The 72089-nt window shown below is 36.7% G+C and overlaps 4 protein-coding genes across 4 annotated transcripts; all 4 read right to left on the bottom strand.

Annotated features, from left to right (window-relative positions):
* Positions 1–9182: 9182 nt before the first annotated feature.
* DEFB114 (defensin beta 114) lies at positions 9183–26180 on the bottom strand. The gene is made up of 2 exons (XM_087856906.1): positions 26123–26180; positions 9183–9328 (listed from the first exon to the last, which is right to left on the bottom strand). The coding sequence occupies exons 1-2, from the start codon at positions 26178–26180 to the stop codon at positions 9183–9185; spliced, it is 204 nt and encodes a 67-aa protein (XP_087713032.1).
* Positions 26181–34934: 8754 nt separating this feature from the next.
* Positions 34935–36183, bottom strand: DEFB113 (defensin beta 113). Its single transcript, XM_045804724.1, has 2 exons — positions 36126–36183; positions 34935–35125 (listed from the first exon to the last, which is right to left on the bottom strand). The coding sequence occupies exons 1-2, from the start codon at positions 36181–36183 to the stop codon at positions 34935–34937; spliced, it is 249 nt and encodes an 82-aa protein (XP_045660680.1).
* Positions 36184–57194: 21011 nt separating this feature from the next.
* LOC123797046 (beta-defensin 110-like) lies at positions 57195–57347 on the bottom strand. The gene has a single exon (XM_045804731.1). It carries the CDS (start codon positions 57345–57347, stop codon positions 57195–57197), a length of 153 nt encoding a protein of 50 aa, XP_045660687.1.
* Positions 57348–66955: 9608 nt separating this feature from the next.
* LOC123797367 (beta-defensin 110) lies at positions 66956–71837 on the bottom strand. The gene is made up of 2 exons (XM_045805197.1): positions 71783–71837; positions 66956–67104 (listed from the first exon to the last, which is right to left on the bottom strand). Exons 1-2 carry the CDS (start codon positions 71835–71837, stop codon positions 66956–66958), a joined length of 204 nt encoding a protein of 67 aa, XP_045661153.1.
* Positions 71838–72089: the final 252 nt, after the last annotated feature.

The raw sequence follows: 72089 nt of genomic DNA, 5'->3' as shown, positions 1-72089 counted from the left end.
GAATGTGTGTAGATAGAATCCTTTGTAATATCACCAGTAGTTTGTGAACTTGGGCATATCAAAGTAAATTGAAATCTTTCCTGAATGTTTATATCTCTGTCTCCACAGCATGCCCACCACATGCACCAGGGCGTATTGAGACCACCTCTTCACTACTTTTGCATTTCCAGGCTCTCCACATACATGCTTACCTTCTTTCTTTTTTTTTTTAATGTTTTTTTATTACATTATGTTAGTCACCATACAATACCTGGTTTCTGATGCAAGGTTCGATGATTCATTAGTTGCGTATAACACCCAGTGCACCATGCAATATATGCCCTCCTTACTACCCATCACCGGTCTATCCCATTCCCCCACCCCCTCCCCTCTGAAGCCCTCAGTTTGTTTCTCAGAGTCCATAGTCTCCCATGCTTCACTCCCCCTTCTGATTACCCCCCTTTCTTTATCCCTTTCTTCCCCTACTGATCTTCCTAGTTCTTACCTTCTAAGCAGCTCAAAAGTGATGTGGAAAAATAAAAAGGGTTTTTAAAAGGTGCTCCTTGCTTTTCTTACTTTAAGATCTCAAATGTTCCCCTGCATGTAGTGATTGTACAGAATGTAAAGAAAGAATAGGGACATGTATTTAATGGGAGTTGACATACCCACATATGGTGAAGATAGGTATAAACCTAGCAGATGACAAGTTTCTTCTGTCACACTTCATTGCACTAACTTGCAGTACACATTGATACTCTGGACCCTGCCATACAGGGCGCTCCTTCACTGTTTCTGTACTTTGGAATAGCTTCCTAGAATTTTTCTGAGTCCTTTGACCTCTCAAGGCTGGCAGAGCCATCTGAGTGAGGTGCCCTATGCCCTGGCTGCACCCGAGTAGGCCCTGGTACTGTTTCTTTCTTGACTCTCCAGGCTCCCCCACAATGTCTGGTGTTCACCAGATGTCTTAGGGAGCTCATGGTTTCATGCCTAAAGGTCATCCTAGCACCCCCCATATGAGGCTCTGCTTAAGTAAAAGGCCTGACAGGTGGATCAATTCTGCTGGTTGGCAAGATATTTCTTTTGTAAGAAAAGGAGAGATCGGGCTGCTAGAATGGTGTTGACACCCTAATATTGGGGAATTCTCATTCAGATGGGACAACGAAGAAATTCAGAGCTTAGAGCTACCAACGATTTAGTGCCACCCTTAGAGTTGAGCTTGGGCATATGGAGTAGGGACTTCTTCCCCTTCTGTATTTTCAAAACAATTCCATCTCCAGTCTATAGCACCCCAGGGCAACAGGAATGGTGTTAGATTATCTTGCTTTGTGTGCCACCACCCCACCCTTCTCCTCTATCTGTTGCTACTTAGGGTGCTCACTCTGCTCTCCACAGGAGTACCAGTTACCAAGTGTTCCTGAGGATAAATAAGGCTATCTTCTCAGAATTTTCCAGATTGTTGCTCTGCATTTTGAAACGCTAGTGGTCCCTTTGGATCAGTAAATGTCTTCTCTTGCTTTTAGTGGGTGTGGTGATACTATATTCTCCCTGGTTGGTCTTAAGCTCTGCCAAAGGAGGAATAGCATTGCCTACTCAATGAGATCATTCTCGTTCTGACCACAGGCTCTTCTTAACTTCAGCGTGACAGTGATGCATGGAAGGCAAAGGAATGGTCAACAATGAACTAGATCAGATTCTAGGAATGCAGTGCTTGAGGCCTAAAACATTCGAGAATGTTTAGATGTGTTGTGCAACCGACATGCTATAAAATTCATAATCATAAATTTAATGTGACCAGAAAAATATCATCCACATTTTCCTTCATTTTCCAGGTTAGACCTGTCCTCTTGGTAATCACCAAAAACTCACAATAACTGTTAGAGTAGTCGTTGGAAACCAGCATTCAGGGGCAGCGAAATGGGTGATGCAGCATCATGAAAACATATACTATTATAATAAAAATAGGCTCTAAAGAATCATGACATTATGCTTAATAACATCATTCCTGCCATTTGTATATGTGTGGGAGAGATATAAAATTCACGAGAAATAGGCATTTAACAAAAAGGACATGAAGAGTTGTGGCCTGAAAACTGAATGAACTTCCATGCACTGATTGGACAGAAAACAAATATATAACATACCTCTTCTCTACTCATTATTGTAGATCTTCATTGATACATAATTATACTTCACATAGACTCATGGATTTTGTGTTGTATTTTCAAATCAAATGATTTACATAAGTAGGTACTCCATAAGAAATATTTTCCTGGAATCCCAAATACCCTAGGGGCAACTCTGCTGGAATGTTATTACTATATTTGAAACACATCTCAAACCAGGGACAAATTATAATTTCCGGAGGTAGCCACATTTATATAGCAATGCAATCTGATATGCTTTTCTTGCAATGTTACTGACAGTCCTCCAACTAAGAGTTGGAGTTTGTGTGGTTTTCCACAAATTTAGGTGAGTGTGTGGGACTATCATTACCAATGCAGTACAGTCAAAGTGGTGCTGTGTGGCTTCCAAGGTTAGTTCAAAAAAGGATATGGACTCTGCTTGGCTTTCGAACTCCACCACTGCATTATAAGCAAGCATATGTCAATTGGAGAGGCTCCCAGGGAGAGGATCTGAGATCCCCTTCCAACAGCTAATGACAACTTGCCCAAACACGAGTCACCTCTTGCATTCTCCAGACCTATTCAAGCTTTCAGATGACTGCAGCCCAAGCAAATATACACTGAGTCTCAGAGAATGCCTGAACCAGGTTACTCAGTCAAGCAACTTTTGAGCTCCTGACCTATAGAAACCATGACAAAAAACTGATAATTATTTGTTTTTAAGCCACTAAGTTTGGGGTGATTATGTGGCACTAGATAAATACTAAAATCCTCCTGCTCAACTCTTACATTTGCAGAATTTTTAAGTAGAATTTTTCAAAAAGAAGCTACAAAAAGATTACACAGAGCATTGGAGAGAGTAGGATTTGGGGATTTCTATGAGCTGAACTAAAGAAAGCACAGAGGACCAAGAACTAAAATTTAGGGGAACATTTATGGGTAGAGTGCTGGATTATAAGGGAAAATGTTGATAAAGAGGAAAAAAAACTGTCAAAATATGTGAAGAAATAATTCACACAAACCGAAAAAAAAGAACTTTAAGTCATAAATAAGACAGGAAATATCAAATGAATCAAATATAATATGAAAATAATGACATATTAAAGACAACTGAATACAACCAATTTTTTTCTAATTACTTTGAAAAATAGCGTCAAGAGTAATAGCTATGTTTCATGACGTTAAAGGAATATGATCACGTTGGTAAAGAATGTGGGACAAGGAATTCTAGGTTTTCATTGTAAGAGAATTTTTCAATCTAAGATAAATCACCTGTTATAAAAATGGAAGGATTTTTTGTGTTGAGTCCTGAACAGTGGTTACAAATTCATGTTTAAAACAAATTATAGAGGGAAAGAAACTCATACTTTTGAGCCCCTGCTACATGTCAGGTAATCTGCAGAGGGCTTTTTAGAACGTTTAGAATTTAGTACATTTAGAATTCCCCTCCCTGCAGAACTCTCCAGAGAATATGGTTTTTCAGATTTTCACAGTTAACAAAGCTGAAGTCCTTGGAGACCACATAGCTTATCCAATTTAGCAAAACTCTCGAGCGGCAAATTGAAGTCTCCACCCTTTCAAAGCCATTTGTGTCTTCTCTCTGTTACACCACTATGAAGACTTCATTGAGAAAAATTAAAAGGAGCTGTCACTCTAAAACACAATTAGTGTTCAACAATTATACTGAGTGAACGAATGAAAAAAGGAACCTAGCAAATTTAGTAGAAATCAGTAAGGGAGGAGATTAAGAGCTACGCTGCCTATAGAGTAGCCACTTGCCACAGTGAGGCTATGGAGAATTTATTTATTTATTTATTTATTTATTTATTTATTTATTTACTCACTTACTTATTTTTAGGATTTTATTTATTTATTTGAGAGACAGAGAAAGAAAGCAAACATGCAAGTATGTGGAAGGGCAGAGGGAGAGGGATAAGCAGACAGAGTGCCGAGCATAGAGCTGACATGCTGTTGTATCCCACAACTCCAAGATCATGACCTGAGTTGAACCAAGAGTCTGGTGCTTAAGCGACTGAGCCACCCAGGTGCTCCGAGGCTACGGAGAATTTAAAATGTAATTAGTTCCAACTCAAATGTGCGATCAGTGTAAAATATACACTGGATTTTGAGTTCTGAATACAAAAAAAGAATGTAAAATATTTCATTAATTTTTAAAATTGATTATATCTTAAAAATATTTTAGATATATTGGGATAAAATTGATTTCACTAGTTCTTTTTTCCAATGTAGCGCCAGAATATTTGAAGTTACATATATAGCTTATATATTGCACAGCGCTGATCTAGAATATATAGGTAGAACAGTGATATGGGACCATGGAAGAAACCTTCTTTTAGCACATGGAAGAATTGATAAGACACGAAGAAATTAAAAGGCGTGAAAGCACAGAACTGGCCATCTAGATTTCTAGGCTTAATCTGAATGTGTCAACAAATTCAGCCAATATAGCTTCCATCCCATGATCAACTTGGTATTCCTTTTCCCAGATTTAGTGAGATATTTTTGAAAAATAACATTGTGTAAGTTAAGGTATAAAATGTAATGATTTGATACACATATTGTGAAATGATTACAGTAGGATTAGTTAAGACCTCTATCCCTCATATAATTACTTTGTGTGTGTGTGTGTGTGTGTGTGTGTGTGTGTGTGTGTGTCTTAGCAACTTTTAAGTATATGCTACAGTATCTTTAACTATAGTCACCACACTGTACATTGGAGCCCCAGAACTCATTCATCTTATAACTGGAAGTTTGTACATTTTGAAAACTTCTCCCATTTCTCCCATCTCCCAGCCCCTGGCAACCACCGTTCTGTTTCTATTACTTTGGATTTTTTAGCTTCCACATATGAGGGAGATCATGCAGTATTTATCTTTTTCTGTCTGACTTATCTCACTTGACATATTGCCTTCAAGATCCACCCACCCACGTTGTTGCAAATGTCAGGATTTCCTTCTTTCTCATGGCTAAATAATATTCCATTGTGTATATATACTCTGGGCATGACCAACCCTCTGGGAATGATCAACTCTTCCTACTGCCCTTTAGGGAACACCTACCTTCTTTCCTATGGTTCTCAAGTCTTCCCAGTTTGGCCCCAAGCCACCTCCAGTTGATCATCTTACCCCAGTATTGCTGTAATTTTCAGGTTCTCTTGTACTTCTTCAACTCTGGGGCACTGACTGTGACTTTCCCCTCTCCTTGGTGTTTTCTTTTGTGCAGCTATAACATTGAGCTAACTCTTTCTCATCTTTCAGGCCTCCCTTTATCCCAGAGACTATCTTTGTCCTCGCTGTCCCTCTTGTTCAGATAAAAACCCAATCATGCATCAACTTCACTCCCCAGTTTCTCAGTTCCTAGCCCTCATGCTCCTGCTACAAGTAAGTGGTCGATGCCTTCACTTCCTGCAAGGCTGTAAAACCCATACAGGATCCTCAGCCCCCAGTACAGTGTCTGATATAAATAAATAAGTAAACAAACAAACAAGCAAATACACGTATACACAGATTTTATCCATCTTCTTTATTCTTTTATTCATAGATGAACACGGATTGCTTCTATATCTCAGCTATTGTGAAAAATGCTGCAATGAACATGGGCGTGCAGCTACCTCTTTGAGATCCTATTTTTATTTCCTTTGGATATATACCCAGAAGTAGAATTGTTGGGTCATATGGTAGTTCTACTTTAGTTTTTTGAGGACCCTCCACACTGTTTTTCATAGTGTCTGTACCAATTCCCGTACCCATCAGCAGTGCACAGGGTTCTCTTCTCCACGTCCCTGCCAGGATTTGTTATCACTTGTCTTTTTGATACTAGCCATTCCATAGAGTGTCAGGTGAAATCTCATTGTGGTTTTTATTTGAATTTCCTTGATGATTAGTGATGTGGAACATCTATTTTCATGTACCTGTTGGCCATTTGCATGTCTTCTTTGAGAGAATGTCTATTCGGTGCCTCCACCCAATTTTTAATCAAGTTGTTTTTTGCAATTGAGTTGCACACATTCCTTAAATATTTTGGATATTAATCCCTTATATAGATGGTTTGCCAATATTTTTTCTCATTCCATACATTGTCTTTTCATTTTGTTGATCTCCATTAGATTCTTTGGCAGTGTTTAAAAGATGTTTCCAATTATAAATATTGAAAAAAAAACTCTTGACCCCATTTTGACCTCTAGCTACCACATCATTTCCTTTGTTCAGTTTATTTCCAAACTCTTTAAAATAATTTTCTATATTTCCTCTTAAATTCCTATCCTCTCATTCTCTCTTGAACCAGGTTTTTGCCTCTTCTACTCTCCTGACATTGCTTTAGGAATGGTCTTCAAAGACTTCAAAGACTTAGTACGTGCTAAATCATTGGCTATTTCTTGTTTTTATTTTAATTGGCTTTTTAGAAATAATTGATTCATTCTTTTAAGAGGCTTTTTAGGACACCATATTACCTAGTTGTCTCCTATCTTTCTTATCACTTATTAGTCTCATACACTGGTTTCTCATCTCATCAATCTCTGGATTTTGACATCCCAGATGTAAAGATTAATCCTAGAAATTTTTATCTCTACTTTTTTCCAAGGTGATCTCATTTGATCTTATGGCTTTAAATGGCTTCTAGAAGTTGATGATTCCAAGTTTTTATCTCTAGCCTGAACCCTCTGTCTTTAACATTAAACACACATCCAACTGCCTAATCAATCTTTCCAATCAAATATCTAACCTAATATGTCCAAACTGAGCTACTGACATGTACACTCTCACCAAACTTGCACTTCCCACAGTTCTCCCCACTCATTTAATGGCAACTGTATTTTTACAATTACCCAAACACAAAACCTTGGGTCATCCCTGGTGTGCAAGGATGCAAATCACATCCTCACTTTCTGTTCCCAGCCAATCATTTGGCTAGGTAGACTTCTGAATGCATCAAGAATTTGATTATTTCTTATCATACCCACTTTTACCACCATGTAGAGGGAGACTCCCAGGGGTATCTGAATGACAGAAATTAAGAGAAGAAAGAAGATTTTAATGTGTCACTATAAACTGCATAGAAGGACCACCTTAAGTAGTTGGAGGATATATGGATAAAAATTGACATTCCCATTTGGAGGACTGGATAATGATAATTTTGTATTTATTTAATTATAATATATTATCATTATTATTTACAGATGAGCAAACTGAAAGCTAGTTTAGTAACTTGTCCAAGATTACATGAATCAATAACAAATGCCCGAGGATAACAACCAGAAATATCTTCTTCCAGAAATCTCAGTGTTTTCTAGAAATGACATTTAAAACTAAAAAATTTAAAATAAAATGCTGTCTGCTTAAGACAGACAAGAAGTAAGTTGGAATGTCTAGGTTAAATGTTTTATTACTTTCCAACATTTATTAATGAATACATAGTGTAGTTACCAGCCTCTTACAGGTTTGAGGAAACACAAAGGAAAAGAATATAATACTTCTTAAACCCTCACAATTTACTTGAAATCTAGGGGTGGCTCCAAGAGAGAAGTAATTATAGCTGCTGTCAACAAACTGGTTTGCTGTCTTTCCCAATAAATGCTGTTGGTACTCTAGGTGTCTTCTCAGACCTATCAAAAGACTGTTTTTCTTCCCTCTGATTTCTCCCACACAAATACAGATTCCACAGAGGACTTTAAGCTATTGGTATTGTTTTTTTTCTCTACCAATTTATATGATAAGCCATGTGGGCATGTCTTGTCAGTTTGTTGTAAATTTTCTAGGAGTTCTGGGTTTACCTGTAGCCACTCTATTCTAAACAACTTGTTGCTTCCACCATCCTCCAAAATCCCTTTCCTCAAAGTTTTAATGCAATCATGAATTATTTTGTCTCATTTCTTATTGCATTCAACATTTACAACTTGTCGTCCATCCCTGGAGCTCATTGTGCATTTCTTTCTTCTCTTTTCAGATCCCTGAATTTGATCCTCATGTCTGATTGTTGATCCTGCAGAAGTACAGACTTTTTGCCTCTAACTTAGATATTGTACCTGAATTTTTTAACTTGTTTATGTTTTTTAGATACACATCACTTAAATCTCCAGTGGTAATATGAAGCCTGTCCTGTTAAACAAGCTGTTTAACGTAGATATTATCACTAGTTTCACTAGATCGCCAGTGGAAAAAATAAATAATTTTTTTTTTAAAAAGCAGTAATCTTGGGCCAGTCATTAAGTCAGTTAAAAAAAAAAGTAGCAAAAATATTTGGGAACTTCGTAGAATTTTGATAAAGGTTGATTGGTCCTTTGTTTTTAGCTGGAAAACAAATTCTAGTCTCTATGCTTTTTCCTTAACTTTTATCATTACATTAATGTAATGTGATGATACATTTTTTGTGCTGTCTAGCTGTCTAGTATTTACATTGAGAATGAAATAACAGATCTTTATGCATTTTTCCATCCCATTCAGAACTAAGCATGAAACTGCCAAGCTAATGTTTTGAATCTAGACTCTAGCCAAAGTTCAGATTGTGTTTAAACCCAGTTTAATAGTATTAGTATTACATTGTATTCAATTAATATGCCTTCTCCCATGAACAGAACTGGAGAGGAGAAAGGAATGGCCAATGAGTATCATCACACTGTGCTTTAGCTTATGCACTCATCTTGTACTGAGGTTGTCTCTCAATGTCAATAACATAATGATGATATGTAGACAATTGGTAAGTCTATGGGTATTAATTTTCATCAATCAAATTTCTAATAAGGTCATGGTTAAGTTGGTAAATGCTCAGTTGTGTAAGCATAGGTAAACCATGACAGATCAAAAGAGGTTCTAAATTCAAGCAAAGATGATATCCATATGATAGGAAATTAACAACAGATATGCCTCTATCATAAAACCTCTAACTTGAGACTATAAGAAAGGTCTTACCTCATTTCACTGAATACATAATTAATATCTACAGAGGAAGATATCAATATTGGCATATGTGTTTATTTATTACAGAAATTCTAATTATATTCCTCTACCTCTCTACACTGGTGTACAAACTTCTTTGATCACAGGTACGTCTTCCTTTCCAAGATTAATCTTCTTCAAATAACCTCTCGATGCAGCAAATTTTACTTGGAGAGAGACATACATCAATTTGCTTTTCATATTTAAAGCAGCGTCTTCTACAGTAACCGAAAATTTTTGTGCACCGATCAGGATCCACCAAGGAACATGTGGCTACAGTAAAAGAAGAGTAACTGACATTACTGATCTCTTACTTAAGAACATATTATTACCGATTACAAAAAGTACTATGTATACATTGTAATGAACTTAGAAAATGCCAAAAATAAGAAGACACTAAAATATTATATATTCCCATATATATACAAAGTTTAAACATGTTTTAAATTAATATAGATTACATTTTTATGCCATGTATTATTCTCAACAAGATTCAAACATTTTTTAGAGCTACATAATATTCTCTTCAAATATATGACAGTTCATCCAATTTTTCCACTAGATTATATTTAAAATTTTAATATTTTAGGATTATAGTAAGCAAATTTGTAGTACACATTTTGATCTCTACATGAGACATACTTAGGATAATTGTGGAAGAGTTAGATCCCAAGGTTATTAATTAATTTATTTTTTAATTTTTATTTTTTTAATTTTTATTTTGTTATATTAGTCACCATACAGTACAACCCCAGTTGTTGATGCAATGTTCCATGATTCATTATTTGCATATAACACCCAGTGCACCATGCAATATGTGCCCTCCTTAATACCCATCACCAGCCTATCCCAATCCCCCACCTCCCTCCCCTCTGAAGCCCTCAGTTTGTTTCCCAGAGTCCACAGTCTCTCATGGTTCATTCCTCCTCCTGTTTACCCCCCTTCATTCTTCCCTTCCTTCTCCTACTGATCTTCCTATTTCTTATGTTCCATAAATGAGTGAAACCATATGATAATTGTCTTTCTCTGCTTGACTTATTTCACTTAGCATACTCTCCTCCAGTCCAGTCCATGTTGCTGCAAATATTGGGTAATAGTTCTTTCTGATGGCTGAGTAATATTCCATTGTCTATATGGACCACATCTTCTTAATCCAGTCCTCTGTTGAAGGGCATCTCGGCTCCTTCCACAATTTAGCTATTGTGGACAATGCTGCTACAAACATTGGGGTGCATATGGCCCTTCTCTTCACTACGCCTGTATCTTTGGGGTAAATACCCAGTAGCGCAATTGCTGGATCATAGGGGAGCTCAATTTTTAACTTTTTAAGGGACCTCCACACTGTTTTCCAAAGTGGCTGTACCAACTTGCATTCCCACCAACAGTGTAAGAGGGATCCCCTTTCTCCACATCCTCTCCAACATTTGTTGTTTCCTGCCTTGTCAATTTTTGCCATTCTAACTGGCATAAGGTGGTATCTCAAGGTGCTTTTGATTTGAATTTCCCTGATGGCTAATGATTTTGAACATTTTTTCATGTGCCTGTTAGCTATTTGTATGTCTTCATTGGAAAACTGTCTGTTCATATCTTCTGCCCATTTTTTGATTTGATTATTTGTTTCATGTGTATTGAGTTTGAGAAGTTCTTTGTAGATCTTGGATACTAGTCTTTTATCTGTAGTGTCATTTGCAAATACTTTCTCCCATTCCGTGGCCTGCCTCTTAGTTTTTTCGACTGTTTCCTTGGCTGTGCAGAAGATTTTATCTTGATGAAGTCCCACAAGTGCATTTTTTCTTTTGTTTCTCTTGCCTTTGGAGATGTGTATTAAAAAAGTTTCTGTGGTCGATGTCAAAGAGGTTGCAGCCTATGTTCTCCTCTAGGATTTTGATGGATTCCTGTCTCACATCAAGGTCTTTCATCCATTTGGAGTTTATCTTTGTGTATGGTGTGAGAAAATGTTCAAGTTTCATTCTTTTGCATGTAGCTGTCCAATTTTCCCAGCACCATTTATTGAAGAGACTGTCTTTTTTCCACTGGATGTTTTTTCCTGCTTTGTCAAAGATTAGTTGTCCAAAGAGCTGAGGGTCCATTTCTGGGTTCTCTATTCTGTTCCATTGGTCTATGTGTGTTTTTGTGCCAGTACCATGCTGTCTTTGTGATCACAGCTTTGTAGTATAGCTTGAAATCTGGAAATGTGATGCCCCCAGCTTTGTTTTTCCTTTTCAACAATTCCTTGGTGATTCGGTATCTTTTCTGGTTCCACACAAATTTAAGGGCTGTTTATTCCAGTTCTTTGAAAAATGTCATTGGTATTTTGATTGCGATGGCATTGAAAGTGTAGATTGCTCCGGGTAGCATAGACATTTTAACTATTTTTATTCTTCTGATCCATGAGCATGGAATATTTTTCCATCTTTTTGTGTCTTCTTCAATGTCTTTCAAGAATGATTTGTAGTTTCTAGAATATAGGTCCTTTATGTCTCTGGTTAAGTTAATCCTGAGATAATGTGATTTTTGGTGCTATTGTAAATGGAATGGATTCCCTATTTTCTCTTTTTTCAGTCTCATTGTTCATGTAGAGAAATGCAACTGATTTCTGAGCATTGATTTTGTATCCCGCCACATTACTGAATTGCTCTATAAGTTCTAGTAGTTTGGGGGTGGAGTCTTTTGGGTTTTCTATATAGAGTATCATGTCATCTGTGAAGAGAGACAGTTTGATTTCTTCATTGCCAATTTGGACACCTTTTATCCCTTTTTGTTGTCTGATAGCTGTTGCAAGGACTTCTGGTACTATGTTGAATAATAATGGCGAGAGTGGGCATCCTTGTCGTGTTCCTGATGTTAAGGGAAAGGTTTCCATCTTTTCCTCATTGAGAATTATATTCACTGTAGGCTTTTCATAGATGGTTTTTATGAGATTGAGGAATGTACCCTCCATCCCTACACTCCGAAGGGTTTTAATCAGGAAAGGATGCTGTATTTTGTCAAATGCTTTTTCTGATTCAATTGAGAGGATCATATGGTTGTTGAATCTTTTCTTGTTGATATGATCTATCACACTGATCAATTTGTGAATGTTGAACCACCCTTGCATCCCAGGGATGAATCCCACTTGGTCTTGATGGATAATCCTTTTAATGTACTGTTGGATCCTATTAGCTAGGATCTTGTTGAGAATTTTGGCATCCATATTCATCAGGGAAATTAGTCTGTAATTCTCCTTTTTGTTGGGGTCTTTGCCTGGTTTGGGAATCAAGGTAATATTGGCCTCATAGAATGAGTTTGGTAGTTTTCCTTCTGTTTCTATTTTTTGAAACATTCAGGAGAATAGGTATTATTTCTTCTTTGAATGTTTGGTAGAAATCCCTGGGGAATCCATCAGGCCCTGGACTCTAGTTTTTGGGGAGGTTTTTGATCACTGCTTCAATCTTTTCATAATTAATCAGTCTGTTTAAATAATCAGTATCTTCCTGTTTCAGTCTTGGTAGTTTATAGGTTTCCAGGAAGGCATCCATTTCTTCCATGTTGTTTAATTTATTGGCATAAAGCTGTTGACAAAAGTTTCTAATGATCCTTCCTATTTCATTGGTGTTGGTTGTGATCTCTCCCCTTTCATTCATAATTTTATCAATTTGGGACCTTTCTCTATTCCTTTCAATTAAGTGTGGCCAGTGTCTTATCGATCTTATTTATTCTTTCAAAGAACCAGCTTCTAGGGGCATCTGGGTGGCGCAGTCGTTAAGTGTCTGCCTTCAGCTCAGGGCGTGATCCCAGCATTCTGGGATCAAGCCCCACATCAGGCCTCTCCACTGGGAGCCTGCTTCTTCCTCTCCCACTCCTCCTGCTTGTGTTCCCTTTCTCACTGGCTATCTCTCTCTGTCAAATAAATAAATAAAATCTTAAAAAAAAAAAAAAAAAAAGAACCAGCTTCTAGTTCTGTTGATCTGCTCTACTGTGCTCCTGGTCTCTAATTCATTGATCTCTGCTCTAATCTCCATCACTTGCCTTCTCGTGCATGGGTTAGGCCTGTTCTTCTGTTTCAGCTCCAGCTTCTTGAGGTGAGAATATAAAAACTGCATTTTAGATTTTTCTATTCTTTTGAGTGAGTCTTGGATGGCTATGTATTTTCCCCTTAGGACTGCCTTTGCAGTGTCCCATAGGTTTTGGACCCATGTGTTTTCATTCTCATTGGTCTCCAGAAATTGTTTAAACTGATTTTAATTTCCTGGTTTACCCAATCATTCTTGAGCAAGATGGTTCTTAGTTTCCAAGTGTTTGAGTTTCTTCCAAATTTTTCCTTGTGATTGAGTTCCAGTTTCAAAGCACTGTGGTCTGAGAATATGCAGGGAATAATCTCAGTCTTTTGGTATCGGTTGAGACCTGTTTTGTGACCCAGTATATGGTCTATTCTGGAGAAAGTTCCATGGGCATTCGAAAAGAATGAGTATTCTGTTGTTCTGGGGTGTAGTGTTCTGTATTTATCTATGAGGTCCATCTGGTCTAGTATGGCATTCAAAGCTCTTGTTTCTTTGTTGATTTTCTGCTTAGGTGATCTGTCTATTACTGAGAGCAGAGTGTTGAGGTCCCCTACTATTAACGTATTATTATCTATATGTCTCTTTATTCCAGTTAAGATTTGGCTTGTGTATCTTTCTGCTCCCCTGTTGGGGGCATAGATATTTATAATTGTCATATCCACTTGTTGGATACAACCTTTAAGAATAATATAATCTCCTTCTGTATTGCTAACTAGTCTTTAGTTTAAAATCGAATCTGTCTGATATGAGAATTGCTACCCCAGCTTTCTTTTGAGATCCATTAGTATGAAAAGTGGTTTTCCATCCTTTCACTTTCAGTCTGGATGTATCTTTAGGTTCAAAATGAGTCTCTTGTAGACAGCAAATGGATGGGTCATGTCTTTTTATCCAATCTGAAACCCTGTGGCGTTTTGTGGGAGGATTTAGACCATTCATATTGAGAGTGATTATTGAGAGTTATGATTTTAATGATGTCATGTTTCCTGTGAAGTCTTTGTTTCTATAGATTGTAATTTTCTGTTCTGTATCCCTCTTGGGGCCTTTTTACTTTTATAGAACCCCCTTAATATCTCCTGTAGGGCTGGTTTGGTGGTTACAAATTCCTTCAGTTTCTGCCAATCCTGGAAAGTCCTTATCTCTCCATCAATTCTGAATGACAGCCTTGCTGGATAAAGGATCCTTGGCTGCATGTTCTTCTCAGATACGGCTTTGAAAATACCTTGCCAACCCTTCCTAGCCTGCCAGGTCTCTGTAAACAGGTCTGACCTTATTCTGATATTTTCCCCTCTCTACGTAAGGATTTTCTTCCCCCTGGCCACTTTCAATACTGTATCCTTGGATCTAATATTTGTGAACTGCACTATGATGTGACGTGCTGTAGGTCTGTTCTCATTGACCTTGGGAGGGGTCCTCTCTGCTTCTTGGACACGAATGCTTGTTTCCTTTGCCAGATTAGGGAAGTTCTAGCTACAATTTGTTCAAATATCTCTTCTAGACCTCTCTCTTTCTCCACCCCCTCGGGGATGCCAATGATTCTGACATCGGAACGTTTCATTGAGTCAGTAATGTCCCATAATCTACATTCTTGAGATTGGATTTTTTTGAGCTAAGTTTCTGTTTTAACTTTCTCTTCTACCATCCCATCCTCCAATTCACTAATTCGTTCTTCTGCCTCATTTACCCTGGCCATCAGAGCCTCCAGTTTAGACTGCATTTGATTCATAGCATTTTTAATTTCTGCCAGACTCACTCTCATTTCTGCCCTTAGAGATTCTATGTTCACATTAATATTTTCATTAATAGTTTTTTCAAGCCTACACATCATCTTGACCATTGTTACTCTGAACTCCATTTCTGACAATTTGATTATATCCATATCTATCAGTTCTGTGGCAGAGGCCACAGACTCTGTATCTTTTCTTTGTTGGGGGGGATTTCTCCTCCTTGTCATTCTGATGAGGAGAGGTTGCAGGGATGCCCAGAGCCCAAATTATTGACCAGGAGCCAGGCAGTGTACACTTGTTTTATAGGGACCTTAGGGATGTGGGCTTCTTGATCTTTCAGCCTGCCTTCTGGGGGAAGGGCCTGCCCGCTCATACTCAGGCAACCCTGTTTGGGTCCAGTCACCCTGTCCCTTGCAAGGGGGGATGGGGATGGGCACAATGTGAGCTGGTATTTCTGGGCTTTTGTTCTCTGGAGCCTTTCCCTGGCGGTTTTCTGTGCCTTTTCTGAGAGTCAGAGCAGCAGTGGCCATATCCTAGCCTCTGTCTCAGAACAGAGAGATCACAGTCCACTCTCCACTGAGCTCTCTTGGCTACTTTAACTCTGTTTCTGTTGGAGCAAAAACCCTGCAGCATCCCGGAATGTGCGCCCCAGAGCCAGTGTCCCAGCCCTCACTTGCAGGGCTGGCACATCTCTGTCCTTTGTGCTTCTAACACTGCCAGCTGCCCTGGTTCCAGCGCGCGCTCCCAAATCCCTGTTTTGGTGTGGTTTGCACGCACTCCGGAGCACCGGTTTTCAGTCTGGTCGCGTGCGTGTTCCTGAGCTCTTGGTTTCAGTTTAGTTTGAGTGTGCACTCTGGAGCTCCGGTTTTCAGTTTGGACGCGCGCTCACTCCCAAGCTCCCGGTTTTAGTCCAGTTCCAGTGAGTGCTCCGGAGGGCTGGTTTTCAGTTTGGTCACGCACGTACCGTACCGGGCTCATGGTCTCAGTCTGCTCTCTTGGGGGTGCTGGTCCGCAAGTCAGCCCGCTCCCCCGTGCAGGTGGCTACCGCTCCCTCCCCCTTCCATTTATCTTCCCATATCTGTGCGCAGATTCACGGCTCCCTGGTTTGTACCTCAATATTCAGTGCTGGAGATGTTCATTTGCAGAGATCCAGATGTATCTTCCTGCGTCTCTGGCTGATTCCGTGGGTTTTCAGGATGGTCTGGTAGATATCCAGCTCCACTCAGGACCGGCTGAGAAAGTGTCTCCTACTCCTCCACCATCTTTTCTCCTCCTTGCAGAAAGTGGTCGCTTTTCTGTTCATAGAGTTTCAGCTACTCTTTTCTTCTTCTCCGGTTGTGTTCATAGGTATTCGGAATGGTTTGGTAGATCTCTCGCTGAATTCCTGGGACCAGACCAACTTTAGGTCTCCTGCTTCTCCACCATCTTGGAACCTCGTCCCCAGAGTTATTAATTTATATATTGCACCAGCAATATACATACATTTTTCCCCAAAATAAAATGGTGTCCATTGGAATTTTAATATTTATCCTGTTAATATTTGTTTTGAACAATTTTTCTCTTTATTTAATTTTTCATATACTTTGCTTATTATGTTATTGCATAATTTTTTAAAAGAATTCGTGAGTTCTCTTTTAAAAAGTTTTTAGAAGCTTTATTTTTAGAACAGTTTTAGCTTTACAAAAAAATTGAAAGAAAGTACAGAGATTTCCTATATACTCCCTGACCCTAAATATGCATAACTTTCCCCATTATCAACATCATCCACCAGAAGGGTACATTTTTTACCGAGGATGAACCTACACTGACACATCATAACCACCCAAAGTCTGTAGTTTTCACTATGGTTCATTCTTTGTGTTGTACATTCTATTGGTTTGGGCAAATGTATAATTAAATATATCCGTTATTATAATATCATACAAAGTACTTTCAGTGCCCTAAAAATCTTCTGGGCTCTGCTTATTCATCTCTCCCCTCACTCCCCTGGCAGCTATTGTCTTTTTTATTGCCTTCATAGTTTTGCCTTTCCAAGAATGTCATATAGTTGGAATCATATTGTACACAGCATTTTTAGATTGGCTTTTTTCACTTAATAATATGAATTTAAGGTTCCTACATGTCTTTTTGTGATTTGATAGCGCATTTCTTTTTAGCATTAATTAATATTCCATTGTCTGGATATAACACAGTCGATTTATTCATTTACCTACTGAAAAATATCTTGGATGATTCCAAGTTTTGAAAATTAGGAATAAAGCTGTTTATAAACATTCATGTGCAGGTTTTTGTGTGGGCAAAATTTTTCAACTGCTTTGGGTTAATACCAAGCACATACAGCATAATTGCTGTATGATATGGTACAGTATGGTTAGGTGTGTTTTTTTCACTATTTTTTATTTATTTGAGAGAGAGAGCACAAGCGGGGGGGAGGGGCAGAGAGAGAGGGAAAAGCAGGCTCTCTGCTGAGCAGGGAGCCTCACGCGGGGCTATATCCCAGGACCCCTAGATCATGACCTGAGCTGAAGGCAGATCCTTAACCAACTGAGCCATCCAGGCACCCCCAGTATGTTTAGTTTTATAAGAAACTGCCAAAATGTGTTCCAAAGTGGCTGTATCATTTTGCAATCCCACCAGCAATGTATGAGAGTTCCTGTTGCTCCATATACTTACCACAATTTGTTTTTTGCCATTATTCCAAATTTTAGCTGTTTTAATAGGTATGAAATGTTATCTCGTTGTTTTAATTTGCATTTTCCTGATGACATATGACATAGAGCATCCTTTCATATGCTTACTTGCCATTTGTATAAGTTCTTTGGTGAGATGTCTGTTAAGGTTTTGGCCCTTTTGTTTTTACTTTGTTTTGTTTTCTTATTGTTGAGTTTTAAAAATTCTTTGTATGTTTTGGATAATGCCCCTTTATCACATGTGTCTATTGCAAATATTTCTCCCAGTTTGTGGCTCGTCATCTCATTATCTTGTCATTGTATTTCTGAAGTTAGAAGTTTTTAGTTTTAATGAAGTCCAGCTTATAAATTCTTTCTTTCATGGTTTGTGTCTTTGGTGCTGTATCCAGAAAGTCATTGCAATACCCAAGGACATCTAGGTTTTCTTCTACGTTATGTTCTAGGAGTTTTATAATTTCTCATTTTACATTTGGATCTATGAGCCATTTCAAGTCTATTTTTTGTGAAGGGTGTAAGGCCTATGTCTAGATTCACTTTTTTTGCATGTGGACATCCAGTTGTTCCATCAACATCAATTGTTGAAGAGATTATCTTTTCTTCATTATATTGCCTTTGCTCCTTTGTCCAATAATCAGTTGACTATACTTATAGGGATCTATTTCTGAGATCTCTGTCCTGTTCCATTGATATATTTGCTTATTCTTTTACCAATATGGCACTATTCTTTTCAGATGTATGAATATAATGGTATGAATTTCCCTGTACACACTACTGTAGCTGTGTTCTATGAGCTTTATGCTATCTCATTTTTATTACCATTCAGATGACAATATTTTTCTAATACTTATTGATATTTCTTCTTTGAATTAGGCTGAGTTTCATTAATCTTCATGCTTATATCTTCTTTATTCTTACATTTATGTTGTTGGTTTTTCTCTGTTTTCTGTGTAACTGAGGAAAGTGTGTTATCATCACCCATTATTATGGCGTTCTCTACTTTTCTTATTTTTCTATCTTTTTTTACATATTTCAAGACTGAGTTATTTGTTGCATTGAATTTATGGTTGCAATATTACCCTATTGAATTGAATCTTCTATTACTATGAATAGTCATTCTTTGTCTCTAGTAATACATTTTTTCTTACTGTCTACTGCATATAATATTCATATAGCCACTTCACCATGCTTTTGTTGGGTTTTTATATCTTTTCCTATCCTTTAGATTTTATAATTTCTATTTTCTCATATATTAGATATTTCTCATATAAACTATTTGTTATATTCAAAATTATATTCACTACATTCAAAAGATTCACTCTTGTTTTTTAACTTTACACTAATATTTATAATAGTAATATATATTGGATGAAATACATCCTGTTATTTTTATCCTATCTTCGTTTCCATATATTCGTTATTTTTTATACTTCTATCATCTCATTTACTATTGTGTAGTTATATTATCTTTTAGTCTTCTTTTACTGTTTTTGCTAGAAGTTTCAACTTACCAAAATCTTATAAAAAAAAATCATTGCTTGTTTTTTGTTTGTTTCCTGTGTTTCTGAGCTTCCATATAGAAAATCATTCTCTTTCTGGCCAAATAATCTTTTAAGAATTTCCCTTAATACAGGAGTTCTGATGTTGAAGTCTCTGTTTTTGTTTGACTGAGAATATCCTTAATGTTATCTTCACTCCTAAAGGGTATTTTCATTTGATACAGAATTCTAGATTATAGTTGTTTTCTTTCAGGACTCTGAAGATATCACTACTTTGTCTTCTGACTTCTTTGTTTTTTTTTTTTTTTTTTTGAGAAGTCAACCTTCAGTTTAATATCTGACTCTTTGAAAGTGATATGTTGTTTTCTTCAACTTTTGCTTTGCTTTATTGTTTTGGGTTTTTTGTTTTGTTTTGTTTTTAGCAGTTTGCTATGCTTTTTCTTCCTTCCTTCATTTCTTCCTTCCTCCCCCTTCCTTCCTTCTTCTCTTCCTTCCCTCTTTCCTACCTTCCTTCCTTCTTACCTTCATCCTTCCCTCCCTCCTTCACCTTTTTCCCTATTTTTCAACCTCTAATTTTCTCTTGTCTCATTCCAGATATTTTCTTCTGGTTCATCTTTCATCATCATTAAATATCTCACCAATTATGTAAAAACAACTATTTAACACATTCATTATGTATTTAATTTTACTTTATAAATTTTTCAGTTCCGGAATTTTATTTTTGCTCTTTGTAGTAGTTTTCACTTCTATGCCGAGTTTTTACTTTAGTGTTTCTTTGTTTAAACAAGTTAAGCACAGCTATTTTAAAGTCTGGGTCTAGTAATTTCATTATCTGGATCCCTTATTAATCTCTTCTCTTGTATGCTGGTTTTGATTTTTGATAGCATAGCTCTGTTTTCATTTGTTCCTGATTACTTCTGTCACATACTTCTTTAATGAAAAATTGAGGAAATAGCTGGAGGTCTAGAATGATGTATGATTCTCCAGAAAGATTTATTATTGTTCCTTGCTGGTGAGTAGGACCACCAACCAACCTTCCTGGATAATCTTAAACCATTTCTAGAACTTCAGATAATATAAAAGTGGGTATTAGTTCCTGGGATTGCTGGATGGCTGGACTAATGATCTTTTAACTTCGACCTAGTTCATAGTTTTTTTGGGATCCTCAGCCAAAGCACACCAGTATTTCCATAGTTCCCCTTCCTTTGCAGGCTCTGAATTACAATTTTTGCCCCAATGGTAGCATAAGGTTATCAGATTTCTGCTTTTCAACTTCTTTCCTGCATCTTTAAGATGCTTCTAGGGAGAAGAGCTGGCTCAGAGGTTGATTTCAACTTGATCTTTTCACTGTAACTTTTAATTGACCTGTTTACTCTGCAATGCCTTTAAGCAATTGTGTTGTGTTTTTTGTTTTGGTTTGGTTTGCTGTCCATCTATCCCCCTCACTGTGTGGGAGAGGCTCTATGAAAAAGATGTTTTAACATCAGGTTGCTATGTAAGACAGACTACTTTAATTTTATATTGTAGTTTTAACATCAAGTAGGGTGAACAAATCACTAATTTTTCAAAATCTTTGTATGGTACACATTGATAGTTTTTCTACCTACAGAGTGAGGATGAGTTTATAGCCATGGACTTTAAGCTTGAATTTTAATGCTGTTATTTGCTAGCTATGTAACTTTGGGTAAGCCCTACAAGCCTTAGTTGCTTCATCTATAAAACAGAGAAAATGGCATCTCTTTCACAGAGTTTCTATGAAACATGATGAGTTAACATATAAACAGGTGTACAACAGTGCCTAGAACATAATAGTTTCTCACAGATTAAGAACTGTTATTAATTAATGGTGAACAAAAGACTATAGTTGAAATTAAATCATTATTGATTACAACTTTTAGACCAGGCGGTAGGCTTTTTCTGGAGGGAAAGCAAAACACTGAGCCAAAGAGATAAATGCACAGGCATGTAAAAGAGAGAGAGCAAGAGCTAGAGAGAGTGAGAGAGTTAGGCTAATTATATTAGGTCCAATGTGTGAACAGATAAGTGTTTGCTTATTGCTGTGGTGTTGTATCATGGAAGAGTGATACGAAAATCTAACCTTAAAAAATGAGTAAGGGTTAATCAAATGCACAGAAGGAGTATAAAAAGAACATGAGCCAGTCAGACAAAGTAGTATGATTCTCATCTTAGAGTTGAAAGAGCATATGACATGTTTAAGCTAAAAAACTAATAATAACACAAACAGATCTCCTTCGTTGAAAACCTACTGTGCACCAGGTATTGTTTTAAACAGTCTGCACACATTATCTCATTTAACTGCCATAAACTTTGAGGTTGAGCCTGTTCTGATAAAAAGCCTGAGGTTTTGAGTGACCAGATAATTTGCCCAAGGTTGCAAAACTAGTACATGCTTAACCCAGGGTTCAATCTTAAATTGTTCGAAACCAGAATTTTCATCTTAAATATGTAATCCATGGCCTGTATATTGAAAAAGTTGGAAACTGACATATGACAAACACTCATAGTTTTGGATATTGTCTCAAATTAGATATTGCTTATGGTAGCTGGTTGTCTCCAGGACCTTTAAGTATTTTATGACTATGGAGGAAGCTGAAGATGTGAAAATTAGAAGTTAAGTACTGAATGACAAAATAGAATTCTATTAAGATGAATATGTTTAGGCATACAAAGATTCATTAGTAACACATACTTAATATACTGTATATATGCTTAATAAATGGTTTCCATGCTGCAACCTGAATGTAGGAAAAATGTTACCTTAGGCAAATTTAAATAGTTTTAATAATTTTAAATAAAATAATTTTAAAATAAAATAATTTTAGCTCCTCTATATGGAATTATTTGTCAATTCCCTTAACTTTGATGTCTTAACTCAAAGTTGTATGATAACTGGGAATTTAATGTCACTTTCTGTTCCCCACCTCTTACCAACCTCTTATTCAGAACCTCAAATTAAATCCTTTTTTTTTTTCTTTTCTATTTCTCAAACATTGTTAGTCTTGTAAGGGTTGCACTTGTCTCTTATTACTGGCACCTGGGTCTGTACTATTGAAAACACTTCCTATCAGTTAATAGTACCATCATGTAAACGACATAAAGTGTTCTAAGATATTAATATTTGTGTTTTATTTTGCCTTAGCTTATTCAAGGATATTGAATAAGGTATAATTCTTTAAGTCAGGGGATGAAAATAAAGAAAAATATTAAACAAATTTGCAAATTACCTTACCTAGTACAAATTAATTAATACAAACAAATCATTGCCACAAGGGAAGCACTAACATGGTATTCATTTGTCATACAGTATCTTTCTGGATGGGCTGAGAAGTTACTTACCTAATCAGTGAAATACTGGCCAGTTGGAAGAGGTATTTATTTTTATGAGCTCCACTTTTCTCCCAACATTTTATTGTAATTCTCAAGTAACCAAATCAACTTGATTTTAAATTTAATAAAATCTAGAGCCCCGGGACTGATACTTTCTTCCCACCAACATCTCAACACAGGTGAATGTCTCTCCTCCACTATTTTAGACTCAGCCTCATGCACCACACAATATATCATAAAGTTTCCAAGACCACCATGTTTCCACCATTTCAGGTCCGTTCTGAGACATCTTAACAACTGGCTATACCGAGACAGTATCTTGTATTCCTTCTCAACTACTTCCTCTCCTCTTTTCTATTTTCTACTTCTACTTCTCTTTTTCCATTTCTTGAAATACTACAATATGATATTGAATATGATAAATGTTTTGCTTATATTATCTCTGAATCTTTGCAAAGCCTTATAAAATTAATGGTATTACCTTTCCTTTGTGCAGGTAAAAGAATTAAAGCTTCTCCACAACTACAAAGGAAACTCAGGTCCTAAATATAAACCCTGATCTGGATGCCTGAGTGGCTCAGTCAGGTAAGTATCTGCCTTCAGCTCACGTCATGATCCCGGGGTCCTGGGATCGAGTCTCACATCAGGCTCCTTGCTCAGCAGGAAACCTGCTTCTTCCTCTGCCTGCTGCTCCCCCTGCTTGTGCACTCAATCTCTCTCTCTCTCTTTGATAAATAAATAAATAAATAAATAATAAATAAATAAATAAAATCTTAAAAAAATAAAAAATAAACCCTGATCTGGTTGATGGCAAGCTCACTCTATAAACCACTGTAGTACGCTATTTTCACTATCTCTGTGGATTATTTTATGCTTGTACTAAAATACTGCCTAAAATACTGTTCATTCTGCCACGTTTTAACCATGGTCAGTATTGTTCTCTATCGGTTTTCTATAACTCGCCCTCTAACATGGTATCACTCTGCTTGGATCACTCACCTTACACCTTCAAAAGTATCCACTTAGACTGAATACTTTTTATTGTTTCTTTAATGACTTGAATGTTCTACCAATAGCCAAACCACACCATTGTGCAACTGATAAGTACTATTCTATGAACTCCTTCAAAGGCACTCACTCTGATACCTTGTATTACCCTTCCTGGTTTTTTTTTGGCCCAGCAAAGGCCAAATGTAGAGCATTCTGTCCGTTTCAGTACACATTATAACTTAGTATCTGTTTGAATGACCAAAAGGTAAAGGAAAGTTTGTGGTCATATTCATACACTGTCTTCATTACATTATTTAAATTTTTCTGCAATGCTCAGCAAATGGTATAGCCCCTACATATCTGAAGCACAGCTATATTCCCATGTGACCTCACTGCTTTTGACCAAATAATCTATTCATCTTGTACTTTAGCCTCAGTGACTTCGTAGAAAACTGTTCAAATATAAAGAACAAATATTCTAGGATCTTGTATTCCAGGATTTATAGTCCATTTATCACACATAGTATAATAGGTGTGACCTCGAAAAACTCTCTTCTTTGATGTCATTTTTCTCTTGTATAAAAAGAGGCAATAATAGGTATCTCATCGTGTTATCTGGAAGGTCAGCTTAGATACCTACATGAGAAGTTATGAAATAGGGTTTGACACATGCTAGACATGCACATTTACTTCTTGTCTTCCATTTCTTTCTCTTACCTTCCAAGGTCTAAATACAAGTGTCTTATCTCCAGTTTCAAAGCTCTTCATCAGATAATTCAGTACATTTTCCCAAACCTCCACACTGTCATGCCCTAATTCCACCATTCTTATTATTTAGGGCATACCTCTATAAACCTTCTAAATCAAGCAATTCATTGATATATCTGCGTTTATTCGGCTATCTGTTAAGGATGCGTGGAGAAGACCTCTGTCTTTCCTTTATTTCTGTTTTCTTAGTGTCCAGCATCATGCTCAGTAGATCCCTAGCCACTCAGTATTACATGGTTATTGACTGACCCACTAGCACCACGGGCCTCAACATCCTCCCTAATCATATTTGAGGTCCTCACTTCCTCGGTTCCCCTTCATTATTAATAACAACTATAACATCTGGGGAGCCTGGGTGGCTCAGTCAGTTAAGCCTCTAACTATTGGTTTCAGCCCAGGTCGTGACCTCGGGGTCATCATCACAGAGTCTGCTTAAGACTTTCTCTCCCTCTCCCGCTGCCACCCCCCTCTCCCACATGCATGTTCTCTCTGTCTCTCTCTCAAATAAATAAACCTTTAAAAATAATAATCATAAAAACTATAACATCAGCAACTATAATAATTATAATAGTACCTAAATTGGTCGACTAGTTTTCAGTTTGTAGGGCTACCGACTGGTACATTATTACACCAAATACTAACTGTAGTCTTTTGAGGTGCATATAATTAACAAACACAATATTTTATATCAGACTTTTTATTTTTTAAGATTGTGGTTGTTATTGATTCCGCTTATATTTTCTTTTTTTTTATTGTTAAAAACTTCGACAGATCACGTAAATTCTCTGAATGGCAAGGTTCAGAAGCTCTTAAGTAGGAAGCTAGTAATAAAATCTAGATCTTCCAAGTTTGAGTTCAATTTTCTTTCTGTTACATGTTGCACCTCTTGAATTCCCAGCTTTCTAGGTCCAAATTTGAACACTTTTGGGTATCAGTTTATATCTTCTTTGTTAGCCTGGATTGCCTCAGAGGATAGACCTCTCAAGAATGTCATAAAATCACCCATAATGCACTTCAATGCAGTATGTATTTCAAATATTTATTTTTAATTGACTCATAAAGCCATTGCCTAATTTCTTTCCTAATGTATTAACTATTCAACAAGGATTTTTCATGATACTATTTCTTTATTTGCCATTTTATTCCTACTGTACCTCGTTGCCCAGCATATTTTAGACTATATCCTGGATTATTTTATAGATTCTGTTATTGATATCTCAAGAGATATATACTGTTATTCTCAATCATTCATCTTCCCCAGGCCCTATTTATTTATTTATTTATTTATTTATTTATTTATTTATTAAAAAAATTATTTGAGAGGAAGAGAGAGGAGAGCATGGGAGCAGCAGGGTGAGAGGCAGAGGGAGAGGGAGAAGTAGACTCCCTGCTGAGCTCAGACCCCCCCCCCCCAACATGGAGCTCAATCCCAAGACCCTGAGATCAGGACCTGAGCCAAAATCAAGAGTCAGATGCTTAACTGACTGAGCCACCCAGGCATCCCTATGGGACCCAATTTATTATGAAGTCTTCATTTCTGAATTTTAGAAATAAATTTTTAAAAATAATTTAAATATCTAAAACAATCAAGGCCTGCAAAAGCCAGAGACCCCTTAGTTGAAGGGCACCTGGGTGGCTCAGTTGATTTAACATCAACTCTTAATTTTGGCTCAGGTCCTGACTTCAGGGTCCTGGGATCAATCCCTGTGTGGGCTCTGGCTTTGTGCTCAGCAGGGAGTCTGCTTGTCCCTCTGCCCCTCCTCTGCTCATGCTCTCTCTCTCTTTCCCTCTCTCAAATAAGTAAAAAAAAAAAAAAAAATCTTTAAAAGAAAATTAGTTGCGTACATTAGTACAATATTACTCTAAATGAAGAAACTGAGATTCAACACAAGCAAGAGACTTCTTTAATTGATTTGATTTTGTTAAGAAACTGAATTTTCTATTTCATAATTTGTTGTTTCTATTTTTAGCTAGAAGCTCTATGTTACTTATAAACAAGCATCTATTTTACCTGGTAGGATGAAGGTCACATAACACAGAAAATGGAGGAGACAGTAAAAGATCTTCATTCTGCAGAAAGAAGCTGCTGAAAGATTTGGTAACAAAATCTAGAGAGTAGCGCACTTTCCAAAAAGCCAAGAGACATTTACTATTTATAGTTTTCTAATGGAAGAAAGACTCTTTATCCGGAAATTGTTTTAATCCTGCGTACTTGTCTCTGCACCATTGACTAGGGCTGTGGGCAGAATTACCCAAATTGAAAATACTTGAAATTATTGATCTTTAGAGAGGAAACTATGTGGAAGATAGCTGCACACATGACACCATTATATCAATGGTGATCAATTAAACATTGACACAATGGGCATGCATGGAGTGGCTAAGAGAAATATTTACCATTTTAGATGTAAAACAACTGAACATTACCATGTCAGTTAAAATCCTGGTTACTTTTCAAAATACATTCTAGTCACTAATTTGGTATGCAAATTCATCAATATGTCCATATACCCCAAATTCTTACATCCAGTTATTTCATTGATTTCCCCAAATTACTCATTCACCAAAGGACAGATAGTAAGCCCTACTTTTGTCATTAATTTTTACTACATTCTTTCCAGATGCAACTTGAATATTTATGGAGCTCCACTTTTCCTAGAAAAGCCCAATTAGTCTCCATTTATTTTAAATTTTTTATCAGAGTAATATAGGCACACAATAAATATTGAAAAAAGACCTCGTAATGAATAGAAATAATTTCCTTTTTCAATCTCCCTATGTTTATGTCTTCTGCTTATTATTAGCATAAGAATTAGGATCTAGCTTAATATTTTGTCCTTGCATGGCCACCGCAGAACGTGTCTTTTGGTTTCCACTAAGAAAAATGTGCATTCAGACCACTTACACTCCTGTGCTGTTCTCTCCTCGAATATTTGGAAGTTTTATTAATTTTCAAAAATTCTGTAGGTTATCTTTAAACATTTAAATACCTCGTCTTTTCCCCCACCAACTTTAGTCACAACATTAAACTTTCTCTATTTAAAATGAAGATATTAGTCCCCTTGCCGTTCCCTCTAACATTCTTCCCCACTTTGTACATCTCATACATTCCCTTTTATCTTTTCTAGAATAATATTTGCACTATGAATTGAGACATTTAAACTTTATATTGAAATCCTGTAACATAATAACAGTGTGGACTATATTGCCTTTTTTTTAAATGATTTTTTATTATATTATGTTAGTCACCATACAGTACATCCCCGGTTTCCGATGTGAAGTTCGATGATTCATTAGTTGCGTATAACACCCAGTGCACCATGCAATACATGCCCTCCTTACTACCCATCACTGGTCTATCCCATTCCCCCACCCCCCTCCCCTCTGAGGCCCTCAGTTTGTTTCTCATAGTCCATAGTCTATATTGCCTTTTTAATGTGTCTGATGTGCTAACCAGAGACAAATGTTATTGGTTTCAAAGTCAAGCGAATTATTACTATTATTATTATTATTATTATTATTATTATTATTTTCCTTTACTGTTATCTCTCTTCTTTCTTTCTTTCTTTTTTTTTTTTTTTCCCAATGTTTTCAAGTCTCTTCGTTTTAGTTGTTTCATTTTTGGTTATGATGTTTTTGAAAAATATTTTTTCCTGTAGTTTTCTTCTGGATATGGACAAAAAATATAAATAATGGTCATTCCTCATCCTCAAGTTTAGCCTAGTATCACAGGCTCTACCTGTCCCTGCTTCATTCTAAGAGTTTCTGAACCTGTTCAACGTCACTGAATCTACTGTGATTTGGATTTCATGTCTCCTCTTTTTTTTTTTCTCCATCCAGAAATGTTCTCAAAAAAGATAAGAAATACAAGAATTTCCATGCTGGAAAATATTTTTATTCTGACCTCATATCTGATTGTTTGGATGTAAAATCTAGGTTCAAGATCATGTGAAGGCATTACTCTACTAATTTCTATCATTCAGTCTTCTTGATGAGAATTCCAATGCTAGGCTAGTCCTTTTAAATGGTTTGACTTTTCCTCTCTCTAGACACTGATAGAACATTCTCTTCATAATTTGTGCCCCAAATCTTATGATTTTCACATTTCCTGGTGTGCACTTCTTTTTTATGAGTTCTGTCTGGTACTGGTGAGCTTCTATCTTCAAATCTGGGAAGGTGTTCTCTTCTCTTTTTCTATTTCTTTCTCTGATAAATTCTTTCCCTCCTTATGCGTATACTTATCTTCTCTCTTTGGGGGATTTCTTTCAGTCATATGTTGAAATTTTCATCTATAGTTTTGTCTGTACTATCTTATTTTTATATCTACTTTTGCTGTTATTTTATGATTTAAATATCTTTCACTTTTCAGTTTTTCTAATTTTTTTTTAAGCAAACATATTTAGGACCTAAGTGCCCTTATCTGTTCTCTGATCATTCTTTTGCTACGGAGCAGTGTTTTTCTTTTGTAGATGTAAGATCTTGAGTCCTTCGGCAAATATATTTAAGAGAGTTTTGTTTGTATTAAATTCCGTTTTTCCTTGAACTGTTTTCTCAAGATCTAGTGTTCTGTTTGGTGGTGTTATCTTAATTATTCATGCCTTTACTTTTACATGTTTTTGGAAAAGCACTGGTTCTAGAAGGAAGAATTAGGTACCTCATGGGGATTTCCTGGACTATAGTACAAATCTTTTTTTTTTTTTCTTTTCCCCAAAAAACCTCTGTTTCAGGGAATTCTCATGGTAAGGTCTGTAGATGTAGGTTGAATAGGCTTCTTTAAAGTGAACAGAAGGGATTAGAACTCTCAATGTCTTGAACAAAACAAAACAAAACAAAACAAAACAAAACAAAACAAAACAAATGTTGTTGTTGTTGTTTTTTCTGGGACACAATTTCCTGTACCAGAAATCTTAGATCTCTCCACATGATTTGTTCAATTGGGCTGTGGTTGTATTTAAACAAAACTAAAAACTCTGTTAGGGAAGGACCGTATTTCTCTTGTTTGACAGTGAATCTCCAACGTGTGGGAATGTTTTTATTAGAGTAGAAACTCCAAAAATGAAGATATAATCCAAATAAATATCTTTGACAACTTTGTAAAAAATCAATTGACTACACATACTGGCATCTGTTTCAAAATTTGATGTTCTAATTCACTGATCAATCTCTCTCTCTTCTATGTCCACACCAATTCTCTTAGTTGTTGAAACTTTATAGTAAAATCTGGAATCAAGTAGTGTCAGCTTCAACTTAGTTTCCAATTCCTCAATTTATCATGGCTATTTTTGGTCTTGTAAATTTCTAAACAATTTTTTAAAGATTTTACTTACTTATTTGTGTGTGTGTGTGTGAGAGAGAGAGAGAGAGAGAAAGCAGGAGCAGGGGGAGGTGCAGAGGGAGAGGGACAAGTAGACTCTCCACTGAGTGAGAAGCCCATGCAGGGCTTGATTCCAAGGCGCTGAGATCATGACCTGAGCCAAAGTCAGATGACCCTCCACACAAATCTTTAAGTAAGATTGTCAGTATCTATTTAAAGAAGCAAGCAGGGGAATTTTGGTTGGGTTTTTCACTGAATCTTTAGACCCACTTGATGAGATTCAGCATTTCAACACTTCTAATACTTGAACAAGGTGTATCTCTTCATTGTTTACTTCTTTAATTCCTCTCAGCAATGTACTTGTCACTGTATAGGGAAGTACTGCGTATATTTCTTTCTGTTTTGAATCCTTTCATATATATATATTTTTTAAATTTTATCATCCAAGTATTTATTGCTAGTTTAAAGAAATGTACTTGGTTTTTATATTTTTCTTTTATCAACAACCTTGTTGAATTCAGTGATTAGTTCCTTTACCCTCATTTTTAGATTCCTTAGATTTACTGTATAGATAATCATGTTGTCAAATAAAAGTAAGTTTGTTTATCTTTAATTTACAATCTGTATGCCTTTGTTTATTTTTCCTGTTGTACTTTCGAAGATTCTGTTACAATTTGGAATTGAGGTGATGAAAATGACTATCCTTACCTTGTTCCTGATCTTAGAGGACGTGCATTCAATTCCATCTTTTTTTTTTTAAAGATTTTATTTATTCTTTTGAGAGAGAGAGAGTCAGAGAGCACAAGCAGGGGGAGAGGGAGAAGCAGGCTCCCCACTGAGCTGGGAGCCCGACGTGGAGCTCGACCCCAGGAGCTGGAAATTGTGGCCTGAGCAGAAGGCTGATGCGTAATGAACTGAATCACCGATTTCCCTCCTTGAAATTTATTTTTTTGAGTTTTGGTATGGATAATGCTGTTCTCCTAATATCATTTGGGAAATCTTCTCTTCTAGACTATTGTACAAAGGTACCTGTGTATAATGAGTACGCTTTCACTATTTAAATATTTAGAAAAATTCAGCAGTGAAGCCATCTATACCTGGTATTTTCTATGTGGGAAGATTTGTAAATAGACATCATTAAAAAAGGATATGAATTATTTATGTTGCAAATTTTTTTCTTGAGTGAATCTTGATGGTTTACATCATTTGAGGAATTTTTTTTCATAACAGTTATCAAAGTATAGGTGTAACATTGCTTATAATATTCTTTTACTGTTCTTTTAATATTTTTATATCTGATTGATTTCTTCTATTCATTCCTGATATTGGTCATTTGTGCCTTCTCTTTTTCCCTCTCTTTCTTTTTTTTAATCAACCTGGCTAGATATTTCTGAAAGTCAATTTTTTACCTTTTTAAGAAAACAGTTTTTGCTTTTGATTTTTTCCTATTGTTTCTCCATTTTATAGTTAATTAATTGCTGATCTTATTTTATTATTTCCTTCCTTCTGTTGAGTAAAAATAAGGGTTTCATTGAGATATTTAATTTATAAAATGAGATTTAATTTGCCCTTCTCTTTCTAAATTTTTTTTTCCCCTTTTTCTAAGTTCTTAAAGTGGAAGCTTAAATCATTGGTTTGAAACATTTCAAAAATATTTATGTATTTATTTATGTATTTATGTATGTATGTATTTATTTATTTATTTGAGAGAAAGCGTGCAGATCTGTGTATGCATGCAAGGTAGGGGTGGGGTGGAGTGAGGTGGGGAAGAGCAGAGGAGGAAGGAGAGAGAGGGGGAAAGAATCTCAAGTAGAATTGTGCTGAGCGGGAAGCCCAACTTGGGGCTGTATCTCCCAACCCTGAGATCATGACCTGAGTTGAAACCAAGACTACGGTGCTCAAAGGACATAGCCACCCAGGCGCCCATCTTATTTTTTATTATAACCATTTGAAAATACTGTGGTTATAGGCTTGGGCTCCCTTTTTGTCAATGTCTCTTTGTTTTTGTGTGTGTCACTGTCTTTGTCTCTTGTTCCCTCTCTCCCTCCCTCCCTCTCTCTCTCTCTCTCATCACTTGTACCAGAGGAAGCAATGTACCATGTTCTGAGAATCCCTGTGGAGTGGCCCAGATGATGTGGTCAGAATCCATGACCCTCTATTTAATAACTTGTAAAGAATTGAAGCTCTATGTCCAATAGCTCTCAAGATCAAAGTCTGGCAACAACCAAATGAGCAAGCTAAGAAACAGATCCTTCGACCCCTGTCAAGTATCTAGATGTCTATAGCTCCAGTCACCTGCTTTAGTGCAATTCCATCAGCGACCTTGAGACAGAAGCACCAAGCTAAGACGCTTCTGGAATCCTTTCCACAGCGTCTATGAGATAATAAAGGTTTTTAAAGCTGTTACCTCTTGGAATAATTTGTTATGCAGAAAAAAATAATTAATACAATATCTTGTCTTACATTCTCTATCTTTTAATTGGTATGTTTACATTTAATATTTATACTTAACAAAATTATAATATGGTTGTGTTTAAAACTGCCACGTTGTTTTCTATTTGCTCTCTCTGCCTTTTTCCTTCCTTTCCTATCTGTACATTTTTTTATTATTACATTTAATCTACTCCATTGGTTATATATACATATATTTTTGTTCTTGCTGTATGGTTTATAATACAGCTCTTTAACTTTCATGTATAATGTAACTCTTACAATCCTATACTAATATTTTACCTTTCCCATAGTTTGGGCTCATGTCATTCATGTCTTTCTGCAATGCAATAAATTGCACAATACATTATTACTTTTGTTTTGAGCAGTAAACTGTCTTTTACAGAGATTAAAAACTGAGGGAAAGAATATTATACATTTATCCACAAATTTACAAATTGTAACTCAATTTATTCCTTTGTGAAGATCCAAATTTCTATCTTTTATAGACTTACTTCTCCTGGAAAACTTTTGTATATTTCTCAAGAAAGGTCTGCTGACCTTTACCCATGTTGTAGCATGAGCTTGTACTTTATTCCATTTTATTGCCAAAATAATACGCCATTGTATGGTTATTTCACATGATGTTTACCCATCCATCAGTCTGTAAATATTTGGGTTGTTTCCACATTGTGGCTATTATGAATCACGCTGCTATGGCCATTTGTGCGCAAGGTTTTGCATTGATATTTTTCAAATCTCCTGCATATATGCCTGCGAGTGGGATGGCAGAATTAGATGGAAATTCCAGGCTTAACTTTTTCAGGAATCGGCACTTTACTTTCCCAAGCGTTTGCACTAGTTTACACTCTCACTAGCGATATCTGAGAGTTCGCATTTCTTCATATCCTAACCAACATTTGTTAATGTGTCTTATGTTCATTATAGCTCTGTTAGGGGGTGGGAAGTGGTAACTCACTGTGGTGCTGATTTGCATTGCCTTGATGGCTGTTGAAATTAAATACCTTTCCATGAGCTTGTTGAACATTCGCATATCCTCTTTGGAGATATGTCTATTCAACTCCGCTGTCCATTTTATAATTGAGTTAGTGTGTTTTTATTATTGAGTTATAACTATTCTTCATATATTCACAGCTACCTTGATTGGGAAGCTTCTGGTTGTCACGGCGACTTGCAGAGACCAGAGTTGGACAATCATGAGACAGCTGAACTGCCACAAAGTTGGCTGTTCTTACTGAGATTCAGCATTTTGGTTTGGTTTGTTTTTTAATAAATAAATGCTTGTTGGGTTTTTGTCAATCTGTGGTTAATTTGGAAAGCTCTTGAAAAGTTGTTTTTGACAATTTCTTGCCCCTGTTTTGCTGCTTTTGTGAAGGGACAGAATTTTGGTCTCTTTATTCCATCATTTCGGAAGTCCTGCCTATGATTCATTATGTATTGTTTCTTTTTTCTTTTTAAAAAACTTCTATAGTTTGGAAGTTATATACACTTCTGGCTAATATTGCTGTGCCACAGACTACCCTGAAACTTGGTGGTTTAAAGCAAAAATAATTTTATTATTCTCATTGATTCTGTGGGTCAAAAATTAACACAGAACATAGTAGGAATGGGTTGCCTCTTCTCTTCTATGTCTGGGACCTCATCTGGGAAGACATTCCTCATCTGGGAAGTGAGTCTCATTGGCTAGGTTCTCCTTCTTACCCTCCTTTATGGAGTCTAATTTTTCTTAACATTCTTAAATGTTATTCCTTAGAATTTTGGACATTTTTTTTCTTCTCGTCAATCTGTAGTAGTCGTTTGGGTGATTTTATCTCATTGCTTCAGTTAATGGCTCCGGAAATCTATATTTGAAGCACATTTTTCTCTCCCAAGCTTCACACCTGTATATAGCTAAAAAGTCTGAACTTGACATGCCATAAATGTTCCTTTCCAAAAAATCTATGTCTCTTGCTCTATTTCCTAATGAATGATTGCAGTGTTCAGTATTTTATCCAAGTAAGAAAACTTGGAATTATCGTTTCCTCTTAAACCTTAAATTCACTGAACTTCTTACATTTTCTCTAAATCAGAATTCTCACCTAAATTTTTATATTTTCCAGATCGGTGCTGTAGCTAGAGGTAAAAGTATACTCAGTGGAGACTCTAAATTCTACACAACAAGATTTGCTGATAGAAAACTTTACAATTCATAAGAAAGTTGTGTCAATATTAATTCAATATTACAGTAGAATTAATGTGGAATGTGAAAAACCAGAAGCACAATGAATTCATTGAAGATGGGGATAAGGACAGAAGTATTAAATACTGAATTATAAGATAAAGAAGTTAAATAAATTTCTTAAGGGCCTGGAGAGGGGACCCTTGGTTTGGCTGCCTGTGTTCAGAATTAATTATGATAGAAGATTAGCTCTAGAATTAGAAATGGCCTTTTGTTTTGTTTTGTTTTCTTTGGACAGTCTCCAAAATTTGTATTCTCCAAATTTTATTATATTTTATAAGAGGAAAAAAAAATCCTCTAAAAATGTTTTTAATTTGCTTTTATTCTCATCACATTTTACTCCTAGTTGAGTTTTGTTTGATTGTTCTTACTCATAAATACATCACCAATAATGTCATAAATACATCACCAATAATGATACCTTAATATCATTAAGGTATTTATGACCTTGTGTTTAAGATTCAAGCACATTTTCCTGAAATTATAGAAAGGTAGCATAAACCATGATTGATGACTGATGCCTAGAAGATCATATGAAAATAACGAGGCTACTGCACAGGACAAATAAACAGGTCAGAGATAAATGGAAGTATCAACGATGAGAGGTGTTTGTCATGTGGGCAGGAGAGAACTTCTGCCAGTTTAATAAATAAGGTACCACTCTTCTTTACGTCTCTTGCATCAACCCAACACTGAACTCACTAGCCACCATGATATAATTGTGTAATCCAGAAGGCCAGAGGACACCCACACAAAAATAGATTGATAAAAAGTAGAAAGTTCATTTTTATTAATAGTAATGTTACAACTTAGTGTTATATAGTATGGTAGACTTCTAATTTACAGTATATGCCTTGTGCTATTGAGGGGTTTAGGGACAGGTTTTTGGTATTCCCGTATAACACAGCAGGGCTCAGTACTGCAGTAATTATATATGTACTCCCAAGTGTTGCATGAAGTCTTGCAAGCACCACGAACAAGGTAACATTCTCTTTTTTTCTCTCCATCTTCTTTTGTTTTTTTCTGTGAAACTAGGAAAAAGTATCTATGATCATAAATCCAGATTTAATCCCCTTGCGTAGATAGGCAGATAGATAATAGATAGACAGATAAGCATACAAAGTTGTTAAAGTAGAGAGTTAAACCATTTTGTTTCTAAAATCATGTCCAGGTAACTATAAAAAAAAGGTTCACATTTTGTCCCTTACAAATTGTGACAATATAAATACTTATTTATCCAACAATATCTCCTTTGCCAATAGCTTTAAAAAAAAGAATATCATTAAATATTTAATCGGTGCATGCTTCCTCAAGAGTAAAGAGAAAAAATGTGGAAAAAATAGTCTACCTGTTTTGTGTTCTAAATAACTATCTACCTCTAACACCCCCTCACCCAACAAATTGCTGGGCCAGTTGTAGAAAGCTTTTGTGTTCTAAATAACTATCTACCTCTAACACCCCCTCACCCAACAAATTGCTGGGCCAGTTGTAGAAAGCTTAATTTTGACAACAGCTACGGTATCAGTTCATTAATTCACATGTAAAAAGAGAAGGCAGTAGGAAGGGGTGCCTGGGTGGCACAGCGGTTAAGCGTCTGCCTTCAGCTCAGGGCGTGATCCCGGCGTTATGGGATCGAGCCCCACATCAGGCTCCTACGCTATGAGCCTGCTTCTTCCTCTCCCACTCCCCCTGCTTGTGTTCCCTCTCTCGCTGGCTGTCTCTATCTCTGTAAAAAAAAAAAAAAAAAAAAAAAAAAAAAAAGAAGGCAGTAGGAAGTTTGTAAGAAGTCATAGTCTCATCAAACAAAATAACAAACAGATTTAATTCTACATCGTGGGAGGTTTTTTCCCCCTTTATCTTTTCAACTATCAGTTCTACTCGTTTCTTCTTTCATGTGAAATAGAGTGAAATGCATTATAGATTCATGTGGAGTTTCCTAACAACAATTTAATTGTTTGATTTTTTTCCAGAGTAAACCATTCATAAAAAACATTTTGTTCTTCCCTCTTTTTTCATTTTAGCAAATATTACCTGATGGACCACAAGACACAGTGAAGACAAAGGTCAGGAAAATACAAAGTATCTTCATGGCTGGTATTGCTACTTCAGTGAAGTTGAGGCAGACCTCAAAATGACTGAGAGTTGTGCTATTCCCTGACAAAAGAAAGATGAACTCTTGTTTTTATAGCCTTCTCAGAGTAATTACCGTTCTGATTAATGCCGCCTTTCCAGCCTGAGCACATATCCATGTATTGTGTAATAGCAACAAGCGGAATAGAGGACTTAGTTCTGTTAGGACCTCAATGAGCCAAACGTGAACTCATTTTCAGTTATACAAGCAAATAATGGGGTGAAAGTCTTTTTAAATTTTTTAACTGAAAGCGCACAGTCTCATCTATATTTTCAGTCACGTGCTTTCTTGCACATCTACTATGTGCCAGGCGGTGTTTTAGGCACTTTACATAGATTCGCCAGCTTAATCTTCATTACACATTCTATGACACAGGAACTCCTTTTCCAATTGAGGAAAATTGTGGCACAGAAGGATTCTGTAATTGCCTCAAATCAGACATGTAGTGACTGGTAGAGCGGAGGTGAACTCTAAGGTAAGGGGATGCCAGAGTCTATACTCTATTACCTTCTTCACCCTCATACCCGAGTAAAAGAGTGTTTATCATGTGAAGTTATCCTCCGTATACTGGCCTGAACCAGACAGTTCCTGGGATGCACTTTTTCTACAAGAAAATATTTCTAAAACACAGTTTCAGTACTGTTACATTAAAAATGACCATAGTGATGCTATAAGAATAATCAGTATAATTCTTTTCATGGGATGACTTATTCATGGGACTGACTACTTCCTTCATAGGGGAAAGCAGTGTGTTAAAAGTTGAAAGAGCACTGGATTTGGGTACAGAAAACTAATCTGGCATCTGGCTCTTCTATTTACTAGCTGTATATTTGAGACAAATATTCACTGACTGAACTTCAAGATTCTCTCTTTGAAGGCTGGATTGGTAGGGCCAGCCACAGCCAGGGGGTTAAGGTAGGAATTACGGAGACACCATATGCAAAAAAGGATTTATAAATCATAGACATATAAATATAAATATTTTGGGTGTGAAAATCCAAAAAGATACATCCTTACGACTTAATGTCTCCCTCTGTCATTGAGGAAGAACACAAAATATAAGGATACTTTATAATCTGGGTTTTTAACGCAACAATCTAGTTTTGTTCATTCTCTGCTTCATTTCTTATCCAAAGGTGCTTATATATTTATAGCCACATCATGGGAAATCTATTTTCTCAATATCCTCTTTCTAAAAACACCCAAAAAAGACACTTTAAACTGCTGCAGATTTACTAAGACCTATTGTATGTAAGCAGAGCAAAATAACAGATATGAAAAACTCAATAGAAAATTAACAGGCCTGGCATTAGCATGGTGGGGGCATGGATGAGAAGACGACCAAGGCCAAAATGGCCCATTTTTGCTTCAGTGTGGCTGTATCCATTCTCTGTCTAAAATAAGCCACTCTTATCAAGCTGGAATATCAGCCAAATTCTTATAAATTGGATGACCTTCTTTTATCTCTTCGCTGAACTGTGAGGTTCCTAGTGACATCCGATTCACACAGAACAAAGATAAGGATTTGAGTGATTACCTTCCCAATTCTAGCCAGGAAGTGATATAAGTAGAACCAAAATGGATGCATGGAGAGAATTTATTGATTTATTGCTTAAAATGATATTTTAGGGCTTAATTTGAGACAGATACAGATTCTAGGTTTCTACTAATTACAACTTCTTTAAAAGGGGAAAGATGGAGACAAAGTGTGGGGAAAAGGACAAAAATGAGATTGCAAGGAATGATTAAGAAAAAGGAGATACAGAGGAATCTTTTTTTAAAGGTGAGAGAATGGACCTGAAGTATATGAACGAAATGGCAAGATGAGTGGGCCCCAAATATTTCTACTTAAAAAGAATTTTCCTGGATGAAAAAGTGTTGTTACTTCCTTTTTACAAGGTTAGATGATAATAGCTAATAATTATACACTTTAAAGCCATAGGTAAGGATCTTTGAAGTTGTCGGTTCTTGGTGAAAATAGTGTGGCTAGACTTTAGGGATTTGGGGTTGATTTGTGCCTACCAAGGAAGCTTTTCCAGGCCAATGCCTGTATGTTGAGAATGCCAGAAAAGGGCATGATGATAAGAAGACAGATGATCAAAAGAGAAAAGAACGTAAAGGAAATTAAAGAAAAGGAGAGGAGAGGAGAGGAAAGGAAAGAAAATGAGAAGAAAGGAAAGGAAAGAAAGGAAAGGAAAGAAAAAAGAAAAGCTATTCTCTTATAGGAGTTTCCAGTAAAACCCGACACTCTTGCATCAAGCCTTGATTTGTTGGCCTGGCACTGGGTCTTAGCTTTCACAGTCCAGGAAGTAAGAGCCTAAAACAACACTGAAGTCTCTTTTATTGTAAAACTATGATGCCATTTCCCTTCTTTGCTCTTGACTACCAGGCACCATGCATTATTTCACCCCTCCCCCTAGAAAAAATTGACTATTTTAATTCACTGAGGGATGCAAAGCTTTAAGTTTAAAGAATCCATTATGGGACTAATTTTATACACCAGTGGCAGACTGATTGGCACTTTTAGAAATTTTCAAATTGGTCAGAATAATAAAAACTTTTTTACAGATGACTGTTGGGGTTAACGTAGAGCATGAAATCAGCCATAATACCTGGCTTGCTAAAATGTAACGCAGAGGCCGCTGAGGGCAGGGAAGGTTTCGGAGAAGGGCAGAGGCCTTTGGAATGCCTTGCAATGCCGAGGCCTATGTGACCAGTCTGCCATTGAAATGCCACGGGAAGTTGCCTTCCCGAAGGTTTCTTAGCCCAGACAGTCACCCTGTGATCTAAGAGACGTAAGCATTGTCCCTTAAGCTCTGTGTAGCAGAACTCGTAGACTATGCCCAAATTAGCATACCGTGTCTTCCCGGGAAACAGATCCTCCCAGTTTCAGTAAGACCCCATGTCACATCATGTGCTTGAGGACCAGTGATAAAGGATTTGTGATTATCTCGAATAATCTTGATTATCTTGAATAAAAGCAGGAGCAAAGAAGAGAAAAGGGTCTTCGTCTCTGAGCGTTGAACCCCTTGCCCTTTTCCTCTCTCTCACGGCAAAGTTTGGAGCAATCTTTCATCTGCCGGTATAGGGATTGCTGGCCATTCCCGGCAGATGAGGACAAGGAGGATTAAATTACTAAGAAAACAAAAGACTGCAGAGATGTCAGGGGCTGGAACTTCTGCTACAGTTTCTACTTCTTTCCATTATAAAAAGCTTTTACGCAGGCTCTAGTAATTATTGATGGTTCATATATTTAGAAGCCCTGAGTCCCTGAAGCTCAGGCTCAGCCCTTCCTGATCCGGATGCACCTTGAAAACATGTTAAATGCTTCTTATGTGCAATGCTTCTTACGTGCAAGGCACCGTGCCATTAGTTTACAGGTATCCTGTGTTTAAATCTCACGAAAGCCCTAGGAAGTAGGAATAATATTTGGCCCCATTTTCATTCACAAGGAAACTGACGCAGAGATTTAAGTAAGTTACTTACTTAAGTAACAAAGTCAACCACTAGCTGGTAAGTGGTGAAACTGAAATTGAACATGGTCTATTGTCAGAGCCCACGTTCTTAACCATTATTATTACTAGTATTCCAGTCACCTGGAATACTTGTCTTAGAGTTACAAAGGAACTTATATAATACAATAATGAAAATGAGGTTTCCAGTATAAAAGAAATATTACAACTCATTGTTCTCATTCTTTATTTTTACAGCTTAAAGACACTCTGAAAGCAGAAACTTTGTAGAGAAAACAGTCCTAGGAGATTGTTTTTAGGAGAATCTAGAGAAAATTTGGAGAATAGCAGAAACTGATCTTTCCTTTCATCCCAACAAATAATCTTTCCAGTCCCGTCTGAGTCTTCCTTGACATTCTAAGGAATAGGGGAGAGCATCGCATATTATGTATTCTCACTGAGGATGGTCGAAAGCAAGTTCTCGTGCGGAACTCTGATGCAATGTGTAGCTATTCTGCTATATTACACCATGCATGGGTGTGAAAGGCCATGATATAAACCTTACATTTTATTTATTTATTTATTTATTTATTTATTTATTTATTTATTAGTTGTATCCAAATTCCAGTTAGTTAACATACAATATTAGTTTCAGGTGGACAATAGAGTAATTCAACACTTCCATACAACACCCCGTACTTATGACAAGTGCACTCCTCTATCCCCATCACCTATTTCACCCACCCATTCCTCCACCTCCCCTCTGGTAACCATCAGTTTATTCTCTATAGTTGAGTCTTAAACCTTAAATTTTAAACCAGCCTTAAAGATAACTATTAGAATGTATGGTCTCATGGGATAATGTTATCCAATGTCTATTGGCTTGTACGCTTTGTCTTAATCTTAATTTATAGTTTATCAAATGTATTTTCTGTACTATCCCATTACTCATGAATCATCCTTTTAAAAAAAATTACACATAAAAGAATTGATGTTGAGCCAGTTGCTTACAGTCTTATCACAGTTAAAGCATGTGAAATGTTTCTGCCTAATCACTACGGCTACCATTGCTAGTACTACTAACTACTAATAAAGTATCAGTACAATGGGCATGTTTATATAAGTGATTCAGTTCCAGTAATAACCTCTTCCGGTGGGTAGGATGATGGCTAACACTCATACTTTTTTTTTTTTTAAGATTTATTCATTTATTTGAGAGAGAGAGAGAGAGAGAGTGAGCGCACAAGCAGGAGGGGCAGAGGGAGAGAGAATCTGAAGCAGACTCCACACTAAGTGCGGAGCTTCATGCGGGGCTCAGTCTCACAACCCTGAGATCAGGACCTGAGCCGAAATCAGGAGTTGGTCGCTCAACCAGCTGCACCACCCAGGCACCCCTACCACCCACACTTTCAAACGTGTCCTTGAGCTCAGAGTTATAGATGTTGGGTGTAAGTGAAGTTTCGGTGGTAGGAAAGAAGAAGGGAAGGTAAAGGAGAGAGGCATTAAAATGTACAGATTAATAAATACTGAGAGATAATATAAAAGAAAGCCACAGCAACGTAGGTAGGGCCCATTACAGTTTTAGCTTTTCATATAGTGATTTAGAAATCTTAATCTGAAGCCATATCCCGTAGCTATTGCTTAGAAGATGCTTAAGCAATACTTACCTAATGAAAATAAATTTTTTTGTTGTTACTGATGCCTCCTCCTAATATCTTTGTTAGCCTGTCACTTAAGTTGATGGTTATGGAGCAATAGCATTCTGTAACCGTCAGAATATGCTTATTACCTTGTGATATTATGTATCAGTGAGCTGCCTCGCACTAAGGAAATCCGTGTGGCGATCAAAGTACTACATTTTTAAAAAGATTTTTTTTATTTATTTGAGAAAGAGAGAGAGAACGAGTGGGGGGAAGGGCAGAGGGAGAAGCAGACTCCCTGCGGAGCAGGGAGCCCACACGGAACTCAATACCAGGCCCTTGGGATCCTGACCTGAACTGAAGACAGACACTTAAGCAACGGAGACACCCAGGTGCCCCAAAGTATTACATTTTAATTTTGAAAATAGAGTATTGATTATCTACCGTGAGACATTATTATTTGCCTCATCTTCTTACATCTGTGTGAATTTTAAGGTACTGGTTATAAATTCAATAGCCATTAGTATTCATCTCACGGATTCTGCATACGATCCACTTCTCTGTGTCAATTCTGATTTTACTCAGATGAAGACTGCTTCCTCACTGAACACGTGTTACTTTAAACTCACCCAACTATAATGTTCTTTTTTGTTCAGAAGGATTTTGGGTCTGTGTGTGTATGTGTTATGTATTGATATGTGGTATTTAGGACTCATTATCAAGCATTTCAATCACATCTTTCAAGTCCTCCACCTTTTTACCCAGAAACACTGTTGATTTGTCTTCTTCTGGTCTCTGCTGTTCACATGTCATCTTACCAGAGATTTTGAAGGCTTTTTTGGTGTCTATTCTAATAATAGTAACCCTAATGATGACATAAATTCACTCCAATTTGTGTGTGTGCGTGTGTGTGTGTGTGTGTGTGTATATTCCTCATTTGTCTTTATTTGCAAATAGCTTGGTTCATTATTGGCTTCTTTTATTATTTACTCGTATATTATGGTATGATTATTATTACTATTAACATTAACTTCTCACTGAAATGCAAACTCCATGGGGGCAGGGATTTTGACAGCTACACAAAGGAGTTTAGGATAGAATAGGCATTTAATTCATATGAATGGGGATTGAAATAAAGTTATTGAAATAAAGTTATACCTACTGAATGGGGATTGAAATAAAGTTATGGTAGCTATTGTAGTATTTATCACTTATCTATCTAAACATTTTTGGAAAATGGCACTTCTGAGAAAGTGAATGTGAGAATAAACAATTCAGTTTCTAATCTTAAGGGATGAGAGACCAATGCACAAAGAGTTTTTATCTATTTATTTCCATTTTGGTGGGTATGGAAGATGATCACAGGTACTAAATTATGATTTACCCTCCATATACAGCTTATATGAAGGAGCGCCATGAGAGAAATGTTTTTTTTTTTAAAGATTTTATTTATTTATTCGACAGAGATAGAGACAGCCAGGGAGAGAGGGAACACAAGCAGGGCGAGTGGGAGAGGAAGAAGCAGGCTCATAGCAGAGGAGCCTGATGTGGGGCTCGATCCCATAACGCCGGAATCACGCCCTGAGCTGAAGGCAGACGCTTAACTGCTGTGCCACCCAGGCGCCCCGAGAGAAATGTTCTAAGGATAGAACAAAGGATAACCTTTACAACTCCACTTTCTATTTTATTTTTTACATTTAGCAAAAGGTTTGGTTCTTATCAGATGCCCAATAAGTAATAGTGAATTTGTATCAAACATTTACTAAATATAAGGTGATGCCTGAATGCTTTTCATTTATGATCTCTGTTAAACATAACACCAACCTTAAGAAGTAGTTATACTATCATTGTACAACTTAAAGGCTTACAGGCATTCATTTAGTAACCTGTTAAAATCCCTGTACTAGTAATTTCCATTGCTGATATTAGATCCCAAAGCAATCTGATTCTTGAACCCACATTCTTACCTGTTACACTAGAACCAATGATTTTGTGAATGAACAAAACTCTGAAAGGTGATACTGAATTTCTTTAATTTCTTTATGTCTCTGTTTATAGCAAGGAACTAAAGCTATTAACCTTTAGTAAATGGTAGACAACTGACAAACCCTAAAGATAAAAGGCAAACTCATGCCCAGAAACAGCGGAAAGATTAGCTGAACCAATGGCTCTCTGAACGTCATAATTTTTAGAACCATGGCAATAATTTAAAAAAAGTAAAGCCCATACTCCTGGGCACCACCCTCAAACAGTCCCATTCTGTTATTCAGGGATGTGGTTTAGAAATTTGCACTTTTAAATAAATCCCCCCAAATCTTTCTTATGCTTGCTTACCCAGGTCTAATACCACTGATTTATGCACATTTTGCTTTTGTTGGAGGAAATTCATCTACATCATTTCTTCTCTTCACACAGTCAGTCTCATCTCTGCCCCTGCTCTACTTAAGTTCTTCCCAGAATGCAGAATGAAGCATATTTTTCTCCCCACCAAGCCCGGAAGAACACGAATACCCCGGGATGGCTGTGTCCAGCCCTCTACTGAGGCAGTGTAATGGTGTGGACAGACTGACCCAAGTGCAAATGACACTTTAGTACTGTCTAGCCATGTGGCCCTGTGCAAAGGGTGTTTCCATTCTGAGTCTCGGCTTTATTAGGGGGATTGGGAATAAAACCTGCACATGTGATGTGAAGATAGAACAACAAAGATGAATACTTGATATGACCTAAAGTAATGCTTCTTCCTTTTGCTTTCCTGCCCTCTACATTTTACTGTGTTCTAGGATTCTAAGATGAGGTCACACAGTAAGAGTTTATTTTAGGAGCTGAAACCGTGCTGAAGAATATAGAAAGCTGGTCAAATGCAGGCTCACATTCTTTGGAAAGTGGTTCATGGACTCTCAGAAATGAAGAAACAAGATTTATAAAGTATTTCTCAAGTCCATTTATTTATTTTTTAAAAAGATTTTTATTTATTTATTTGACAGAGACAGCCAGCGAGAGAGGGAACACAAGCAGGGGGAGTGGGAGAGGAAGAAGCAGGCTCCTAGCGGAGGAACCTGATGTGGGGCTCGATCCCAGAACGCCGGGATCACGCCCTGAGCCGAAGGCAGATAATCAATGACTGCGCCACCCAGGTGCCCCTCAAGTCCATTTAATACAGGTCTCTACTTCTGGTCATCCATACCCCTGATAAATCACCTCCATCTGGTTCTCCTCGACTAGACTGACTGATTTTCAGAGATAGAATGAGCCTATTCCTTCACGTTAGCAAAACTTGGAGTTGAATGCCAGGCATGCTTTTTACTAAGTCTTCTTTTTAAGGTCCAGTTTCCTTATCTGTAAAATGGTGATTTTAATATCAAACTTATTGACTTCTACTGCCTGTGAAAAGAAATAATGCATGAATCTGACAAAGAAGACACCCACTAAGAACCTTAAAAATTACCGAATTCTTACTCTGGATTGGTACAACTCAAGACTTTAGGATAAAGCAGTAGGGCAGGATAAGCATGGTCACAACCATTCTTGGTACTTAATTTTCAGACTGAATTGCTCTTCATTAAATTCAAGAGTGTTAGGAGAGAGAGAATATCAGGAGAGGCACTCTAATACGTGATCAAGGATGAATTCTCCTGTCCTGAGACAGGGGTGGCCCACAAAGTGTGTCCCTTACATAGATGCAAAGTTAGATATTCCCGACAGCATCATGTATGCGAGGAATAAACTACAGGGCAGGGAGCTGATGCTCAGTGAGCGATGGCATGAGTGGTCGGGGGCGGGGGAGTGGTCAGGGAGTGGGAGGGGACTGGTCTCATCCAGATTTTTAGGCCACAGTGAAGTGACGGATTTCATTAGGTTTGATGGAAGCCATTTAAGAGTTTATAAGTTCACTTTGGCTCTAGTGGTACTGTTTAGAAGGGAACAGGAAGAGGGACAGGGAAGGAGGTAACTTTGGAGACAACTTTAGTGATCTGTGAGGACAAGAACATGGCTTAAAGGGTCTCTGTTAGCTGCCCATCCATTGTTCTCCTTGTACTTTATTCCTCTCATGGCTTTGCTCAGTTTTCCTCTCTGGGAACCTGCCTAAACTCCTACCTCTCAGATCTGACCACAGATAAGCAGAGCCTGTGCCTGACATTTCAACCCATTGCCAGATCACTGATCATTGATAAGTCTGCCCTGTCCTCCTTGTTTCCGGTCACCTTGGGTTGGACTCCCTGTACTTTCTTAAGGTACAATCCGACAATATGTCATATGGAGCCATGTGGGAGTTTAGAGCAGAACGTTTTCCTTTTATCTCATGATACATGTGCACTTTGGGGGACATTGATATCCCCCAACTATGTTGCCTTCTAACACCCTGGGACAAAAACAAAACAAAACAAACAGAAGCTCCCTCCTCCCGCCCACCCTGGGAAAAATTGCAGGTTAGTTGAGAGATGAGAATAAATGTGTGAGAGGAAAGAGAGAGAGAAGAAAAAAGAGGAAGAGAGAGGAAGGGAATAACATAGAGATTGACTGGTAAATGGATGCAGCTCCGATGTGTTAAGATAGTATTTCTTGAACTCGAATGTGCATGTGAATAATCTAGATTCTTGTTGAAAAGTAGGTTCTATGTCAGTAGGTATGGGACAGGTGAGAGACGTTCCATTACTTACAAGCTCTCTCATGGTATGAATTATCTCGATCTGCGGTGCCCATGGAGTACAGAGACCCTCGTGTACATGTCTGAGCAGACACTTCCTCTGTAGGGTTGTGCTGCTGGTCCTGTCTCACACGGTCTTCCTGGAAGAGAGCTCCCCAGGGTGTGGTGATAACCACAGAGTGGAGGCACACTAGTACAATGGCAATTATTCTTTCATCCATCATCCATGGATGTTTTAGTTGCCGTGGAAGTTGAAACAGGAGCAGGAATATATACATGAATTTTGGTTACACAGTTTTTAGGAAAATGGAATTCTCCAGTTAGTCTCTCTCCTTCAGTCAAGAGCGTGAGTACAGTTCAGAGGGGAAGAAAACTTCAGCTTTTCTCCTTGTAAGATGCGAAGGAAAACCTTTAAGAAGAATAGGTAGTAGAGAAGAGACATTACCAGTGAAAATAAAACAGTAATTTAAATTTAGGTTTCTATTTCAGGTAAGAGTTAAAGATATTAAAAGATTACTGGTTTTTTTTTTTACTTTTATTTTTATTTCTTTAAAGATTTTATTTATCTGAGAGAGAGAGAGAGAGCACGAGCGTGGGGAGTGGGGAGCAGGCAGAAGGAAGAAGCAGACTCCCTGCTGCTGGGCTCAATCCCTGGACCCTGAGATCATGACCTGAGCTGAATGCAGACGCCCAATGGACTGAGCCACCAAGGTGCTCAAGGATTACTGTTTTGACCATAATCTTTGGGCTAGCTCCCCAAAGCTTCCAATCTTAATGTTCTTAGTCACAAGTTTAGCCCTGTCCTGCTGAATTAATCCTGGATTCTTTATCAGCCCTATTACTGTATTTACTTGATTCATAAATGGTAACCTGGATCAAACTTCAAGAATGCCCTTCAAAAGGCTTCAAGGAAAAATCCCAATAAATATGTTACTCTTCCTTGCAGGAATGTGTGCCAAAAAGAAGGAAAATGTTAGAAATAATTCTTATGGCAGGTGCAGTTTCTTTAAGAATGAGATTATATATATGAAGCTCTCTAGTTTTGGGGAGGAGAGACACCATATTCCTAGTTCACCTGTGTGGCTCCTGGTTTAGTTTACTGAATCGTAGAAAATTATTGAATCTGTGCCTTATTGAGCAGGACTGCAGCTGAAAAACTTCCTCAACATACCTCAGAAAAACTAAAGAGAACCTTCATGTGTCATGCAAAGCTTAGTGCTTTTCAAGGATTAAGTTAGTTAATGATTCCCTGGCAGTCTATTGGGTAGTGGTTTCAAGTGTTTGATCTCCAAATCTCCAGCTTTCATTGAGAAACTTTATTACCCTTGTTTTTTAAAACTATCTTCCCGATTGACATAGTTGTCTGTGGAGATTGAAACCCTGTGGGCGATACACGGACAGCTTGTCTGTGAGTCACAGACGTTGTACTTTAGGACATCAGCCCACAGGTCTCCTCTGTCCTCCGCAGGGTCCTTCTGTGGCTTCTGTGTTCTGTTTGATGGCCAATATGTTCTCCTTTGAAGTGGCTAGCCAATCTTCACCACCTTGTGAGTTTACTTACAACTCTTCTGTCTGTTCATGGCTCTGAGACTCATTGCTGTTTCAGTGATTTCGCACTCGTCATCTTCTCAGGTTGGGGGTCACCTCTCCCCGCTACTTCTATTGCTACCATTGCTGCTCCACCTGAAGTCTAGACTCTTCTTTCCTGACCAATGTTGTGCCTCATTATTCAAGGTCTCCAAAGGGGATATCTATGCACTCTGAATTTCCTACACATCCCCAGTGTAGCAACTATAATGTTTCATGTCACTATCATAAACAGTGTTTTTCCAATTCTCTGCCTTGCGTAGAACTGGGACCAGGTCTCTCACAACCTAGTTGTAGAACACCAAGGCCTTTGCTGGGTTGGTTGTCCTTTCCCCACCTCCACCCTATGTTGGGGACCCCTCCCCTCTGACCTTTATCACCCTAGTTTTTGGTTTTCTCTTTCATCTAGTATGTAAAGTTAGCTCATTCTGATGAACACAATTGGGTAATTAACAATTTTACGTTGCACTTTGTCTAAAGCTTCTGGCTATTCAGTAAGGGTTCTGAATTCTCTCTCTGTCTGCCATGTTACCAGAATCAGAAATCTCTGAGTGTTTTTTTTTTCTAATTTTTTAAAGTATAATTTTGCCCAATGATATGAAGTCTCAGACATGAGTGTGGAAAGGAAATCTATTTAAAAGCCAGGATATTTACAGGAAACAGTTCTGAAAAAGATAAGAAAAGGGGCCTAACTTTGGAATTTTCTTATCACCTAATATGAACCAGAGGTCAAAGCAATAATAATCAATATTCTTCTCTGAGTCTGTTTGTTAATAAAACTAAATGTCTTCTCTTAATAATTTGCATTCAATCTTTGAAAGATTATGGGACTTGGCCTTTGAATTGGTGTCTTTCAGCTCTCGAATATATGATACCTGCTGTTGATTGATCTCATCACGGTTGATGGCAACCAAATGCAACACCCGACATGTCTAGGCTGTCTGCCAAGACACACACATATACATGCACCCTGAGAAAAGTCATCAAAAGTTTTTCTCCACTCTGGTCTAAATTATTATTCTCAAGAAAGAGTTAAAATAGCTCAAGAAAAACAGAAGAATTTATATTTTTTCAAAGATTTATTTATTTTAGAAAAAGAACAAGTGTGCAAGTGGGGGGAGGGGTGGAGAGAGAGAGAGACTCTCAAGCAGACTCCCCACTGAGCACAGAGCCGAACAAGGGGCTCGATCCCATGACCCTGAGATCATGACTGAGCAGAAATCAAGAGCCAGTTGCTTAACCAACTGAGCCACCCAGGTACCCCAAAGAAGAATACGAAGTTAAAAAATGTCAGATATAAATTCAGCAAAAGCTGGTTTTGAGAAGAGGCAGTGAGAATGGTGGACTTATACCTCCTCTCAGGGGTTTCTTTTTCCTGGCTTCCTATTCTCCAGGTTCATCTGTTCCATTATCCTCTGTCTCACAACGTAGCTCCCTTATATCCTTACGGCTCAGGTAGTATCATATTGTCCCCAACCTGATTTGACATAAACCCTCAATGCCTCTGTTCAACACTGATCTCAATATCCCTCTTTCCCCCCCAATATATAAACTGTATAAATCACACATCCTGAGTTAAATAAAAGATATGCAGTCTCAGTAAAGAGACAAAAATTATTTCCAGTGAGAAGTTAGAAGATTAAAACCTGATTTAACATTAGTATTGTCGTTTACCTGTATTGAGTGATTTCTATGCACATTTATTCAGTGATTCCTGGCGCTGGAAATTGGAAAATGAGTTGTTGCTACCACCATTATATATATAAGAAAACCAAAATGTAGGGGCACCTGGGTGGCACAGTGGTTAAGCGTCTGCCTTTGGCTCAGGGCGTGATCCTGGAGTTCTGGGATCGAGCCCCACATCAGGCTCTTCCGCTATGAGCCTGCTTCTTCCTCTCCCACTCCCCCTGCTTGTGTTCCCTCTCTCGCTGGCTTTCTCTATCTCTGTCGAATAAATAAAAAAAAAAAAAGAAAAGAAAACCAAAATGTAGCCAAGTTAAGTAACATGCTCAAAGTTACATAACTAGCAAGAATAACATTCAGCTAGCTCCAAAATCATCTGACTCCTGGCAGTGTGACACGAAGTCCTATATTCCAACTACTTTGCCTACTCTCTCTATATAACTACACATCTAAAACAGATGTCAATCAAAGCATGTCCACGTAGGGGCAAAAGTGTATATGAAGCAGAACCACAGGAGACAAAACCTGATTACACCTGTCAATTAACTTTTCTAGGGAAAGTAGCATCCTAAGAATATGTTGAAGTGAATATTACTCCTACCTGGTGGTAGTAAACTTATTTGGGATAGGAAAACCTCAGGCCTTCGTTCCGATGCTATTTAACATTCAAACCCCTCTTCTAATTCCAACTGTTCTTATTTTTTGCTCATAAGGAAAATTCCTTATAACTTGGCTTCCCATGTAAATTGCCTAAAGGAAAATATGCATTTGTCAGGCCAACACAAATGGTCAATAAGCCCAAGAATATAATTTCTTATTATAGATGTAAAATTGGCATCTTGTATTAAACAGTTTAGGCCCAAATTGCCAGTGAGTATCCTAAATCTGATATACATTATGGCTCTGAAAAAATAGACTTTGTGGGAAAGCAGAAGTTCAAAGAGAACCATAGTGAAACTGCAAGGTAATAGCTGATGTTGAAGATCTCTGTGAAAGCAACCTGCATGACAACAGCCCCAGCTTGGCAGGCAAAGGTTGAGAATTACTAAAACGCTTGGTGTGGGTCCTATGCTTTGCCTCCTATGGCAGTGAAGCACTTTTGATCACCAGGCAGCCTCTCCAGGGCATTAGCAGGAAAAATTAGTAAGTGTAGGAAAGGAAAACATGGAGATACAAATTAAGAGGACTTTTTGAGCGTCATGGACACTGAATTGCCACCAGGAAGAAAGAAAGATATTGGTTTTCCTTTACCATTTTAAACAATTCATATTTGACAAAGTCTGACTCTGGGCAGTCTTGTGTTTTTACATCTGTGTATGTATGTGTTTATGGGAGTGGAGGGATCAAAGTATATGCTGTTTATCACCCTATAGCATTTGTGTGTATGTCTGTGTGTGTGTCTCTGTCGCACAGTTGCTGGTGTTGTATTCTTTGGGGCACAGAATCCATACTTTCCATTACCTTGCTACTCTTTTTAGACTAGACTCCCAAATCCCTGAACTATGTAATTTAGAAATAAAAGGGTAGATGTTTCCTTCGAAGTAATTTTTAAAATGGAATCACAAATCCGAAAAAGACAAAAGCATGGAGACAATAAAAGGATTAGTTGTAGCCAAGGGTTAGTGGGAAGGAAACGAATAACTAGGCAGAGTATAAAGGATTTTTAGGGTAGTAGAACTATTCTGTATGATACTATAATGGTGGATACATGTCATTATACATTTGTCAAAACTCATAGAATGCACAAAACCAAGAGTGAGACCTAATGCAAACTATGCACTTTGATAATAAGGCGACACTGTAGATTTGTCGATTATAATGAACATTCCACTCTGGTGCAGATGCTGATGGAAGAGGCTGTGCACATGTGGGGTGAGGGGGTACACGATAACTTTCTGGACTTTTTGCTCAATTTTGTTGTGAACTTAAACCTGCTCTAAATGTAAATGTCATTTTTTTAAAATAGACTCATAAATACTAATGATGACAATTTCAGTTTGAATAGAAAATGTATTTTTGCTTCCTTATTTTAAAAATGAGAAAACTGAAACCCAAAGAAATCTAAAAAAAAGAACAACAATTTTTCAAGTTATTGTGAAAATAATAATAATATCTCAAAAGTGTTTCCAGTTATTATGTACCTTTCTTATGATTCTCCTACATCCTTTAAATGAAATCTCTGAGTTATAGGTTTTGTTTGAAAGTCACAAACAGCCAAATCAAAGTAGCTTAAGTGTTAATGTATAAATGTAGACTTTAATGGATCTCAGACAAAACCAGCTGAACCAAACAAAGGAGGAAAGTCCAATGTGGGACTTGTATTCAGAAAGACTGTAACGGGACTCGTTCACAGTAATCTTTCCCAGTAATTCTCCTATCTATTTCTCTCAATATTGGCTTCACATTGGTCTTCTAGCCTATCAGAGAGTTGGGGGCGGAGTTATTTTGTTGGTAGAAGCCGCAAACTCACTTTATTAATGGAAGCATGAATAGAGAGGAAGGTGTTAATCCCAGGTGAAAATTAACTGGACCACAGTGATCAGAGGTTGAACTTTTAATATTACCATGGTTAAAAAGCAAGAATTGTAAGAAAATGTTGACCCCTCATTAAATCCTGAGACAAGAATGATGGGAGAAATTCCCCCAAAAGCAGAAGTACAGCATGGACATGCACTAGAGAACTTGTAACAAATAAATAAATTGGTGTCTATCTTAGGTAAAAAAGAATCATTCTCCTCATTTTACATATGAATGAAAGAGACAGAAATGATACTCATGTGCCTTTTCACATATGAGAACATTTAAACACAGACATTTTATTTGATGTTAATTATACTTCAATAAAGATGTTAAAAAAATTTTAAAAACACATGAAAACTTAAATTTCCAGTCTAGACATAGAGAAGTTATTGCCACTAATTTAATTTAATAACATAAATACCAAAAATCCAATAACGTAATGGTTTATGGAAGTTTAGAAAGCAAAAGAAGCTCAGTAGCATCAGCAACATGACATAAAGCATTTGAGACAATACAGAATGACTAAAAAAGAACCCGTTCTAATATTCTTCAGGAAACGTTTTGCAGCTATGTGTCAGTGATAGAGGACAACTAGCCTGACAAAGACGAGCAAAGAAATCAGTTAGAAGATTGTCCAAAACATAAGTTTTCTTCTTAATGTTAGCATTTATGCTCTCATATTGAATTTTAATTCCTTTGTAAGCAGAGTTTTAAAATGATTTATATAACTATATACTTACTTTATCCAAAACACCACACCTTCCAAGATAGTCTATATCATGTGGCATCATGTACGACCAGTCCTCCTGAAAATACCTTTCCCAATTCTAACTTTATTTCAGTTCTAACTATTTGAAAACTCCCTGTCTTCTTCTTTTCCATGTTATGCCCTTCAATATGAAATGAGCACTCCTCGAGATAGGGTCTTTGGATCTTCATTCTTTACGTATGCATCCAGCTATCAATTCACTCATTCCATAAAAAGTTATCAAGTGTTTACCCTTGGTCAATCTCTGTGCCAGATTCTAGGGATACCTGATAATTGAAACAGATGTGGTGCTCCTTGCCCTCAAATATCATCTCCTCTCGGAAGTCTTGCCTGACCACTCTAAGAAAAGGTATCATAATCTTCCCTGTCCTCTCACAACAGCTATATGTGTAACTCATATGGTACATACAGCATTCTACCAAAAAAAGGAAATTTCTCTAAATAATGTCTTCTATCTATATTGGGGAGGATATTTTCTAAGCAAATCCTTCAAACCCAGAATTCAATTTTTTCCATTTTATTTGACAAAGTTGCACGAGACAAAGATAATAGCCAAGGAAGGTTTTATTGAAGACTATTGCAATAGAGGAGAGAAAGGGAACTCAATTTCAAAGAAACAAAATGCAGGAAGTTTCTTAGGGTCTGGTGTGATGACAAGGGGGGAGGTGGTTGGTCGCTGGGCTACCTTGAGCACAGCAAGTTATCCCAGAGTTTGCCAATGCTTTCCTCTGTGATTAGGCCATCTGTATTTGATAACTGGCACCCATTGAAGTTAGGCTTTTAGCCTCTCGGAGAGACTGAGACAGAAGTGTTATGTCCTTTGAAATGTATATTTCAAAGGGATGGTTCTCAAATCCTTGAGAAAGACATTTCTGGTAATACTGAGGAGAGGCTGGGAGAAGATTTGCATATATTTCAAAGGAACAGAGGAAGAATTTACAATTGCAAGTTTTCTAAAGTAAATTCAATAAGAAAAGTGAGGTCAGGGGCCTCTAGTCAGGAAGAAATCTGTCTGAAGTTTCGTCAAAGCTAAGGGAAAAGCTATCTTGATCACATTCCTTTGGTTGACCATTATATCATCCTTTGAAGCAGCAAGAAAATCAGCACTGCCATTTGAACACAACTATACCAGATTCTGTGTCCAAAATATAATCATATCAATGATTATATTTTTATAAAAGTTTTAAAAAACTTTTATAAAAATAAATAAGAACAACTGAGAAAGGAAAAAAAATGACATATACTGATTAAGTTTACTTTTTCTTAGTTTGGGTCAAGCAACACCTATTGACAAACTATAAATATGTGAGACAGAATTCTAATTTCCTTATCTAAAATTTCTCTCTGTGTTTTCCTTTTGCCCATATCCTCTCCAAAGAAAGATATGTTACTTGGCATCTTTCTTTTCCTACTGGACAATATTTTATCAGTAACGCCAAGGGGTCTTCAAAAGTTTGATCCAAGTTAACTAAAATATTAAAGGATCATGATTTTGCTTCATAATTCACTAGTTAAGAATATTTCTAGGCAATGGTTAGCACATTTTCTGTGCATTATGATCAAGTTGACGACAGGTTAAACACATATGGCCTGGCCCCATCTCCAGAGTTTCTGATTCAGTAATTCTAAGCCCCAGAATTAGCATGTCTAGCCCCTTCTCAGGTAATCCTAAAACAGATGATCCACAGACCACATTCTGCACCTGGAAACTTTACCAATTCTTTTCTGTATGGGGACCAGCTAATGTGTTCTGTAAAGGGGCAAATATTTGAGGTTTTGCTGGCCAATATGCGAAATCAAGGATATTTTGTAGGAACTTAAATAGAAAAGAGAAAACAATTTTCCGTAGATTTTAACTGACAAAAAATCAATAGACAGTAAGAATGAGATTGCATATAATCTACTAATAAGAAGGATGGGATAGCATTTTGCTTAGTTAATGTTGAAAGTTAGTAGTTCCTATCATCAAATCAATTACAATGTCGTTTGTAAATACTACCCTTTACTTATAGGTCGTACAAGGGGGACTCTGTTTGGCCCAAGGGCTGTAGTTTGCTAACCTCTGCAATACAGCATTAAAAAAAACAAAAATTCAGAGTGATAAATAGGTAATTAAACATAAGAGGATGCTTGGAGAATAAAACCCCCTACATTACAGGTTAGGGAAGTGAGATCCAAAGTAATGAAAAACAACTTGCTTAAGGACTCTTTACAACAAATTCGTAAACTGTAAAATAAAAACTAAAAGATAGGAGTTCCTCATCAAAGGAACTTGAATCAGTTACATATTGTTACTGGTTAAAAAAAAAAGAATTCAGGATCAGCTGACGGGAGGAAAAATCAAAACATCTCTGGGAAACACCCATGTTAACAGTTATTAATTGAGCATAGACTTGAGATTTTTCAAGGGGTTGATGGTATATCAGGACACATATTAACAAGTATAGGTCATGAACCACAGTAAAAAATTCAAATAAAAAATTACTTAAACGCTTGTATTTGTGTACAGTACTTAAATAATGCGTATTTGACAACACAACCGATTTGGAGACATAGCCCTTAGATGAAGAAATCTAATTAAGAAATAGTTCTATGAGGTATTACATTCAGTATTCACAGAATCAATTTCAGTTACCATTAGAAAGGGAGTACAAATAATACTCAGAAAGGTCATTAATGGACATGATATCCCTGAAGTATGCAAAAGAGAATAATAAATTAGTATTTCTCTCAGTAGGAATTAGTCCACTGGCAATAAAGCAATAATAAAGAGAAAGAGCAGGCAAATTGATCTTTTTCTAAGTGTAAGCTATCACCATGGATAAGTATATGGTGCTAAAAATTATATTTAAATATTTTTCCAACTAGCTACAGTGTCCAGCAAGATTAGAACACAGCTGATTGTTGCTGAGTGGTAGTAATGGAGTTAATCTAATGATCCTTTGACACCTGTAATATTAGAATTCAAGATACAAAGCAATTACTTCCACAGTTTGGAAGTATAAATATTTGTATAAACGTGTCTATATTACCTTATGGAATTCTGACCTTATAGAACAGAATGCTTTAAAAAAAAAACGATAAGAAAAGACAAAAATCTTCACAGTAAAAAATTTCTTAGCAGAAAAGGATTAAAAGACATTCTTTCTCATATCATGTGTTGTTAAAATGAAGGAACAGAGAATTCTTACCTCCTGGGGCTTGCTAAGTATGAGGAAAGTTCAATTCTTTGCTAGTGGTATCTTCAAAGAACTAGGAGTCAGAGAGAATACTGCACTTTCACAAAGACAATGCTATTTTTCTAAACGTATCAGTCCAGAAACATTGTGGCTCAATGAAATGAAGTCATATTATGCATTGATATGTACCAATATACGTGCACAATAGAACTTAAATATTTCAGGTAGAGCAGCCTAAACAGTTTGAAGCACATGGGTGTAATGTAACTAACAAACTTCTGTTAAACTAAATGCCGCCTTCTCATCCCTGGCCCGCACAGCGGCGCAATTTTTGGAAATACCAAAGCCGCGCTCTCCTCAGTAAAGATCTCTAAGGTAAATAATACTATGGTCTTCAGGGTGGCCAGGGGAGTCCTCAAGTTTGCTACCACGCAGGTGTCTTCATCTTTCCTAGGCTCACCCTGACATTTCCCAAGTTATCCACATGTGTATCAGCTGCACGGTCGTGGGAGCTGCTTTTGAAAACTGAAATTCTCTAACATCTAAACCTCTCTCCCATCGGCCTCTTAGACAAAACGAATCCTTCTAGATCTCATGGTGGACCTCAGAGATTGGTGTTCTGAGTAGTTGGTCAGGTTCACTCATCTGCATACTGAACTTTCCTCCCTAAGATTCTCCATTGCTCGTGGCCTCCCAGCTCCTTCTCCAACAAAATTAAAGATTTTCTCAATAGGACACATTCTTTGGGAGCCGCTGATTGAGCTGGCTGAACATAATCCTCAATTCCTGGAACAAGAACAGCTATTACTGAGCTTCCTTGTGAAATCTTATTTGGATAAATGATTGCATGGGTAAAAGGAGTTTTCTCTCTCTCTAAGACCTTACCTTTTACCCCTTTGCAGTGCCATGAACAGTATTCCATTGCCCTACTGCGAGAACTACTAAACTGTGTCATCTCAAACTGTCCTCTTACAGGAATTGGTTAAATGCATACAAAAAAATCAGTAGGTGAGCCGAGATTGGAAGGCTTCACATTTGAAAGAGAGAAAACATGCATTTCCTTTTAAGAAAGAATTAAAACAATATTCGGAGAGACTTTAATGTGGAAAAAAAGCAAGTATGAAGATAATCACGATTCTCATAGTAAAACTGGCAATAAAGTCCCCCACATATATTTAGAGAGGAAGCAGAGCAACTTAAATGAGTAGCATGAATGTCTGGATGGCAACATGGCCATAATGACATTCTAAGCACAGTTAGAGCCTGATTCCTTGCGTAATAAATATGTTTATCCATCTGAAATACAAAGAAAGTGGGCAATGAATAAACAGAATAGAAACTAAATTATTTTTATTTATATAAACAGTGGCACTGAGGATATAAAAGTGAATATTTCTGTTAAACATCGCGTTTTCTTTCTACCCACCCTTGAGTCAATAAGATGAGCCCCTGTTCCAGACTTTGATGCTCAATCGTACTTCCGTTTTCCAGAGTTTATACGCAGCACTGATTTCTCCATTTAATGCAGGACCCGTAATCATATTCATCATCGTCACAAAATGTTTTACATATTCCTTTCACTCTTTCACATCTCTGAAATCTATACTTGGGCTCCAAGTTACTTCTGGCTGCAATCAAGAAAGACATGTAAAGTCATCAATCTCATTTTCCACTTGGGAGTCTTCTTACTGAGGGAAGGCAAAAAATCTGTTCTAGTTATAATATCAGGTGTGTGGGAGATGGATAGTCTGGTATGTCACGCAGTTTCATGGCACAATTTAGCAGTTGGTACAGAAAGTGACCGAGCAATAAACATTTTCCTTGCACAAATGTGTATGTCCTTATCTTACAGTTCACATCGGTACTAAACTTTAGCTGGCTCCCGAAGGCTCTCGCCTTCCTATCTTTTTTTCTTACTTTATTAAGACCAGATTTACTCTCCCATGCTTTTATTAAGAAGACATCCGTAGTTCTTTAAAAACCTATAATTTTTATTTTCATGTTTTTTCACTTTTTTGCAAACTTAGTCTAATTACTTCTTGACAGTATTATTTGTTCAATGCTTTCTTTTCCATTCCAGATCTTATTCCTAATTGAAATTTTCTTTTATTGTATTAGAGCAACTGGATATATATGTCCCTTTCACCAGTCTACAGTAATAATGAATGAATAACATAACTTAGTCCTTAATGTATGTATTCTCTTTAAATATAATATAAATATAAACCTTATATTGATAGTAATGATTTCTTCCGATTCTCTGTTATCTCCTACCCAGTATATCCTGATAATTGTAATACAGTAAGCATGAAAATACTTACTGATAGGTAATTTATTGAGGAAAGAAAACCATATAAGATATGCTCGGGAAATACAGTTTGGTTGTACATTAGTATTTAGTAAAAAGAGGATCCCCATGTTAGTCTTCTAGTGAGTCATCTAAGACAATGCAAAGAAATATATCCTGAGATCTAAATTCATAGCTTTGGGTTCATACTTCAAGCAAATATTTTGGTTACTTAGGATTTTATTTCTCTTACTTCTCATACTTCAAGCAAATATTTTGGTTACTTAGGATTTTATTTCTCTTAATGTTTCGAATGCCTCTAGAAAAGAGACTTGGAAGTCAGGTTTTTTCCCCCCACCCCAAATTTTACCATAGTATTTACTTATCTCGGATGAGTCATTCCATCTATCTGTATGACAGAATATCACAAGCATAGCTATCACAAATATATTTTGAATATTAAATTTTACACATGTCAGAAAAAATAAAGCAAAATAATTTCATTAAAATTTAGAGAATAAATTGAATTGAATTTAGATTAAAATTACATGATGTTAACTCATAGAACCTAATTGTCTGCACAGAACCTAAATGAAATTCAGAATGGTGTTTCATTTCCATGTGGCTGGTGTTTGAGGACCTAGTATTCTCCCAACATTTGCTTGAAAACTAGTCAGAAACTTCAAATGTAGAGAATGTAGAGAAGACTTCAAATGGACTAACTTTATTGCTGTTAATAAAATCAGTAGAAAAGAAAAGGAAGTTGAGCATAAAACGAGAGAGATTGTCAGGAGGGTTTTGCCATGTGAATATATGTGTGTCTTGTGGGAATGGGAAGGTAATTCATGATGACAGAATTCCTGCTCACCGGTACATTTTGGTGACAACTAATGAATCGTTGCACACTACATCAAAAACTACCGATGTCCTATATGCTGGCTAACTGAACATAATTTAAAATAAATAAATTAATTAATTAATCAAAGATACTTCCATTAGCATAAAAAAAGAAATCTGAAGTTATTTCAAAGCCATATTTGATATAATAAAAAGTAGAGAAGAATGTGATGCATGGCTGTGTTTTACCTTTTTTAAAACTTTTGTTGGGATACGTACTTTTTAAGCTAGTCAGCATTCCTGAGACTAACATCTTGTCAACCCACAAAATCCACGTTGACTTATAAGATAATGTTAAATCCAGAAAAGAGAAAATATGGATGTATAGTGACGATTTATAACATTAAAATATGCTAATGTTGTTTTTACTTACTATTTTAAAGAGCACAAATGTTTTAAGTCATGAAAAAAATCTACAGAACTGCAAGATCTGGAAATAAAAAACTTGTGTTACAAAATGGGTTCTATCACTCATAATCATTTGCTAATAATATATCATTTTAGAGTCACAGCTATGTCATGTGAAAATTGTAAAAGAAAATAACACAACCTCATAGTGTTGTGAGAACTGGTTATGTCATAAACTGTACAATGTTACACAAATATCATCCATGAGTGCATATTTATGTGAGGTGATTGAAACTAGTTGATATAAGCCCCCGAAAAATAAAAATGAATGACTTTTTGGAGGAAGGATGCGTAACATCTCTTTTATCTATAATATCTCCGCACGTTTTACGCATCACTGGAGAAATGGTCCAAGATAACTACTTTTCATGAAAAGGGAGATATGTAAGCACTAATTGGAGGACGTACAAGCATATATATTTTAGGCAGATTTCTGAGAATCTGGGCAAGAGTGAGTGCTACAAATATGGTGTAGTTCCATAGCAGACAGCAATCTGTAACAAGTCCTGCATACACATGAATAGGGACAACTCTGCTGGGAAACCAGTGGTTAGCGTTCAGGGGCTTCCATGCAGTTGGTTAAATATTAGTTTTCCCAAGCTCTTGTGGGGGGGGTGGGGAGTCCTCTTGCCAGGAGAAATGTCTTGCAAATATTTCCCCATCTCCTAGAGATGACATCCCTGTTAACTTGTGAGAGGCTGAGTTGAAAGAAGGAGGAAGTATTTTGGGTGATATCTACTCTTACTGGGTCCAAATTGAAATCAAGGTAGGATAGAAGCCGTGGGTCAGTTGGAAGTTTCTATAATATGTTTGAAAGGGTATGATCTTTCAGAATAAGATCGTATGATGTTTCAGTCATGCCTACTGTGTTCATTAGGTGTGATACATTGGACAAATGATTTAGTCCACTGGATTTCAGTTTCCTCATGAAACTGAGGTTTTTGTAAAGTTTTAAAAGTTATAATGGGATAAAATATGTGAACTTCTCTTATAATGTTAAAACAATGAATAAGCCTTCACAATCAGGTTATTCTCAGGCGCTTTGTTTTTACCTTCCATCTGGAATTATACTTAAAACTGACCCCAATGAGGCAGTGTTATTAGCATGTATGCCCTGCTATAGTGAGAACACAAACCTCTAGTCTTAAAGCTACATTAGGTCAGGTCCACTGTTTACCTTGTTCGCTGATTTATTTCAGCATGTAGTAAAATGCCTGAAACATACATACTCAATAAATGTGTAAATGCCTGACGAAATGGTTGAGTGAAAGAGTATGGTACCAGAGGTCGATATTTAATTGGTGTTATATACTGGAAGACTCTCTGGATTTTATTACAATCTCTCCATCAGTTATGTCAACTGAGCAAATGCCTTAACCCCTGTACTGATTTCTTCAACTGTAAATTGTGTTGAATCGTGTCTGCTTCAGAGGGGTGTGTGGCAATCAAATGAGATAACAGATATGGAAATGTTCTGCAGCCCAAAATTAATATAGCAAGTTTTATTGTCATTAATAGGAGTTGTTTATAGATTTGTGTCAGGTTTTTAAAAAGGCCTTTATTAAATTACTGATTTTTCTTCACTTTCACTATTATTTGAAGAGCATACCTTCTCTTGTGATTCATACCACACACATTTAAGTAAGCAACTATTTGTACTCGACCCTGTGCTGATTGTAGATTCAAAAATGAATAAAATAATTAAGCTCATCACTCCCAAAAGTAAACCAATGTTTGTTGCAAAATGAGAGTGTAGAAATGGTACAATTCACTTGTAAAGACAATCCTGAGATATGAATAAAATGTTCTCAAAGCATAAAATAAGGAACCATACACCGGAAAAGTCTATTTTACTATTACTCCTACCACAATGGTTATTAAAATGTATGTTTTAGGGGCGCCTGGGTGGCTCAGTTGGTTAAGTGTCTGCCTTTGGCTCAGGTCATGATCTCAGGGTTCTGCGATCCAGCCCCGAGTACGGCTCCTTGCTCAGCAGGGAAGTCTGCTTCTCTCTTTCCCCCTGCTCCTGTGCACACACTCTCTCTCTCCCTTTCAAATAAATAAATAATAAATAAATAAATAAATAAATAAATAAATAAATAAATAAAATCTTCCCCGATAAAAGTGCTATGCTTTATTAAGTGTTCATTAGGTTTCAGGTTCTTTACTAAGCAAGTAGTATTCATTATCTGATTTAATGCTCTAATAGCCTTATAAAATAGGTATAACCATTCTCATTTCACTCATAAGAACAACTGAAGTAAAGAACTCTGCACAAGGTTTCAGAGGGAATAGTAGGGGTTGGGCAGGCTTCAAAGTTAGTTACATTGGACGCCAAACAAGTGTATGTTCAACCATTTCACTGAAAAGGTGACTTTTAGTTGCACCTTGAAAAGCCAATAGCATATTTTCTAGGAACTGAGGGGAAGCACTTCTAAGCCGTATGTGTGTGTAGCGCGACTGAAGTGATATGGACACGGGCTTCAGAAAACACAGGGAAGCAAACTGGGCTCAGGTGGCAAAAGACCTCTACAGCTGAGGAGATGAGTATTCTCATAAATGGAGTGGTCAATCTATGGAAACGTTAAGCACCATCTTCCCTTTAGGGAAGGGATTAGAGAAAATTTTGTAGCAGAGAGGCTATGTAAATGTTGTTAGAACATTCTAAGTCAGAGATAATGACAGGATAATCAAGTTAATCGGATTTCAAGTAAAGAGGAGAAAGTGAGCGTGAGAGATATCTATGAATTAGAAGCAGCCCAATTTGGTACCTTTTGCATTTGGGGAAGAGTACCAGAAAGTAGAGCAGTGATGAATGTTTTAGCCCTTGATGCTGTGCAGTTGATGTTAATAATTAATGAAACAGAGAATAAAAAGGGGGGGGCAGACTTTAGCCTTTGTGAGTAAGATGAGCTCTATTTTGGACATATCAGGATTAAAGAATTTGGAAACCAGCAAGATAATTAAATTCCATAACTAGAAATAAATACAGCTTTGGGGGCGCCTGGGTGGCTTGGTTGTTAAGCGTCTGCCTTAGGCTCAGGTCATGATCCCAGAGTCCTGGGATCGAGCCCCGCATGGGGCTCCCTGCTCAGCGCAAGCCCTGCTTCTCCCTCCACCACTCCCCCTGCTTGTGTTCCTCTCTTGCTGTCTCTCTCTCTCTCTCTGTCAAATCAATCAATAAACAAAATCTTAAAAAAGAAAAAAAAAGAAAGAAATGCAGCTTTGTGGTTTGGGAAGATTTGAGAACAATATTTCTTGATAGCACAATCACTACAGTGAACAAGATAATCTCAGGAAAGCATATAAAACAAGAAGAAAAGGGATTCAGGTACAAAGTACTAGAGGCCACTGCATTTAAGAGACCATCAAATAATTGTCAGACAATTGTCAAAACAGTGACAAACTCTAGCAGTGTGCAGAAGTCCACAAGATGAAGAATAAAAATAGGACTTTGGGTTTGCTTTTAGGAAAATACTGATCACAGTAGCATGAAGATTTTCAATTAATTGATGGGTGGGTGAATGTATCGATGAACAAAGTGGAGACTATGAGTCTAGGCTGTTTTTCAAGAAGTTTGGTGAAGAATAGAATAAAGCAGATGAGCAAGTAGCTTAAAGGAAAAAAAATCTCATGAAATCTGACTAATCCTACCTTTAACATATCCAGAATCCTACCATTTCTCATTGTTTTTATTGTTAGCACCCTGGACTGAGCTACCGTCATGTATTACTTATAAAACATTAATATCTCCTAACTCATGAAAGCATTTCAGAGAGGTTTGTTTGTTTGTTTTTTAATGAAATTCAAATCACATTTTTCCTCTCGTTAAAGCCCACTGGATTTCTCTCAGAATAGAGGGCAAGATCCCTTCTCATTCTCATTACGAAACCCTGGGTAATCTTCCAACACATTTCCTTTCTGATCAATTCACTCAGGACTCTTGTCCCCACTCACTCTTCTCCAGCCCCCTTCACAGGCATTCCCCACAAATCTCATGCGAGATCCTGCAATGTTTCTTGGCCTGTGTCAATTTTTTACTCAAGAGTTACCTTCTCAATAAGGGCCTCCTGAAAAATCCTATTTAAAATTTCATTGTTGAATCCCTTAACTCTGATTTAGCATCTTCCAACATAAATTTGCTTATTGATTATGTTTATTGCTTGTATTTTTCTCCACCTCTAGAATATGAGCTCCATAAAGATAGGAAATATTGTCTGTTTGGCTTATCGATGTGTCCCAATCTTATTACATTATGGCTACACATAGTCAGTTCTCAAGGAGTATTTACTGAATTGGTAAATAAAGGAGAGGGGGGGTATGGAGAGCAGTGTCTAATATATTGTCAGTGTTATGAATTGACGTTGCTCTTCTTAGGGGAAGATCCCATGTCTTACTCATTTTTCAACTCTATCAAATTGGATAGTTACTTAAAACTCAGTTTGTAATAAATAAATATCAGTTCCTTAAGACAGGAGCTATAATTTTCTATTTTCATATCCCAAACCCATAGCATCATACCTGGGAAGAAGCAAGCCATTAGTCAAATGTTGTCTGAATAAATAAATTACTATTTGGAATTAGATTTTATTGTTGCCCAAGGACATTGAGGTAAAATAAATCCTGAAATGGAGTGGGTTTCAGTGTGTGATACCATCTGCTGCTAGTCCCATGCTGGAATTTGATGGTGACAGACCTCATTTCAACAGAATTCTTTAACTGATTCAGGTGTGTATTGAGCCACTGGATTTCTACAACCTACAACAAAAATACCCAACTCCTGATGGAATTTATTTCATCAGAGTCACTGTGAATCTTGACTCATAGAAAACTAAAATTGAATAAAAATACACAGCATCATGGAAATTTCAATTTTGGACCAAAGGAGAGAAAAATGTAAAACTTTCAGCTCTTTAGAGCTAACTACAGTTACCCTTGAACAACACAGGACTTAAAAGCATTGATGGCCCCTCCACTTTCCCACACAGTTGAAAATACACACAAAACTTCTGCCTCCCCCAAAACTTTACACATAGTCTATTGTTGACCAGAAGCCTTATGGATAATATAAAGTCAATTAACACATATTATGTATGCCAAATGTATTATATACTGTATTCTTTTTTTTTTAAGATTTTATTTATTTATTTGACACAAAGAGAAAGAGAGAGAGCACAAGCAGGGGGAGTGGCAGGCAGAGAGAGAGGGAGAAGCAGGCTACCAGAGGAGTAGGGAGCCTGATGCGGGGTTCTATCCCAGGACTCTGGGATCATGACCTCAGACGAAGGCAGACACTTAACCGACTGAACCACCCAGGCACCCTGATGTACTGTATTCTTACAATAAAGTAAGCTAGGGAAAAGAAAATGTTATTAAGAAAATCATAAGGAAGGGAAAATACATTTATAATACTGTATTTATCTAAAAAAATCCACATATAAATGGATTCATGCACTTCAAACACATGTTGCTCAGGGGAAAACTGCAGTATAATTTAAGATTATCTAGCTTTTTAATCAATTAACCCAATAAAAGTTACAATGCATGAGCAAGAAAATTGCCAGAAATCTTCCCTTATGTAAGTATTTACCTTTTTTCTTTACTTTGTTGTTGTTGTTGTTAACAAATTCTGAGGTCAATATGAATAATTAGTGACACCTCTTTCTCTCTAAGGAAATAGGATGCAGAACTTTATCAAAAAGGCTTCTAGAATGTTCAGTCAATATCACATACAGCACACAGTTAGATTTTTCAGGGGAGATTATTAATTTCATAGTTGATGCCCATACATTTATATTCTCCTTCAAGTTTGTCATGTTTGTTCCTTGGGCTGAAGGAAGGCTGGTGGCTTGCATAAACCCTGGACCACACGAGGAGAGACCAGCTCAGAAATGTAGATGGTTTTGGTTTTCTCTGTCAAGCACTAAGGATTGAGGGTCTACCAGGACAGAGTAGTTCATATGCAGAGATGACTTGGGTATCTTCCAGAAAACCGCTTATCATCTACCACTTCTTGGTGGCCAATAAAAAACTCAGTTCTTATTTGTTCCATATTAATAGTATATTAAGCTTCTCAATTCTACTTTATAGCTCCTTATATCTTAGGTAAGATGAACGTCAAACATTTCATTTCTTCTCAACATAGTTAATATATTTATTGCTCAAAAGTTAGGCAATTTTTTTTCCAGGGCCACCAGTATGTCATCTCTATCCCATATATAATAACATATGAAAATTTCTAATAGATAGTTTTCATAATACACAGAAAATGTGTTACCTGAAAATATTATTGATTTTTTGTTTCCATTTTTTAATTTTTAAATTTCTGTGAGAATGAGTTGCTTAATTATAAGCCAGTGGTTCTAAATCAGGAGTGATTTTGCCTCCAAAGGGGATATATATTTTTTAATTTTTTAAAAGATTTTTATTTATTTATTTGAGAAAGAGAGAGAGAGCATGAGTGGGGAGGAGGGGCAGAGGGAGAGGGAGAAGCATTTTCCCTGCTGAGCAGGGAGTCCAACCAGTGCTCTATCCCAGGACCCCGAGATCATGACCTGAGTCAAAGGTAGACGCTTAACCAACTGAGCCATCCAGGTACCCTCCAAAGGGGATTTTTGACAATGTAGGCAATCATATTTGATTGTCACAATTAGGGGAAGGGCTGTATTGGCATCTGGTGGGTAAAGGCTAGGGATGCTAAGAAACATCCTATTGCTAAAGATGCAATGCATATGATAGCTGCCACAGCAAAAAATTGTCTGGAACAGATTGTCAATTGTTCTCAGGTTGGAAAATTCTGTTTAAATAAATACTGTAAAAATACTTTTGAAGATATTTATACTGCAAGGGAACACATTGAGAGCACAAAGTCTATTTTAAGTTATTAAAATATGTGAAAGATAATGCATGTGAGGCTCCAGTGTAATGCTTAGCAAGTAATTGCTTCATAATGGGAAGTCATATTTTTATTAAAATAAAACAAAAAAGTAAAGTCCCTTGTGATGAAAATGTATCCAGAAACTTTATCTAAATAGAGAAAAATTCTTTCTTTCTCTGTGTATGTCACCATAATAGATAATGGTTAGTATGAACATGGACCCTTATATCTCATATCTATATTTAGAAGATGTAATGAGATGTCATAATAAAAACATCCAGAGAGGTAGCAAATGGCAACTACACTTGTGGTAGGCACTTTGTAATGTATAGAATTGTCTAATCACTATATTGTACATCTGAAAATAATATAATATTGTATGTCAACTATACTTAAAAATAAAAGCAAAAAGAGAAAATGATAAAATGACAGCACATTTCCATTGGAGGCTTGCATCTCAGAAATATGTTTCTCCCATTTCTTTGACTTAGAGTTTCTTACAACTTTATTTATGTCAACCCACACAAAGCACATAGAACTTTGAAGAGTTCTTGGGGAACTTGCATAAAATAAATTCTGCTTACTTCTGGCACCAAGAAATCAAGAGAAAATGCAATGTGAAGGCACCAGATACATGTGTGACATAGAACCACTTCTGAATGGCTCAATATTAAATTTTATTTAATTCTTTGAGATACACAGGCCTTGAAGGATATTCTGGGAAGACTTAGTAACACTGGTCCTCTCTTCTTGGAGCATGTATCTCTTTCTTGTCTTCTGTAAGCTTTACTTCTGCAAGCAGCAATGGGTTCCAGGTCGTATGCAGAAAGCAATCCTAATTTCACTTTCATGGCACTCAACTCTACATCGGCCATTACCCTTTCTGCACTCTCTCCTTAAATCCAAGCTACCATATTGGGGATATTTCTTTTTGGCTGTAAGAAGGAAAGAATGACTGAAATTAGCAACTTAGCTGTGACACACCCATATTTTAAAAGGAGGAAGTCCAAGAAGTAAAAGATTATTGTGTAGGTCAAAAGAAAATGCCCCCCTTCTAATTAATGACTGGGAAAATCTCATTGAGCAAAGTTTAAGTGAACGTACCATCCCTTGGTGCAAGGGAAATCCTGAAAATCAGAAAGTGTCTTGGACCTAAGTTAGGTGTGCCAGCTTGCTTCCTTACGAGTGAGTAACTCAGGGATAGTTCCCCAAATCAGCAGTTTAAAAAGAGTTCATAATTGACCTTCTCTCAGGCTTAGTCTCTACAATTACCCCATTGCATTTGAGCTCTCCCTTTTCTGCTCTCACAATCATTATTTAGACAAAATGTTGTACATTTTGGGTTCTTCAAGAGATTTGTACTGCAGCTTGATTTTATTTTTCCAAAATGTTGGGAGAGAGGCAATATTAAGCAATTTGTCTGAATTCCTACAACTTCCCTAGGTATTTTGGGTTTTACTTCCACGAAGAAATTATCTAGCATATACATATGTCTGATGACAGCATTGATTTCAAAGATGGGAATGACTAGAAGGTGAGGCCATTGTTGGCCATTACAAGACTGCTAACATTACCAGTGCTCTGAACTACATGTTTTGTCTTGTAGCTTGACTTTCACCTAAAGTTTATATTTATGATAGTTGGAGATATTTAGGGAATTAGGAGATGTTGGTCTGATAGGTTGTAAGATTCATTCCAAGCCAAATATATTTTAATTTTACATTTCACAATATGTGCTGGCCCATGTGTTTTCAGAAGCTCTATATTTTCAAGTTGCTTTTTTTTTCCTTAATGCATATCACTTTTGGTAAGTAATCACCTTATTCATGTGGTGAGATTGAGGGGAACTGGTGTAGGAGAATTCTAAATATTGCCAATGGCTGACCAAAGGGCAGACTCAAATATTTTTGTATACTCGTGGTACGAAAGCAAATAAATTTTGCCATTGATTTCAACCATTAATTAGGTTTGGTGTTCCAATCAGTCCCTTGAAAGACCAAGCCTTTCTACCTAAACATTCCATCTGCAGTTCCAAGAGTTGGTGGTGAGTGGTGATACTTCCTAATGAATACCTAGACTCAGAGCTACAGTATCTATATTATTGGTATAAATAGCTGATATAAAACCTAACTCTTCTATTAAAATTACCTCTCTTCTAACTATAATTGAAGCAATGCAGAATATGACACAATTTACAGCAGAAAAAAATAGTTACTTTGCACAGATTAAATGTTAATTTCTAAACGTCATTATTTATTGTATAACTTCTAAGGAGTTACTGTTATCAAATCCATGTATGATTTGCCAGTGACAGAAACCTGAATTATAATCACTTTACACGAGAGGACTGTCACACTTGTCACACTGTTGTTTGGTATTCCACCCTAAACTGACTTTACCACTTCTCTTACTCATTCTTTGTCTTACTTCACCTTTCTAAAAATATAGTCTTCTTTCTTCTCATTTTGAGCTCTAAATATAAGTATTCCCCAAGCTTGTGTCTTTGAATTGTGGACATTCATCTTTGCAAGCCCCCACCCACTCATTCCACTATTAGGTATACTCCCTGTTAAGCTCTAAGCCAATCTCTAGCACGGGGTGTCTCACCCTAAACTCTATTGACCTTTTGAGTTGGACAATTCTCTGCTGTGGGATGCTATCCTGTTCATTGAAGAATGTTTAGTAGCATCCTTGGCTTCTATCCACTAGGTACCAATAGTACCAGTTGTGACAACCTAAAAGCTTCCCCAGACATTGCCTAGTGTCTCCTCGGGGGCAAAGTTACCTCCCATTGAAAATATTATTTTCAGTAATTAAAATTACTGTTCTAGTGATGCTGCAATAAGCCAAACATATTGTCTTCAGCCTCAGATACGTTGTTCAAATACAGTCTTTTCTCTGAAGTCTCTTCTGATCACTTTCAGGGAAGTAAGTTGTCTTTCCACTGCTCTCACAAAACAGTTCAGGTGTATCATTCAGACTGCATCTATTAACATATTCACATGCTAGGGAAATTCTTTAAACGATATACAAATTTTACTTAAAATATAAGCTAGAAATGGGCAAGATATTTCCTAAAATATTTTTCAACTCAGAATTTCTTTTTATTTTCACTCACCTGTTATTTTGTTTAGGCTATCATTAACTTCATTGGAAACAGTGGGGGGAAATGATGACTATTCTTTGGGCACAAAAACCATACTATCCTAGGGGCACCTTGGTGGCTCAGTCGGTTGGGCGTCTGCCTTCGCTCAGGTCATGATCCTAGGATCCCAGGATCTAGTCCCACATTGGGTCCCCTGATCAGTGAGGAGTCTGGTTCTCCCTCTCCCTCTGACCCTCCCGCCTGGTCATGCTCTCACTTATTCTCTCTCAAATGAATACATAAAAAGACTTTTAAAAAATCTATACTATTCTGTATTCAAAGTACATGTCAGATTTAAAGAGAAGTGATTATTGCCAATAACACATTTTTTTTTTCAGTTCAGCAGATGAAGTAAAACAACACATGAGAATGAAATAATACCTCAGTTCTAGACATTTGGTGCATTTATAGCCTCTAAAAATGAAGAGGAAAGTTAAATTACTTCAATGGAAATTTCCCTGTGTAGAGAGTTTAATGGCTTTTTTTCTGGACATTTCTTCATCTGTAACTGTCTGAGTGGGAAAAGAATGAGGTTTTCTGCCTCAATTTTGAATAAGGACTTTTAGACTTTGCAGGTGAGATATAAACAACTGAAGAACTCTAAAAGAGCCATACGTATGACATTTTATGCAGTTTAAGTCAACCACCATAGGTTGGTGAACTATAAGTTGAAAGACGACATCCTTATTGCTTTATTATTTTCTACAATGTCTATATTTCCCACCACATCTTTTCTAAATTTGTGGAAAAAATATGTGTCTGGACTTTTTTTTTTTTTAACTTTGAGATTTTTTTTTTTTTTTTTTTTTTGTCAGTAATGGTTTCTCTAAAAGTTTGGTTGATGTGTGATTAACAAGGACCATGGCCTGACTTTGAAAATACAAGAAAAAATATACAAAAAGTTAATAACGCTGATGCTGTAATCAATGCTATTGTATCCCCAACTGGTTTTTGATTTCTAAGTCTGCAGGACACATGATTTTTCAGTTTGTTGATAAATGCACGAATAGCTTTAATTATTAGGGGGAGCACCTGATATTTGTTACAAAGAAAAAAAATAAGTGACTAAAACAGAAAAATGCTTGACATAGTGATCTAGTCACGCTAGCTATTGTTGAAATTAAAAGAAGAATAAGATTTATCACATGTTAAAAGCTGTATAAATCTGTATAGATTTTCTTTTTGGCCCTTTCTAGAACTGGAAAAAAAAAATCCAGAGATCCTTTTGAATTTTTGAATGGAGGGAATTTTTGAATGGAGAGAAAGGAAGTTATTCTCTTAGTTAGGTGAACAATTAATTGTATTTCTTTGTTACTTCAATGATGCTTGATCTCTATTTAGAATTTTATCTACTTGGAATGTTTAAATGATAATTTACCAGTTTATTATGTATACATTTTATACATTTTTAGATTGCCATGATGGACTCTATAATATTCACAATGAAAGAATAAGTTAATTTACTCTCCTCGGTCTCTATTATTATTTCTATTGGGCCTAAAGAAATCAGTCAGGTACTAAAAAAGGAATATTTTCCTGAGAAGTAGAGAATTTGAGCCTAACTTTAGTTCCAATTAGGTAGACTTAAGCTAATCCTTTCATCTTAATCTCTTTAAAAAGAAGATAGTAGACTCAATGATCTCCTTTTCCAAATGTATTATTCTATTTCTGTGCAATTCATACTTACACATTAACTCAGGAGGAATCTTGTTACATAACCTGATGTGAAAAGATAGCCTTTGAGGGTGGAAAAAAAATCTCATGAAAAACATAGCTTGTGTACAAGTTATTACACTCAACATCCATGTGCATCTGTAACACTCAAAGACAGAAAGGTAGTGACCAGAAATACAGAAAGAAAGGCCAACAACAGACATGATTTGCCTGTTGTTTTTTACCGAAAACAGAATAATAGGACAGGCTTCTGCTCATTGGAATACTGGTATAGGTTAAAAAGAAGCAAAAGGTAAATAGATCTTTCTCTAGCCCTGAACCATCTATCCCTGACCAGTTGATTATGCTAAAGAACATTTTTTTTCCAGTAAAAATAGATTCTAACAAATAGCTTCAGGATGAAGCCGATGAGACTAATGTATTGATCTAATTGTTTTAAACTTTTATTTTGAAATCAGTTTAGAATTATACAAGAGTTGCAAAGGTAATAGAGACGAAACTCCCATTATGGTAACATCTCATGTAACCATGCTTACATTATCAAAACTAAGAAATTAATATTGGTATAATACTATCAACTAAACTGCAAACTTTACTCACATTTCACAAGTTTTCCCACTGCTGTCTTTAAAAAAACATTTTTTTTTTCTCTTCTGGGATCCAAGCCAGAGTTCCACATTGCATTAGTATAAAAATTTTATAATCCCTGTGTTATTCCATACTTTTAAAAAGAAACAACTTATGTCCCCTCAAATTCATTAGCGCAAATAAGCCCATAACCATTTTCATGTTACCTGGTAAAATTGTGACCCAAAAGAGCAGAATAAAGAAAAAGAGATGAATCTTCATGGTGGAGTTTCTTAGGGAAAAATAATAATAAAATTATGTCAAGTCAGGTGTTTCCAAATAAGAAAACAGAGAATCCTTTTATTTATAGATTCTCCTGGGAAGTGGTTTTAACTACTGAGGCTTATCAATAGTGAGAACATTTGTATGCTTGGTTGAATTGTGCCATGCTCAAAGAACATGGTCACAAGAATTATTACTAAATTTTTCCCATAAAAGTACAACCTTATTGTGTTACTTTAAATAGACTCTCCT

The sequence above is a fragment of the Ursus americanus genome, chromosome 29, assembly GCF_024610735.1.
Source record: "Ursus americanus isolate L20-20 chromosome 29, mUrsAme1.1.p, whole genome shotgun sequence".
NCBI lineage: Eukaryota > Metazoa > Chordata > Mammalia > Carnivora > Ursidae > Ursus > Ursus americanus.
The sequence above is the reverse complement of the archived record's forward strand: the minus strand, read 5'-3'. Positions and strand labels throughout refer to the sequence as shown.

Excerpts from the sequence above, each read along its gene's own strand:
- DEFB114 (XM_087856906.1), bottom strand. The coding sequence starts at position 26,180 with ATGAAGATCTTTTACTGTCTCCTCCATTTTCTGTGTTATGTGACCTTC. Across the intron at positions 9,329-26,122 it reads TGTGACCTTCATCCTACCAG|CCACATGTTCCTTGGTGGAT; the intron begins GTAAAATAGATG and ends CTTTTACTGTAG.
- DEFB113 (XM_045804724.1), bottom strand. The coding sequence starts at position 36,183 with ATGAAGATACTTTGTATTTTCCTGACCTTTGTCTTCACTGTGTCTTGT. Across the intron at positions 35,126-36,125 it reads TGTGTCTTGTGGTCCATCAG|TTTCACAGAAAAAAACAAAA; the intron begins GTAATATTTGCT and ends ACTTTTTCCTAG.
- LOC123797046 (XM_045804731.1), bottom strand. The coding sequence starts at position 57,347 with ATGTCTTTCTTGATTGCAGCCAGAAGTAACTTGGAGCCCAAGTATAGA.
- LOC123797367 (XM_045805197.1), bottom strand. The coding sequence starts at position 71,837 with ATGAAGATTCATCTCTTTTTCTTTATTCTGCTCTTTTGGGTCACAATT. Across the intron at positions 67,105-71,782 it reads TTGGGTCACAATTTTACCAG|CCAAAAAGAAATATCCCCAA; the intron begins GTAACATGAAAA and ends TCCTTCTTACAG.